Source organism: Lynx rufus, unplaced genomic scaffold (genome assembly GCF_022079265.1).
Source record: "Lynx rufus isolate CCGP_SWC_20201006 ecotype Redwood Valley unplaced genomic scaffold, mLynRuf1.p SCAF_8, whole genome shotgun sequence".
Lineage (NCBI taxonomy): Eukaryota > Metazoa > Chordata > Mammalia > Carnivora > Felidae > Lynx > Lynx rufus.
The window spans coordinates 29,312,399-29,383,243 of record NW_025814896.1 but is presented as its reverse complement, the minus strand read 5'-3'; the positions used below and the strand labels follow the sequence as shown (position 1 = coordinate 29,383,243).

Here is a 70,845-nt window from a genome sequence, read left to right as displayed (position 1 = left end):
CAGATGACCCATTCAGGGGTCAGATTACCACCACTGGCGGCTGCACAGAGGAGTTCCTCACTAGGACTTGCTTGCAGCCACAGGGAACTGCACCCTCCCCACGGCGGGGGCTCCTGGCCAGTGACCGATTGATACGGGGAGACAGAACTCCAACGCTTAATCCAGTAGGGACGACCCCAGAGGGTCATCTCAGATCCAGAGGCCCCCATCGGACTGAGTGATTTGGTTGCAAACATGTCGCAGGGCTGCTGCTTCCTCTGCCCAGTCCGGCCTTCATTCCCCCAGTAAACCACTCAACCCCCGTTTCATGGTCTCTCCGGGGAATCCACTCCGAGATATCCTGAGTGTGCGAGGAGTGTGGACAAGGCTTTGGCCACACGTCACCCCTCAACAGACCCCAGGGTATACCGAAGAGAAGCTGTGTGTGTGTGGGAGGGTGAGCAAGGGCTCGGGGAAAGCCTCCGTATCCACCAGAAAATAGCTCGTGTGGGAGAAGCCTTCCGTGGGCAAGGAGGAAAGCTTCGAGAGGCTTAAGCAGGAGGTGAGGCCCCATCTCGCACCAGCGGACACGCTCAGGGAGGGCTCCCGGGTGGAACTTTATCCTGATGTCTCTTCTGGACAGACTCATGAGGACAGAGACTGGCCACCGCAGACCACTACGTCACTCACCTCTAAGGGGCTTTCAGGAGTCTTGATGAGAGGGAAGATGGCACTCACAGCTAGAGACCTGGGTTTTCCACTGTTTGTGGTCAGATGGAATAAAAACGTGGAAGGCTTTATTTAAGTAATCCAAGAACGGTCTCGTTTAATTTTCATACACCGATTCTTTCCCAGGTCCTCTTGTCCTTTTGTTCTACTGAAATCTTTGACAAGCTCAGGCTGTGTGCCTTAGTCTCTGAGCAATCTGGAAAGGAATTCAAGTCCACAACCTGGATTTCCTGCATGAATTCAACCCTTGAGAATAAAGAAGTCCTGAATCAATCCAATAGATTTGTAGGGAAATCTGAACCTTTGCATGGGGAGGACCACCTAGGTTCTGCAGACATGCCAGCTGAAGGGAGGGCCCTCCCAGGTCTCTGGGGGACAGGTTGCCTCCTCTCCTAACTGGTCTCCTAACTGGAGATCTCCTAACCAGATCTCCCTCTGGTTTCTGTGACAGCTCCTTTCTCGGGAACGTTCCCTTCCTTCCTTCTTTCTGGTCTCTCTTCAGGTCCCTGCTGAATCCTTCTCTACCCTCTGGAAGCACTGCTGTTCCTTAATGGTCTGTTTATGTCCTCCAGTTTTGGGGATCCTTTAACCACATTCCTTCTGCGGCCTTCCAGATTCCAGGGTCAGGTCCTTTAACCACACCCAACCTGTTCTCCAGCCATGAATCGTTGCTTTGGGTTGCTTAGCTATTCCCCATGTCAGTTCATATGTCTAAAGACCCCTAAGCATGGCTCCAATACTGTGTCCACTCAGCCCTCCATTCCTCAGAGCCAGTCCTGCTAGTGACCCCACCATCATCCCTCTACTCACTGGTCAAAGACAGACAGCCTAGTCATACACCTGCCCTTGTTTTTCAGCACTGAGATTCACAGCATAATCTTTTTCCTAATGGAAATGTGCTATAATACCATGCTATGCTTTTTTTATTTTCTCCTAATATGTATGATATGTATAAGGGATAAAAATCCATGTTCTCCTTATGTAAAGATTATTTTTGTCTAGCCCTGTATCCTCGTCACTAATTTCAATCTAGAAATTGTTTTGGAGAATAGCCAAACACTCAGAAATGGACCCACAATGTATGGCCAACTACTCTTTGACAAAGCAGGAAAGAATATCCGATGGAATAAAGACACTCTCTTCAGCAAGTGGTGCTGGGAAAACTGGACAGCGACATGCAGAAAAATGAACCTGGACCACTTTCTTACACCATACACAAAAATAAACTCAAAATGGATGAAAGACCTAAACGTAAGACAGGAAGCCATCAAAATCCTAGAGGAGAAAGCAGGCAAAAACCTGTTTGACCTTGGCCGCAACAACTTCTTACTCAACACATCTGGAGGCAAGGGAGACAAAAGCCAAAATGAACTATTGGAACTTCATCAAAATAAAAAGCTTCTGCAGAGCGAAGGAAACAATCAGCAAAACTAAAAGGCAACCGACAGAATGGGAGAAGATATTTGCAAATGACATGTCAGATAAAGGGTTAGTATCCAAAATCTATAAAGAACTCATCAAACTCAACACCCAAAAACCAAACAATCCAGGGAAGAAATGGGCAAAAGACATGAATAGACACTTCTCCCGACACATGAAAAGATGCTCAACGTCACTCATCATCAGGGAAATACAAATCAAACCACAATGAGATACCATCTCACACCTGTCAGAATGGCTAACATTAACAACTCAGGCAACAACAGATGTTGGCGAGGATGCAGAGAAAGAGTATCTCTTTTGCACTGCTGGTGGGAATGCAAACTGGTGCAGCCACTCTGGAAAACAGTATGGAGGTTCCTCAAAAAATTAAAAATAGAAATACCCTAGACCCAGCAATTGCACTACTAGGTATTTATCCAAGGGATACAGGTGTGCTGTTTCAAAGGGGCACATGCACCCTCATGTTTATAGCAGCACTATCAACAATAGCCAAAGTATGGAAAGAGCCCAAATGTCCATCAATGGATGAATGGATAAAGAGGATGTGGTATATATATATATATATACAATGGAGTATTACTCAGCAATCAAAAAGAATGAAATCTTGCCATTTGCAACTACGTGGATGGAACTGGAGGGTATTATGCCAAGCGAAATTAGTCAGTCAGATAAAGACAAATATCATATGACTTCACTCATATGAGGACTTTAAGACACAGAACAGATGAACGTAAGGGAAGGGAAGCAAAAATAATATGAAAACAGGGAGGGGGACAAAACATAAGAGACTCTTAAATATGGAGAACAGAGGGTTGCTGGAGGGGTTGTGGGGGGAGATGGGCTAAATGAGTAAGGGGGCATTAAGGAATCTACTTCTGAAATCATTGTTGCACTATATACTAACTAACTTGGATGGAGATTAAAAAACAAATAAATATTAAAAATTTTTTTTGAATGTTTATTTTTGAAGGAGAGAGAGACTGAGCATGAGCAGGGGAGAAGCAGAGAGAAAGGGAGACACAGAATCCAAAGCGGGCTTCAGGCTCTGAGCTGTCAGCACAGAGCCCGGTGCAGGGCTTGAACTCACAAACTGAGAGATCATGACCTGAGCCATAGTTGGACGCTTAACCGATTGAGCCACCCAGGCGCCCCACATGTGTATAGCTTTTGTATGAAAGCAAAAGCATGAACTTTGTATCTGCAGTGAACCCGGCGATAAGCCAAAGAAACAATGCAAGTCAAAGTTATTGTTACTACTAGCTGGGGCTATGGCCCTGAACCCAGACACAGAAATATAATGGTTTGGACCCTGTGATGGGAAACTACAGGCCTGAAGGCCAAATCTGGCCTGCCACCTGTTTTTGTAAAGCGTGTGACCTAACAGTGATTTTTCCATTTTAAATGGTTGAAAGAATCAAAAGAAGAAAAGTATGTGTGTCTGTAAAGTTTTATTGTAACACAGCCATATATTTGTTATGTTGTCTATAGCTGCTTTCATCCTATAATGGTTGAGTTGAGTAACTGCAGCAGGGACCACGTGGCCCACAAACCATAAAACCATAAAATACTAGCTGGAAAAGGTTGTCAGTCCCTGTTCTAGACTGAACCTTAAGAACACTTACCAAAGGCCAAGTGAATTCATGACCCCCTTGTCCTCGTTTGTGGAAATTGACAGGCCGATGGTGGCTAGGACTGGCATGTTAGCAGTGGAACAGATGACAACAGTCAGATTCAAGGCATTTTGTAAGTGAGGTCCCCAGGATTTGCTGACTGATTGATTATGAGGTGGGAGAGAAATAGAGGAATCAAGGATGCTCCCAAGTTTGTCATTTTGCTTTTTGTTTTTTAACTCGAGAAACTCCTGAGATCGGGAACACTGGTAAGAAGTGGGTTTGGGAAGAAAAGGGAATACAACAATCAAGAATCCAATTTTCACTGTGTTAAATTTAGGATACCTATTAGACATCCAGATCAAGCAGGCGGTGGATGTAAAAGGCCAAGAGTTAAATGAAGAACCCAGGGTCAGAGGAATAAATTTGAGATTCCTGAGCATTTACGTAATATTCAAAGGTCATAGGAATGGATGGGATTGGTTGATTGACTCATTCCTTCATTCATTCATTCAAATATGTTTTAAGCCCTTGTTTTGTGCTAAGCAGTGTTCTAGGCATTGCAGTAACAATACACAAAGGAAAATCTGTACCCTCAGAATTTCCATTCTAATGGGGAGGAAAAATAACATATAGTATATTAGGGATCATTGTTAAGGAGAAAGGTAAAGCAGGGATGGGTGGGAAGGCTGCAGTTTTCAACAGGATGGCTAGGGAAGTCCTCAGTGGGAAAATGTTATTTGAGCTTAAGTCTTCAAGGAAGTGAAGTTGTGCACATACCTGGAAGACTAGCATTCCAGGCAGAGGCGACAGCAAACGCAAGCATGCTAAGGTAGGAGCGCGTCAAGCAAGTTAACAGAAAAGCAAGGGCGGTGGCTTCAGGAGAGCCGAGGGAGAGTGGTGGGAGATGAGGACCAAGACAGAATGGGCCGGGACACGGGGTGGAGGACAGAAAGGAAAGTGTGGAGGAGCATCTCAGCAACGGACTGAAACTAGGAAGGTGACCAAACATCTCCGCGAAGTTCAGCTTGACGTTAGCCCCGCCCAAGCCCCGCCCAAGCCCCGCCCAAGCCCCGCCCAAGCCCCGCCCCAAGTCCCGAAGGGCTCCTTGCTCACAGCTCCGCCTTTTGGCCGGAACTCGTGAGCCCGCGCAGAGACCGGAAGTAGCTTCCGCCCGACCCCATTTTATACGAGGCCGCTCTTCCGGTAGCGGCGGCGGGAAGCGGTTTACTGGCGGGCGTCTAGGCCTCTGCCGAGGGGAATCCGGCGGGAATCGGAGCCATCAGAACCGCCACCATGGTGAGGAGGCGCAGGCGGGAGGCGCGGGAACTTCCGAGTGTGTTGTGGAGTGGGGGCCGCGACTGATCGGGAGGAGGTCACGGGTTGGGGGTTCATGGCGGTGAAGGCCCGGGCCGCGGCCGCCCGGTGCGGGCAGGGGAGACCCGGACCTTGGCCATTCGGTAGGGTGGGGGAGGGGAAGGCTGGAACTGAGGAACAGAGGCCTGAGTCGCTCGGTGGTGGCGAGGATAGCACTCCGGCCCTCCACGCCGCTGTAGCCACAGTGCTTGGGTTCCTGCAGGCACGAAGTAAACTTTTGCAGAATAAATGCATGTCTGGGGTTTCGGAGCAGGCATTAGAGCCGCGGGAGGACTGGGGAAGACCCGGTGAGAGACTCAGACGTGTGAAACGGGGTCTGAGGAGGAGTTGCGGAAAGAGGTGGGGAAGACTTGTGGCCGAATCTAGAGAGAGTGCTTGGGTCCGGTAGATAGGAGGGACTGGGAGGGTGAACGGCAGTGTTTGGGGGGAAGAATTCAGCTCGTTTGTTCAGCGTGTCTGTGTGTTTTAAGTATGCCTGACTTTTCAGGCCCTGGAGCTACATAATGAAATGCTTCCTTCCTTCACCCAGTTCACTTTCTCGGTGGGGACACAGATAATCTAATCCAGAGTGATAGGTAGTTAGGCATTACGTAAAAGTAACGGCGAGGGAGGGGCGGGGTAAGAAGGCCGTCTGGAGTAGAGGATTCCTGAGCAGAGCCCTTAGACGTTGTTAGAAGTGTCTTCCCAGCGAAAATAGAAGGGAATATTCTAGTTTGGAAGGACTACAAGAGCAAAGCAGGAAGGGTAGCACTATTGAAAGTTTCTGAAGGAGGAAGAGAGGAAGAAGGCTGGAGGAATTTTATGTGCTGTTACATACAATCCTGTGGATGATGAGGTATACCAGTCAAGGATTTAGCCAGCAAAATGACACAAACTTAGTTGTGTTCAGAAAGATCACTGTGTTCTGTAGCTGTTACACTTGGGGGGAACTGAAAGCAGGGAATTGTTTGTGGGATTGGTTGGAAGAGTGGGCACTGGATTCAGTCTGTCTAGGTTCCAACCCGGCTTCCTGGCTGTGAGACAGGACAAGCTACTTATCCTCTCCTGGCTTCAGTGGCTGTTGTCTGTAAAACAGGAATAACAGTTCTGATTTCTCGAATTAAATGAGATATGTAGTGCTTGTCACAGTGCCTGGTACACAGTGAGCACCAAGGAAGCGTTAAGCTCTTACAAGGTAGACCATAGAGGTTCAGATCTGTGTGGCTAGAAGCTGTGCAGTTACAAGCTGGTTAAAATAGTCGTTTGAGGGAGAGTAAACCACATAACCAGGGTCTCCAGGGTGTCAGTCAAGGTTCTGATCCATACATTTGTGGGCTCAAAATCCTGTTCTGGTCCAAGCTCACAGAGATGAACAGCAAGCACGGTGCCTGCCACAAAGAAGGCACTTGGGTGAGTTAGGACTGGCCCACACCAATCAGGCTGACAGGAGACTGATCTGCAAACGAAATGCCAGGTTGTTTATTTCTAGAGAGAGAGAGAGAGAGAACTGCCAAAGACATCTGACACCTTGCATTGCAAGATCTATTTTGTCTCTTAGCAAAGCTACATTGGAATCCGGGCTACAAAGTAAAAAAGGTTGTTGGATTAATAAAGAAGTGAAAGCAAGTTCTTTATTCTTAAAGACCATTATGTGTTTGAACTGATTAGCGCCCTGACCACCAGAAGGTCTCCCTCTTAAAGGTAGTCTTGGAGGCACGCCCATGTTTTTGCTTTAGAGATTCCATGCCTCTTGCCTCCAAGCCCATCATCTCCTTTCTGATGAGGGATTTCTCATTGATTGGATTTGAGTGCCAATCATTCCAGCACCTCTTTTACTTGGTCTTTAATTTATTTATTTGTTTATTTAAAAAAATTTTTTTTAATGTTTATTTTTGAGACCGAGACACCCTGAGCAGGCAAGGGGCAGAGAGAGAGGGAGACCCAGAATCTGAATCAGGCCCCAGGCTCTGAGCCGTCAGCACAGAGCCCCATGCGGGGCTCGAACTCACAGACTGCAAAACATGACTTGAGCCGAAGTCAGATGCTTAACTGACAGAGCCACCCAGGTGTCCCTTTACTCTGTCTTTTAAATGGGCTGTGGGTGTTCCATGGCACTGGAGTCACACACCTATAATCTGCACAGTGGCAGATGGCTAATTTGGTGGAGGGGAGTGCTGGATTCATTTGGAGGTACTTTTCACCCTCACCCCTGAGACTGACACAGCATAGACATAGGCAATTGTAATATGCCTATTCCTAAAAAAAGAGATGATTTTAGGGGTGTCTGGGTGGTTCAGTCAGTTAGATGTCCGACTTCGGCTCAGGTCATGATCTCGTGGTCCGTGGGTTCGAACCCCGCATCGGGCTCTGTGCTGACAGCTCAGAGCCTGAAGCCTGCTTCCGATTCTGTCTCTCTGTCTGTCTCAAAAATAATAAATCATAAACATTCAAAAAAATTGAATGAAAGTAAAGATGATTTTTTTTTTTTTTTTTGAAAAAGATTTATTTTAAGGGCAGGGAGTAACCGGGAAGTGGGCAGAAGTTAGGGCTGAGCACAGGGTGATGCGGGGGAATTCCCAGGGGAGGGCTGTGGCTGGAAGACAGAGCTAAGACTCGACGGAGTAAGATAGCCTGGTGGAAAAGAAAGTCACAGCTGAAGGTTTTAGGAAGCGCCGGGGATATACAGGTCCAAGAGAGCTGGCCTCTCATCCCGTTGCTTTCTCCTTGCAGACTGTGGGCAAGAGCAGCAAGATGCTGCAGCACATCGACTACAGGATGAGGTGCATCCTGCAAGACGGCCGCATCTTCATTGGCACCTTCAAGGCTTTTGACAAGCACATGAACTTGATCCTCTGTGACTGTGATGAGTTCCGGAAGATCAAGTGAGAAGTGGGCCGCACGGGGGGTGGGATGTGAGTTGCGAGGGAAGTGGAGCGGGTGGGTGGGGCAAGCGACAGGTGGTCGATGTAGCTCTAGCTGGTTCCTTGGTCTGCTCTCCTGCGTTAGAGGGCAGATTTAAATGGGGACATTGGACTCCAAGAAATCTTCCTTAGCCCAGCAAGCCTCGCTCTCTAGTTCTAGCGGAGTACACGTTGTAAGGAGGGCTGCTAGGCTTTTTGTTTCTCTGACTGTGTGTGCCCCTGGGTACTGGGGTAAAGGGCTCTCATGTTCTCCCCACAGGTGTGTGAGGGGGGAGAGCTTGATTTTCTGGCCTCATTGCCTATTTGTAAAGCTGTAGCCTAAAGGGCTCTCCCAATGCAGCCTGGTCTGAAACTGCTTTAAGAAGCCTCTGACCCTCTTCAGGGTAAGTGCTCAGCTTCCCGTGTGGGTTTGGGGCCAGTGATTTTTGTTGGCGTTTATAGACACAATCAGAACATTTCTACTTTTCTACAATTCCATATGCAATTGGATAGCTCCCTTGTCTCACGACTCACAGATCTTGAACTTCTGGCCTCTTAAAAGACGTGGGCTAGCTTGTCGTGCATATTACATTCGAGGCATCTTGAGGCCCAAAGAGGTTATGTGACTTCCATGATCAGTCAGCTCTCTTCTGCCCCATGCGGTGGTCCATATTAGGTTGTTGGTGGCTGTGATTTCCTTTTGATTCCCCTTGGGGCTGTTGTTTTCTTTTTGTGGCAAGAGGTCAAGAAGTACAGGATACAGTGTAATAAGGATGGCCAAGTGCCAGGGACACAGTAGAGAGGGGCCAGCAGATCAGTGTAGAACTATTCCAAATGGTCTCTTCTGTCTTTTATGTATTTATTTATTTATTTATTTATTTTTGATAGGGACAGCACAAGTGGGGGAGGGGCAGAGAGAGAAGGAGACACAGAATCCGAAGCAGGCTCCAGGCTCTGAGCTGTCAGCACAGAGCCAGACGCGAGGCTCAAACTCAAAAATCGTGAGATCATGACCTGAGCCGAAGTCGGACGCTTAACTGACTGAGCCACCCAGGCGCCCCTAAATTTTTTTTTTTGAATGTTTATTTTTGAGAGAGAGAGAGACAGAGCATGAGCGGGGGAGGGGCAGAGAGGGAGGGAGACACAATCCGAAGCAGGCTCCAGGCCCCAGGCCCCAAGCTGTCAGCACAGAGCCCAACGCGGGGCTCGAACTCACAGACCACGAGACCATGACCTGAGCTGAAGTTGGACACTCAACTGACTGAGCCACCCAGGTGCTCCATCTTTTATTTTTTTTAAATGAAATTATTCTGATAATTAAAAAATGTCTATTAGAAGATAAATTTTAAAAATACATAAAAGCATATGAGGAAAAATTTAAATACCCAGAAAGGTTTGTTTCTTTTTTTTTTTTTTAATGAAAGAACAATACGTGTTTTTAGTATAAAAAAAAAAAAAAGAAAGAAAGAGAAAATAAAGATAGGCCCAAAAGAAAAGGAAGAACTATCTACCCCCAGAAAACTCTTAATTTAATATAAAAAATATCATTAAAAGGAAACCTTTACGTTTTTTTTTTTAATTAAAAAAATTTTTTTCAGTTTATTTATTTATTTATTTATTTACTTTTTAAAAATTTTTTTTTCAACGTTTATTTATTTTTGGGACAGAGAGAGACACAGCATGAACGGGGGAGGGGCAGAGAGAGAGGGAGACACAGAATCGGAAACAGGCTCCAGGCTCCGAGCCATCAGCCCAGAGCCCGACGCGGGGCTCGAACTCACGGACCGCGAGATCGTGACCTGGCTGAAGTCGGACGCCCAACCGACTGCGCCACCCAGGCGCCCCTCAGTTTATTTATTTTTGACAGACAGAGTGACGGGGGGAGGGCCAGAGAGAGGGGAAGAGAGAGAATCCCACGCAGGCTCTGCACTGTCAGCACGGAGCCCTGTGTGTGGCTTGACTCATAAACCGTGACGTCATGACTTGAGCTAAAACCAAGAGTCGGGCGCTTAACCGACTGAGCCACCCCGGCGCCCCAGAAACCTTTAAGCTTTTAAAAAATCCAGGCATTTTGTCTTTCCTTTATTCTTAGGGTATTGGTTTTGGCTTTTTCTTCCCTTCCCCTGTCTTGTTACGGTTATTTTATTTCCCAGTTTACATTTACAGCTGACCCTCGAACAACCCAGGAGTTGGGGTGCAGACTCCACACCATTGAAAATCCACGTGTAACTCTTGACTTCTCCCAAACTGAACTACTAGTCTACTGTTGGCCAGGAAGCCTTACCAATAAGATAAACGTTTGATTAGCATGTAATTAGTGTGTTCTGTTTCGTATATACAGTATTCCTACAGTAAAGTAAAAGAAACGTTTTTAAAAATCATAAGGAAGAGAAAATACATTTATAGCACCGTATCAGAAAAAAATCTGCATCTAAGTGGCCCCGCACGGTTTAGACCCAGGTTGTTCAAGGGTCAGCGGTATATTTTGTTCATCCTTTTCTGGTTGTTGCGTTGGAACTTTCTGTTTTTGTGCTTTGAGGATAGAGGTGTAACTTCTATGAAGTTATTTTTCCTTTCTTCTACTTCTGAGGTGACCTGAGGGATGGAGTTAATAGTTCTGCGGGGTTGACTTGATGGTGGAAGGAGGCTTGCGCGCAAGAAGGCTGACTGGGATTCGGTCGACTGGAGTTGTTCAGGCTGCCTCTTCACACAGACGAGGCCTTAAGCTGAAGGGAGGGAGTAGGGTAATGGCAAAGAAGAGTGGACTGAGGAAAGACCTTCACCATGGTTACAGAGCAACATTTGAGCCAGGGCTGGGCTTTCTTAACTCTTGTCCTATCTCTTGGCCAGCGCGTCCTCTTGGCGTGGGAGACGGCCACCTAAGGGGTTATGAGTCAGCCTGTGAGGACTGTGCAGAGGAAGTTGCTTTAGAGAAAGTTTTTGTACCATTTGTCGAGAGATACAGTGTAAAAATTTTGGAGGCCCCTAGGCAGGTGAACGGGAGCTTTACCCTCTTTCTGATGCTTACTTTTTTTGTTTCTTTCCCTAAACCCATCCCCAGGCCAAAGAACTCAAAGCAAGCAGAAAGAGAAGAGAAGCGAGTCCTCGGTCTGGTGCTGCTTCGCGGGGAGAACCTAGTCTCCATGACTGTAGAGGGACCTCCTCCCAAAGACGTAAGTCAGCGTAGAGCAGAGCTCGCCAGTGCAAGGCCAGGAAGCCTTGGAGAAGGGAGCCCCTGCTGTGAGCCAGGCTCTGCCTTAGCTTCTCTGCATTTCATTGCATAATTCACAGGCATCCTCAGATTTTTGTCCTCCTTTTATAGACAATAGAATCTCCAAGAGGTTACCCTCTAAGTAGGAAGTAGCAATGGGGAACTAGAATTTGAGGGTTTCCAACTTTAAAGCCCTCTCTTCTTCCTCAGTTGATGTACAGAGTGAGTCAGGAGAAGAGGCACTTAAGGCCATCTGGTCAGTTCTTAATGTGATGGCAGTCTGGCTGGACAGTAAAAAGTCTTAACTCCAAACAGCAGAATGTATATATTTTGTACAGTTGGAGAAAACTAGTTAACGTTTATGAAACATCTGCTGTGCGAAGCACTTCAGTATTTTAGCCACTTCTTGTAAGCCGTGTTTTGAGATAAATCATTCCCACAAGAGAAGACAAACTGGGGGTTAGTAACTTGCCCAAGGTGTCTCAGCCATTAAGTGGTGAGGCTGGCATTTGATCCCAGGCAATCTTGGTTCTGTAAACACCAGCCTGCACTTAGAAATAGACTAGACTTTAGAGCATCTAACCAAGTTTTCTTGTTTTCGTTTTAAAACATTGTCATCAAAGAAATAATTTTTCTTATTTTTGTCCATGTACGTTTTTTTTTTAACATATAACGTGTGTAATACTGTGTTCTGCTTTTTCCCTTAACATTGTAAACATTCTTCTGATTGCTGTATTTTTTTCTTTTTCTTTTAAGTTTGTTTATTTTGAGAGAGAGAATGGGGGAGGGACACAGAGAGAGGGAGAGAGAGAATCCCAGGCAGGCTCCACACTCAGCACAGAGCTTGAACTGTGAGTTCATGACCTAAGCTGAACTCGAGTCGGACTCTTAACCGAATGAGCCACCCAGGCTCCCCTGCTGTATGCTTTTTAAAAGGCATGTTAATGACTTAAAAATATTCCCTAAGTGAGGACAGAGTAGTTATCCTAGTCATCTCCCTCTCTCTTTTCTAATGTGTATTTAATTTATTTTGAGAGGGAGAGAGCGGATCCCCCAGGGGTCGAACTCCCCAACTTTGAGATCATGACCTGAGCGGAAATCCAGAGTCGACGCTTAACCAACTGAGCCACCCAGGTGCCCCCTAGTCATTTCTGTCTTTTTTGGACTCATACATTGACTCCAAAGGGAATAGGGAGCCTTTCCAATTATAAATGCCTGCAAGGGGTTTATCACATTTTTTGGTTGAAGCATACGTCTGTATTCATAACTCCTGGTGTCTGTTTCCAGTAGAAGTTGCTACTCACTCTAAATCTTCATGACTGCAACCGGTTTTGTTATAACCCCATCATTTACAGGTGAGGAAACAGCCCCAGAACTGTGGGATTACTTGCCCACTGTCACCTGCTAGGTGAGAATCAGAGCTGGGACTGGACTTCATTTCTCTTTGATGCCAGGTCAAGTGCTCTTGACTACTATACCCCCTTTTTTTTTTTAAATATTTGTTATTTTAATTTTATTATATTTTAGGGTGCGCCAGCAGGCAGGGGAGAGGGACAGAGAGAGGGAGAGGGAGAATCTCAAGCAGACTCCACACTCCCCATGGAGCCCGACACAGGGCTCGATCCCATGACCCCGGGATCGTGACCTGAGCCGAAATCAAGAGTCACGCGCTCAACCGACTGAGCCACCCAGGAGCCCCTGTGGTATATACCCTTCTGAATGGAGCCCTGGCCCTTTGTTGGTTTAATTTTCATAGGAATGCACGTAGGTTGAGTTGTGGTGTGTTTTCTCTAGACTTACTCTTAAGTTTCTCTAGCCTGCGCAGGGGTGACAGCTAGGCACATGATCTTGGATGGAAGAGGAATGTCATTAACACGTGGGTGGCTAGGTAGTATCTTTAAGCTGTTTGGTTTGATGTCCTGTGAATCTGAGGGCCTCTCTTGGCAGTGGTGTTCCAAAGTGCACGGATTCTCTAGGCCCTAAGCATTTTAGCATATTTCTTTATTTTTTAGACTGGCATTGCCCGAGTGCCACTTGCTGGAGCTGCCGGGGGCCCAGGGATTGGCAGGGCTGCCGGCAGAGGAATCCCAGCTGGTGTTCCAATGCCGCAGGCTCCTGCAGGACTTGCCGGGCCAGTCCGAGGGGTTGGTGGGCCGTCGCAACAGGTAAGGGGTTGGGGAAGGGCACCAACTTCTTGTGGTTAAAATGGAGGACGGAGAGGGGCCCCACAGTTCGGGAAGAGTCCAGAAGGACCAACCTGTGACTCTCAGGCCGTCAGTGTCTCATTGTCCTTCGTATGTAGTCCCAGACTCCCGTGAGAAGGGAAACCGAACGTTGTAAATTAACGTTGATGCTACTGAAGTAAAGAGATGCATGAAAGGTATTTTGGCCAACCACATTGGGGCAAAATGTTTCCACAACAGCATGTGAGGGAATGCTCTCTTACAACCGGTTATCCGTCATACTTGATAATGCAGTTGCCTTCCCTGATTTGGAGTGGGCCTCCTCAACTCCGGTCTAGAAGGTGGGAATTGAGCATTCAGGCTTGATCTTCTCTGGCAGGTGGTTTCAGATAGCCTGATGCTGATGCCGGGAGTTGCAGCGTGGGGGATCGATTGGGTGTCGGCTCCGTCTTAACCACGTTGGGGGCAGGAGAGTGGGATGCTGCATTGCCCTCTGCTGTTCTGCCTGACCCCGATCCCGTGTCCTCTTAGGTGATGACCCCGCAAGGAAGAGGCACTGTGGCTGCTGCCGCCGCCGCCGCCACAGCCAGTATTGCAGGGGCCCCAACCCAGTATCCACCCGGCCGTGGGGGTCCTCCCCCACCTATGGGCCGAGGGGCACCCCCTCCAGGTGAGAAGCCTGTAAGGAGACCCCTGCTAATTGATGGAAGGTGCCTGCGCTGGATTCGTGATGAGACATAACGTTGACTGAAACTGGTGATGAGTTTGTGTAATTAAGCAGGATTACTCTGAGATCCAGCCTTGACTGACTGACCACGGAACTAGCTGGACAGGAGCCATGGGGAGCCCCACCTCTTTGGCTCAAGGCCCAGAGACTGGGAGGGTAGAATGGTCCGTCCTCAGAACTTGGTGGACAGTTTTGTTACGTTCCCTGCTACCTTTTCAAGACAGACACTTGAGCTGTGTTCTTGGGGCTTTTCTCTCATAGGCATGATGGGCCCACCACCTGGCATGAGGCCTCCCATGGGTCCCCCGATGGGGATCCCCCCTGGACGGGGAACTCCGATGGGCATGCCCCCTCCGGGGATGCGGCCCCCTCCCCCGGGGATGCGAGGTAAGTGCCAATAGCAGTGATTTGGACTTCCTTAGAGAGCATGTTGGGATGGGGAATGGAAGGAAGGTTGAATTTTGACCATACCCTCTGGGCTTTCAGGCCTTAAGCCTAAGGATATGCACTCTTAGAGGGCAACTTTGTCCAGAAAGGGAAGAGGGGAAAAGTAGTTCTGAAATTGACCTTCCCTCCCTCTTAGAGCAGTTAGGGCAGTCCTACACCCGGGTACTTCTCAGTGTCCACGGTGGTGTTCTCAGGGCACTGTGCGATCATGCATTCTGAGAGTCCCCCACAAAGGTCATGGGATTGTCCTGTGTCCTTTGGCTTGACAATGTCTGGTAATGAAGAGGTTGCCGTACTACTTATTATGTTTATCTCTCAAACTCCAATTTGAGAAATGCTGACAGACTCGTCCTCTCACTTTATAGATAAGGAAATGGGCCCCGACAGCTTAGTGTCCTGGCTCCCAGATTGGTGTTCTTTGCAGCAAGCCATGGTGGTCTCGAAGATAACCCACAGCCACACTGGTTGACCCCTGTGTCTCTAGTTAGGTTTTTTGTTGATGGGCTTTATAAGCCTAGGAACCCAGTCTGTCCCAGAGAAGTCCCTAGTTAGCATATATGTCGTATATGTCCCTCTGATCACCGGGTAACTGCAGGGTGTGGGAGGCTGGGGTGGGGCTGGGGATTTGAGTTGCAGATCAGGCACTGACTAAACTTCTTACTCTTACTTCAGGCCTTCTTTGACCCTTGGCCACAGAGTTACGGAAGTAGCTCCACAGAGGCGTGGGCCCGATTACCACAGACCTGTTTGTTTGTTATGCCGTTGTTCTCGGAGTCTCACGGGATTGTCTGGTTTCCCTTTCAGGGCCCCCTCCCCCGGGAATGCGCCCACCAAGGCCCTAGACTCATCTTGGCCCTCCTCAGCTCCCTGCCTGTTTCCCGTAAGGCTGTACATAGTCCTTTTACTTCCTTGTGGCCTGTGAAACTAGTTTATAATAAACTCTTAAGAATATTATAAACGTGTCTGGTGTGTCTGTTCAATTTTAGAAAGCCTTTGTTGGGTAGTTAATAGAGTCAGGAAAGGTTGCCTTGGAAAAGCTAGCCCTAATCTCTGCTGCTTCCTTTATGAAATATTTTACAGCGCATTTGCAGAGAAGCACAAACCTCTCTCCTACTGAGAGAATTAGCAACATTGAACTGCGAGACATTTCCACCTATCAGACTGGCAAAATTAGTTTGTTGAAGTAAACACTCATATACCGTTGGCGACAGTTGTGAGTTGGCAGATCCTTTTTGGAAGGCACTCCTTGATAGCCTCTTGTGCGTTACTTGAGATTATATTCATTTTTATATGATAAGGGAGGAGGCAAGTAGTAAAAATGAAAAACAATCCCACTGGAAGAGGAACAGTTTTGGTATAACTCTCCCACCGTCACACGTGCATATAGCCTAAGTCGTGGGGCTCCGTGATTTCTTCCCCCTAGAGTCCATGTTCAGTTGATGGTCACTGAGCAGTACTGTAGTGCTTAGTACATCAAGCTTTGAGGTTACAGAAATAGGAAGTGGATGCTACTCTTAGGTTACTGTCTGGGGGAAGACGATTCTAGATGCAAAGGAGCCCTTGGAAAAAAAAAGGTGATGCACTACTGGGGTGTTAGGAATTTCTTCAGGAACGTGAGGGTGGTTCAACACACAAACAACAGAATACCCCATATTAATAGAAAAAAGTCCCTAATCGTTACATCAATAGATGCGGAAAAAACATTTGACAAAATTCTGACACGCGTGATAAAGACACTCCGCAAATTAGGAATAGAAAGGAACTTTGTAAACATAAAGGGGGTTATTTGAAAAACCTACAGCCAACAGAATAGGAGTGAAAACTCTCCCTTTAGTGGAAGGAAGCAGTAAGCGTGCCCGCTTTTAACACTGCTGTTCAACATTGTCCTGGAGGTTACAGCCGCAGCAATTAGGTAAGGATATAGAATGAAAGGTCCACTTGGAAGACTTGATATTGTTAAAATGGCAATACTCTCCAAAGTGGTCCACAGATTCAAGTGCTATATCTGTCAAAATTCCAATGGCTTCTTTCTGTTCGTTTCTTTCAGGAACAGAAGCGGATCCTGGAGTTCGCATGAAGCTATAAGGAAGAGGCCCTAATTAGCAAAAATGATCTTGAAAAAGGCTCAAAGTGGATGTCTGATTGTAAAACCTAGTACAAAGCTTCAGTAATCCAAGCAGTGCGGTACTGGCATAAAAGTAGACGTATAGACTAATGGAATAGAATTGAGAATCCAGAAACAAACCCTTGCGTGCATGGCTGGTATAAGAAGTCTCCAACAAACAGTGCTGGGACAATTGGATAACCAACGCAGAAGAATGAAGTTAGACCTGTGCCTCACTCCGTATGTCACTCATTAACTCAAAATGGATCAACAGTCTGTAGGAGCTAAAACTATAAACCTACTAGAAGAAAACAGGTAAATCTTTTTTTTTTTAATTTTTTTTTTCAACATTTATTTATTTTTGGGACAGAGAGAGACAGAGCATGAACGGGGGAGGGGCAGAGAGAGAGGGAGACACAGAATCGGAAACAGGCTCCAGGCTCTGAGCCATCAGCCCAGAGCCCGACGCGGGGCTCGAACTCACGGACCGCGAGATCGTGACCTGGCTGAAGTCGGACGCTTAACCGACTGCGCCACCCAGGCGCCCCGAAAACAGGTAAATCTTGACCTGGGGTCTGGTGATGGTTTCTTCGATTTGGTATCAAAAGAACAACTCTTGTGCATCAAAGGATATTATCAAGAATGCGATAAGGCAGTCTGTAGAAGGGGAGAAAATACTTGCAAATCCTAGATCTGACTTGGGTTTAATATCCAGACTCTGTAAGGAACGTTGACGACTCAACAGTAAAAAGATAGACGGCCCAATTTAAGAGCAAAGGAATGGCCATTTCTTCAAACAAGATGTATATACAAATGGTAACAGGCACTGGAAAAGGACGGTTAACATCCTTGGTTATTAAAGAGATGCAAATTAACACCACAATGAGCTACCATTTCATACCCACTGGATGGCCTTCATGGAGAAAAAGGGCCAGAGGTGGGGCTGGGGAGGATGGGGGGAAAATGAACGCTTGTGCTCTGCTGGCAAAACAAAATGGTGCAGCCAGAGTGGAAAACAGTTTGGCGGTTCGTCAAAAAGTTAAACATAGAAATACCATATGATCCGGCAATCCCACTCCTAAGTATATACCCAAGAGAAATGAAAATAGACGTCAACACAGAAACTTGTATGTGAATGTTTACGGTACATGAATCATAATAGCCACAAAGCGGAAACAACTCGACGGTCCATCGATGGATGAGTGGAGAAACAAACTGGGATATTACGTTCAATAAAATATTATTCAGCCATAAAAGAAATGTAAGTATTGATACGAACTATTTGGATGAATCTCAAAAACATTGAGCAAAGAGAAAGAAGCCAGAATCAAAAGGACACGTTGTAAGATTCCTTTTATTTGAAATGTCCAGAATAGGTAAGATCACAGAGGCAGCAGATTAGAAGCTACCAGGGCGTAGGGATGGGGCCAAGGGAAATAGAGATTGATTACTTAGTGGATATGGGGTGTTTCTACCTGGTGATGAAAAGGTTTTGAAACTAGAGATGGCTGGTTATTGTACAACATAGTGAATGCAACTAAATACAGTCGGCTTCTAATGGTCACATTAAAGTGGTTAATTGTTAATGTTGGGTGAATGTTGCCTGAATTAAAAAGGAAGGAAGAGACAGTTTCTTTGTGGAGAGTTTACCAAGGCTTTTTATTGTGGGCGGGATATGTTAGCAGAGGAACAGGCCGAGGAGTAAGGTGCTTGGCAGTAGATTTTGGCAGAAAAATCAATGGCTGGCTCAGACAATGTCACCGGAACCTATACCCTGAGTTACACAAACCGCAAAGCAAGGCTGAGGCACCAGCCCCCCTCCCCCGGCTAGCTTCCCATTTGCCTACCAGGTATGACCCAGAAGGGTTTTGTATTCTTAGCCTGAGCTGGAAGGCATAGACTCTTATTTTACCACACACAAGAAACATTTTCTTCAACAAAGGAAAAATATAGAGAGTCACTCATTGCCAAGCAATTAGTAAAGTAAAACTACTAGATGCTTACAACTATCCTTGAAAATCCATAAAACCCTCTTGAAGTATGGTCTGCGTGGTTCTGTGTATACAACCATATGCAGAAAAATCCTTAGGAACCATTTACTAAACAAGAAAAAGAAAAAAAGTCTGCTGTCAGACATCTGGGCATTCCAACTATTTTCTCTTGAAGATAATTCCTGTGTCTCTGGTGGTGAAAGAGGTTTGGGATTGAATGTACATTTTGACCTGCCTGTAGGCTTTTCTCGGCTCCGGTGTTTGTATTAAGCCTTTCTAACATTAGTTCAGTTAGTAAATTGGTCTGTGGCTTGAGGATTGAAAGAGACAACATGAGTAAAACCATCAGGTTTGCTGTGGGTTTACATCCAAATTCTTGGTCAGACCCATATGCATACTATTCCATAGTTTATATATTCTGCTGGTTTCTTTTAAGAATATTTAATTGTATAAGTGTTCATTTAAGAATGACTGTAGAAAAAATACTCGGTCCTAGCATTCTTAACGTTCAACGTGAATCTTTGCCTCCTTGGGTTTTGTGATCTTGCTATAGCCTCAACTTTCTGTTTGTTTTAACATCAGAACATCTCCAGATCTTTGCAAACATTATAATGACCTTAGTGTCTCATTAAGGGAACACTGAACATATCACTGTTTACTTAACCAGATCTCTGCAGCTGGACATTTAGCGTTTTCACTGTCAAATAACGTGATAATCGTACTTGTGCGTAAAGATCATTCTGTTTTTAGGTAATTCAAAAGGAGTTTCTGAGGGGCGCCTGGGTGGCGCAGTCGGTTAAGCGTCCGACTTCAGCCAGGTCACGATCTCGCGGTCCGTGAGTTCGAGCCCCGCGTCAGGCTCTGGGCTGATGGCTCAGAGCCTGGAGCCTGTTTCCGATTCTGTGTCTCCCTCTCTCTCTGCCCCTCCCCCGTTCATGCTCTGTCTCTGTCCCAAAAATAAATAAATGTTGAAAAAAAAAATTAAAAACAACAAAAAACAAAAAAAAAAAACAAAAGGAGTTTCTGAGTCAAAGGTTGCAGATGTTTTCGTTAACTTTATTAAAACCCGAGTTGATTTGCCCTGTTCCAAAACACACGACTACACTTTTCACAGAATCCTCCTGAGAATTGATAATTGTCATTAAGAAGAAATACACTCCTGAAAATGGTATATCGTTATTATATCATTGTGTTCTTTTTATTTCCAAGGGGGGATTTCTTTTTCTTTTTTTCAAAGTGGTAGGTTTTATTTATTTATTTATTTAGTGCCAGTGTGGGAGAGGAGCAGAGGGAGAGAGGGAGAGAGAGAATGCCTTCCAGCTCAGGCTAAGAATACAATACAGGTTCCATGCTCTGCTTAGAGCCCAGTGAGGGGCTGGATCCCATGACCCTGGGATCATGACCTGAGCCAAAATCGAGTCGGACAGTCAACCAGCTGAGCTACCCAGGCAGCTTAAATTATCAATTTCCTCTTTTGTGTACGTCTTTTTTTTTTTTTTTAATTTTTTTTTTCAACGTTTATTTATTTTTGGGACAGAGAGAGACAGAGCACGAATGGGGGAGGGGCAGAGAGAGAGGGAGACACAGAATCGGAAACAGGCTCCAGGCTCCGAGCCATCAGCCCAGAGCCCGACGCGGGGCTCGAACTCACGGACCACGAGATCGTGACCTGGCTGAAGTCGGACGCTTAACCGACTGCGCCACCCAGGCGCCCCTGTGTACGTCTTTAAAAAAACTTTTGTGATAGACGTTTTCCTGTTATTACCTAAGTCCTAAGAATGATGATGGATGCATGTCACCTGATCATTCTTATTTTGGGAATTCATACTATCTCTGATTTTTCATGATTACAACCAGGCAGTAATGAATATTGCGTGTAGAAATACTTTCTCTTTGGATTTTGTAAGTTTTTAGGAGAAATACTCATGATTCAAAGGCGGGCACTAGAAAGAAGGAAGTTCTCGTTTACTGAATGGGGGCGTGTGCCTACACCCTCTGGAGGAGCTATGTACTGGGCTCAGCCAGTTAGGTTGCCTGTGGGGATAGGAATCTAGTCCCAGGGGAACAGACATGAAAGGAAGTTCCCACTGTATACCATTTAGAACATTTAAACTATGAACCATGTGAGCGCATTACCTCATTAAAAAAATTCAGTACGTTTTAAAAGTTAAAAATGGCGAATAATGAATGTACTTAAAAACAAATCCACCAGGAGGCAGCATTGCTCTGTCAGGAAGGGAGCCTCCAGTGTCTGAGCTCAGTCTTGCACCTGTGCTGGGATTGTGAGTTGATCTTTTTTCTTCCTCATCTTCTGTATTGTTCTGATTTTCTACAAAGACCCACACGGAGATAAACTACACTTTATTTAAGCAAAGGAGGAAGTGTCAAGCCCTGCCCCTCTTTGGCTGTGGGCCATGCCTCTGTACGTGTGTATAAATTCCTGAAAGTAGATTACCAAAGAAGAGAATGGATACGCTTAAAATGCTGATAGATACACCAAATAAATAACCCTCCAATTGTGTTATCTTGCACTGTTTGTAACAGTGTAGGCAGGTGCCTATTTCCCACATCCTTGCCGAGTCGGTGTGTTGATACATTGTTAGATCTTGTTCAATATGATAAATTTAAAAAAAGGCTTGTTTTAATTAGTAAATAGTTATAAGGAAGGATAGTGATGTTTTCATATATTTATTTTTTTGTGAGAAACTCTCCCACTCTAATGAGGGCAGGAAATTCATCCATGTTGTTTCCCATGGCTTTGTGCACTCCACACATGTTGTTGAATGAATGAAAGATAAATAAATTTTCTAGGCTCTGGTTTCCTCATTTGTAAAATGCCAGCGTTGTCTTGTTGGGGGGATTGACACCCCTCCCATCCAAATTTGATTGAATAGCTGGGACTGATGACCCTACACATGCATCAAGGGGATATGAAAATTTTTATTGTTGACATAAAGTGGCTTTTGTGGCAGAGCGGGCAGGCTCCTAAGCAGGTGTGAAAATGGCTTGAGAGAGCAAGGAGAGGTGACTGTCCCATTTTATTGTGCTTACGGGGTGGGGCTGTGGTGAGGGTCCCTTGAGAGGGACCACACGTGCCAAGGGAGGGAGCCCAAAGCCTTTCTTGTGGGCTTCAAAGCTATTAGCAGTGAAACATAAAAAAATGAAATTGGACTTTGTATTACAGGGTGATGGAACAGCACCTCACTGAAGATTAGACGACGTTATATAATATACATAATAAGGTTGGCACAAAGGAAGCCGGTAAATACTTGTCATTAGTATTGTTCTTGAGTCTTTCAATTTTAACTTTGTAAAGGGATTTTTTTCTTTTGAATATAACCCTAGGATATTTTTTTTCAGGAGTGGGATCTATAGTTACAGGGTTTGGCTACTCTTATGTAGGATGTGGCTTGTTTTTTTCATCCCGGTGGATTAGCTACAGTGCTTTGCATGAAGTCAAAGATAGAACATGCTCATTTCCAGAATGCCTTGTATTGAGGGCCTTGCATAGTGCTGGGTGCTTCACATGTGTTATGTCAGGGAATGCTTGTTGACATGAAGGAGAGAGAATATCCCTGGGGTGTGGGGTGGGGAGGCTGGCTGGTAAAGCTGAACATATGCATGTTCTATGATCCAGCATTTCCACTCGTAGATGTGTACCCAACAGAAATGCTGGCATATGCTCACAAAAAGAAATACACAAGAACGTATATAGATAGCAACCCTATTCATACACAATAGCCCAAACTGGAAACCACCTAAATATCCATCGACAGTAAGCGGGATAAATTGTAGTATACAGTTTGAAAGATAGGAAAGATAAATTGCAGTATACCCACACCGTGCAATATTCCACATCAAAGAATATGACAGATCTACAATAATTCGCAGCAATATAGATGAATCTTCTATACGAAATGTCAAGTGACAGGAGTCAGGGCCAAAGAAAAGATACATATGTGCAATTCCATTCATATAAAGCACAAACACTAATCTTTGCTTCCACAATTTAGGATTATGGTTACTCTGGGAGGGGACACAAAGGGAGCTTCTAGGGTGCTGGGAATATTCTATTTCTTGATCTGGGCGCCGGTTACCTAAGTGGGTTGTTTGTGAAAATGCAGCAATGCTGCACACTTTTGATATAAATACATTTTTGTATGCATGTTAAGCCCCTATAAAAATTAAAATGAAATTTTCATTGGGGGAAAATGTAAAAGGAAGCTTCCCACTATGCTAACTGTGGTAGTGTCTAGGCGAGGAGACTCTGGCTGGTATTTTCCCTACTCTTTCTGTATGTTTTTTTTTTTTTTTACATTTATTTATTTTTGAGAGAGAGAGCACAAGTGGGGGAGGGGCAGAGAGAGAAGGAGACACAGAATCCGAAGCAGGTTCCAGGCTCTGAGCTGTCAGCACAGGGCCTGACATGAGGCTCGAACTCACAAGCCATGAGGTCATGACCAGAGCTGAAGTTGGACGCTCAACCGACTGAGCCACCCAGGCGCCCCTCTTTCTGTATGTTTCTGATTTACTATAATTCATTCATTCATTCATTCATTCGTTCATTCATTCATTCAATAACTATTTACTGCATGCCTCCTATGTACTAGGCACTGATCTATTCAACTCTGCTGGGTATAAGAATGAACAAAATAGGAGAATTCTCTGTACTTGATGGACTTACATTCTCCAAGAGGGAGATGGACACTAAATAATAAACATGTAAGTAAATTATGTCCAATGGTAACAATTGCTATGGAGGAAAACAAATCAGAAAGGGAGATGCAAAGTGCTGTGAACATTAGGGTGGTCAGGGACCGTCTTCTGATAAAGAGCAGTTTGAGCAGAAACCTGTTAGAACAAGGGAGCAAACCTGGTAGGTGTTGGTTGGGGATGGACCCTAAGGGTTCCAGGTGGGTGGTACAGCGACTGCCAAGGCACTGAGGTCGGAGCGCTCTGTATTTTTCAGAAAACGTCAAGAAGGGCACAGCCCCAGTTACAAATTTATTCCATCTCGGCTCCAAACCCACCTTTGTCAGTAGAGGGCGCCGGAGAGACACTGCAGGATGGAGAGGGCTTGCTTTCTCGCTTCCGGCATGCTCTCGGCGGGCTTCTGCAGTTTCCATTGCTTCCCCAGGGCCCGGCTCCCACAGCCCCGGTGGTCTCGGCAGCACCAGGCTTCCGCAGGGAAGATGGCTTTGTTAGCACTGGTGCCTGCAATGCACCGGCCATCAGCAAGCACCCCGTGACCAGCAGCCTCCCCAGGCACCTGTCTTGGGCGGTTTTGTAAGAGCATTTCGAGGGAGATACCTCACCATGAATGGCTCTCCCTTGCACCCGGAGAGGGCAGATTTCCAGCAACTTCCACTAGTGAAGCACCACAGGGACTTCTCTGCCAATGTTCAGCCATAGCATATTCTCCCCAGTAGATGTGATCTCGACCTTGTTGGTGGGGGTGGGGCGTTGGGGGGGGGGTAGTGGGCTCTTCCTGGGGCTCTCTCCACCCTAGGGCTAGCAGCCTCTGGTTAAATATGAAATTCCTAAATTCTTTGGAGGGCTCTTTCTTTTTTTTTTCTTTTTTTTAAGTTTATTTATTTTTGAGACAGAGAGAGACAGAGCATGAACAGGGAAGGGTCAGAGAGAGAGGAAGACACAGAATCAGAAGCAGGCTCCAGGCTCTGAGCCATCAGCCCAGATCCCGACGCTGGGCTCGAACTCACGACCGCGAGATCCTGACCTGAGCCGAAGTCGGACGCTTAACCGACTGAGCCACCCAGGTGCCCCTGGAGGGCTCTTTATTTCTTATTAGCCAATCTCCGATTACTCCACCCTCGTTAGAGTCATTAATTCTTTATATTATACTTTCCCCATACAGATTCAGCATGGTAGCTCCTGACTGATCCACTCACTCTGGCTCTGGAGGAGTGGTAAGTACCAGAATGATAGGAGAAGCCAGAGAGCAGCCAAGGGGGCGCCAGAGAACCCTTGCTTTCACTCTGTGTGAGATGGGGCCCCCATGGAGGGGGTGTGAACAAAGGGATGACAAGATGTGACTTAGATTTGGAAGGCTCCCCTGATGGCCTCGGGGAGGAAGGAGAGAAGGCAAGCAGGAGCAGAGGCAGGGGAACCAGCGGGATGGCGACGGTAATAGTCTAAGCAAAAAATGGCCACGGCTGGGATCTGAGTAGGCTTTTGGTGGTGGAGTCAAAAGGCATATGAATTCTGGACCTTTCGAAGGTGGAGCCGACAGGATTTGCCTTGGATGTCATGAGACGAGAGGGAAAAACGGGTAAAGAATAACTCCAAAGGGTTTTTGACCTGAAAGGCTGTAAGGAGGGAGTTCCCATCTGCCGTGGGAGGCGACGGGAATCAGGGATTCGGTTTTGGATGCGTTAAAATAGACACAAATTGAGAAGCATTTATTTAAGAAAATCTAGCAAACGACGGCAAAACCAACGGGAATCCACGGCATTTCAGCTCAGAGCAGCTGGTCTCCCTACCCCCAGCTCTGTGGTCCTACCGGGGCGAGGCAGGTCATGAGGATTGCAGCTCTGTGGGTGAAAGGGCCAGACTTTTTTGTAGAAAAGGGCAGAAAACTACATTCTCAGGGTTGATCTCAAACCCAACAGCAAGATCAGTGGCAAACTATCAGACAAGGCCAACGTCACAGTCGTAAGACGTGACGTCCATACTGGTTGGGGCAAGCAGCAGACTGGTAGACCAGCCAGAAGTTTAACAACGAGGGGCACCTGGGTGGCTTAGTCGGTTAGGTGACCGACATCGGCTCAGGCCATGAGCTCATGGTTCATGGGTATGAGCCCAAGTTGGGCTCTGTTGCTGACAGCTCAGAGCCTGGAGCCTGCTTCGGATTCTGTGTCTCCTCTCTCTCTCTAACCCCTCCCCTGCTCATGTTCTCTCTCTCTCAAAAATAAATAAACATTAAAAAATTAAAAAAAAAATTAACAAGGGATATCTGGGAAGGAGGCAGCCAGAGTGGGTCTTGATTAAGATCCTACTTAAATCCCTTGTGGGCTGGAAGGCTGAGGTCATACCGAAGGCTATGAGCACCTAAAGGGAGATCAGAGGGCACACCGGCCAGCTGTTCCCTGCTGGTTGACCCTGAGGTGTTGTAAACACAGAACTTAAAAGATGGGGCCCACTTGTAAACTGCCCGAATTTTGCATTCCTGAAACCACCCACAGATTCATTAGCAAAGACTAGGAGCCCGGCCGCTCAAGGTGTTTCAGCGCAAGCTCTTGACTAATCTGCTGACCCAGGGATGACCTCTAAGAAGTCAGACTTAAAAACAAGGATCAAAAACAACACCCCCAAACTCCAAGTGGAGAAATCAGTCACCACACAATGCAAGGGAAATAGACTTCATAGAATGAATCCAGGCAAACACATCAAGGACACAAAGAAGCAAATAAACAGCGGTAACAATTGCCTCTCCCGGGAGGGATCAGAATTCAATGTGAGAGCATTCTCTGATGTAAAATGTCTGGTCTCCCGTAAAAATTATAAGACCTGCAACGCGCGTGCGCGCACACACACACACACACACACACACACACACACACACGCACACACAAGCTAGGAAAATGTGACCTCCCTTCTCCCCCGCCCCGCCCAGGGGTAAAAAACAACAATAGTCAATACACACAATCTCTGAGCAAAGACTTCAAAGCTGCTCTTACCAATTCACTGGCCTAACAGATCTATAGGACACCCTGTCCAACAACAACAGAATACACAGTTGTTTTTTGGTTAAGTTTATGTATTTTGAGAGAGAGAGAGCTGGAGGGGCAGAGAGAGAGGGAGAGAGAGAGAATCCGAAGGAGGGAGGCTCCTCGCTGCCAGCACAGAGCCCGATGTGGGGCTCTCACCCACGAACCGTGAGATCATGACCTGAGCTGAAACCGAGAGTCGGACACTTTAACCGACTGAGCCCCCCAGGCGCCCCCCGGAATACACCTCCTTCTCAAGCACACGGTAACATTCTTGAGAGTGGATGATATGCTACACAATAAAGCAAACCTCTATCCATTAATTTTTTCTAAACTTTTTATTTTGAGATAATAATAATTCACGTGCAGTCGTAAGAAACAACACAGAAAGATCCCAGGTACTCTTTAGCCAGTTTGCCCCAATGGTAACATCTTGCAAAATTTATAGGACGGCATCCCAACTAGGATACTGGCGGTGACAGGGTTCAGAGAGTCCACATTCGAATCATCACGGGGATGCTTGTGTTGCCCTGTTATAGCCACATTGACTCTCTCTCGCCTTCAGTCCTCCTTAACTTCAGGCAACCACTAATCTGTGCTCCCTTTCTAGAATTTTGTCAATTCAAGAAAGTTCTAGAAATGGAATCCTATACTGTGTCACCTATTAGAATTGGCTTTTTTTTTTTTTAATTCGGCATAATTCTATGGGGATTCCTCCAGATTGTGTAGGTATCCATTGTTCATCCCTTTTTATCTCTGAGTAGTATTCCATGCTATAGATGGACCACTGTTTTTTGTTTTTGTTTTCAAAGTTTATTTATTGATTTATTTTGAGAGAGAGAGAGCAATCAGGGGAGGGGCAGAGAGAGAGAGAGAGAGAGAGGGAGAGAGAGAGAGCAAGAGAATCCCAAGCAGACTCTGCACTGTCAGTGCAGAGCCCCATGTGGGGCTTGAACTCCCAAACCGTGAGATCATGACCTGAGCCAAAGTCAAGAGTCGGACGCTTAACCGACTGAGCCATGGAGGCGCCCCAATTGTTGAATTACTTAGCAATGAAAGGACATCTAGGTTGTTTCCAGCTTGGGGCTGCTACAAATAAAACTGCTAAACATCCATGCACAGATGTTTATATGCACACAAGTTTCACTTCCTGGAATAAATGCCCAGGAGTGCGATTGCTTGCTTGTTTCTTAGTGGCATATTCCTCCCTCCCCGTCTTTCTTCCTCCCCCTTCTTTTCTTCCTTCCTCCCTCCCTTCCTTCCTTCCTCCCTCCCTCCCTCCCTCCATTCCTCCCTCTTTCCTTCCTTCCTTCCTTCCTTCCTTCCATCCTCCCTCCCTCCCTCCCTCCCTCCCTCCCCTCCTTCCTTCCTTCCTTCCTTCCGAAACCACCAAATTATTTTCCACAGTGGCTGCAACATTTTACATTTATTCCAGCAAGGTAAGAGTGATCAAGAGTCTCCTTACCAGCATTTGGCATTGTCACCTTTTTAAAACGTCAGCAATTGTGTCGGTATATAGTGACATCTCATTGTGGTTTTAATTTGCATTTCCCTAGTGGCTAATAATATTGAATATCCTTTCATGTTTTTTTTTTTTTTTTTGCCATCTGTATATCCTCTTCATCGAAAAGGTTATGTCTTTTGCCCATTTTCTTAGATTGCTTTTTACTGTTGGATTTTGAGAGTTCTTTATGTATCCTGGATTCTAGTTCTCTGTCAGATACGTGGTTTGCAAACGTTTTTTTCCCCCCAGTATGTAGCTTGTCTTTCATTCTTTCCACAGGATCTCTCACGGACGCACACATTTTGAATTGTGATGAAGTCCAATTTATCAAGTTTTCTTGCTGAGATTTTGATGGGAGTTGCATTAAACCTGTATATCAATTTGGGGATAACTGACTTAACTCTGCTGAATCTTCCCATTCATGAAAAAGAGATGTCTCTCCATTTATTTAAATCTGCCTTCGTTTCCCTCATCAGTATTTTTTAGTTTTCCGCACGGAAATCCATATGTTTTGTTAGATTGACATCTAAATATTTCATGTTTATGGACTGTAAATGTAAATTAAAAATAAATTTGGTTTGGATTGTTCGATGAGAGTCCATAGGAGTACAGCTGATTAAAATATTGGTTCCCGTGATTCTGGAGGCAGACGGGTCTGATATATCCATCCCGTTGGTTCTGTTTCTCGTGAGAACCCCGGCTCACACAAGCACCCCCATTACCACAACCACTTTTCCACCTTGCCTGCTTCGGTTTGGGAAATAGTCTCGTAACCCACCAAGCCTCGCCAGTGAAGAGGAGACCAGGGATCTTTTGCGGGGACAGTCCCTTAGGCCTGTGGTAGAGGCAAAGATAACGTGAAGGGGAAGCTATTGGAGGGGTCAGGGTCAAGGTACTGGCCTCTGAATCTCCCTTGTCGGTTACCATCTCGAGACTGAAGGTTAGGGCTGCTGACCCATATCAAGAAGGTAGTGAGCTACAAGACACTTTGGGCACATTGGCCTTCACTTTGTTCCCGGGGTGTCCCAGGACAAGGTCGTTTTTGCCTCAGCGTCTCCATGAATCAGACTTCTTGGCTGCAAGCGGAAGAAACTGATCCTTGTCGGCTTAAGCAAAGCGGATGGGGTAGAAATTAAGGGCAACCTGGAGAAGATAGTAAGACACGGAGCAGACATCGGGAAATATGGGATTCGACGAGTCTTCAGAGGGTCAAGAAGTAGGCAGCCCGAGACAGCACGGCAGATTGTGTCCTTCCAGAAATATCTATGGCGATATTTTCAGTCCGCCAAGCTCTTCCAGAATCTTTGCACCTTTTTTTTTTTTTTAAATCATGAGCTGGGTCTATTTCCTCTTGAAACTTGGAGGAACTCTGTAAGTGCCTTGACGAACAGGATGTGGCAGAAGTGGCACTGGATGACCTCTAACCCCAAGGCATAAGGGCAATATGGCTTCCGTCTGACTCTCTTGAGATGCTTGCCCTTCTACTTTGTTGTGAGGAAACCCGGGCCACGTGGAGAAGCTGTAGGTGGGCGTCCTGGCTGACAGCCCAGCGTGGTGCTTGGCCAACAGCCAGCATCCACGGCCAGAAACGTGAGTGGATAAGCCTTCAGACATCCCCGGCCCAGCCTTTGAGCTGTCTCTGCTCCCCTAAGTCAAGCAGAGATGAGCTATCCCTACGCAGCCCTGACCAGACTGCAGTTTCATCAGCAAAATAACGGTCGTCGTGATTTTAAGCCTTAAGTTACGGGCTGGTTTGTTGTTACACAGCAGTTGATAACTGGAACATGCGGCCACTATGTCAGAGCAGAAATTACCTGGCTGGGACACAGCCCAGGACCCCGAGGACCCCTCCACCCCTGTGAGACCGTCTGAACATTTATTCCCTCCATCCTGATCTCAGGAGAGAGCCCGTGCCCGCGTGAGTGAAGGTGCCCAGCCCTGGCTGCGCCGTGAGGCAGGTTGAAGATGGAGAGAATAATAGTGTCTCCTTCGCTGAGTCGTTATGAAGGTTAAATAAATTCATATGCATCAAGCCCCCGAAACAGTTCCTGGCATGTAGTAAGAACACGGATTCGATTTTTAATCGTTAGTTTTGTTACTATTAAAATGTGAGCTTGGATACCACTTCCTCGGGGAGTCTTTCTCTGATGCCGCCATGGGGACAGGTGTCATCCTAGCCCCCACGCCTCGGGGACATGTAATTAGCTTATTTACAGATTTGTTTGCTTGTTTCCTCTTAGGTCTCCTTTTACTTTTCACACCCTTTAAGGTGCTGTGATTGAATACCTGTGTCCCCCGGCCGGAAAGTCATCGCCCTGGGCAGAGGGACCTTGTACTGTCACTGCTCTGTCCCTGGGTTGGACAGAATGCAGGTGGACGTGGCGACACATTGTCCAGACCTTCCTTCAGTGGACGGCTTGTTGCACCAACTGCTGGGGGTGCTGCCTGCAGATGACCGTCACTGTCAACCCCCTCAGGGATGGCCTCCACTGTCGGGAGCTATCTTGCCAAAAGTCACACCTCTTCGGGGGCCAATCGGTGACGGATGCAGGTGTAGGAAGGCCCAGCCATCTTGGCCCAACTTAGGACAACTCTCAAAGGCCATGTTAGCTCCACAGCTGCCCGTGGGGTGGTCTCCAGCTGGCACTGGGCCAGTATCAGCACTCTCTTCCTCTCTCTGCCTATCCTGCTTCATCCCCCCCCCTTCCACTGTGTTGACCCCCAGGTCATTCCTTACTAAATGTCCTGCACCCTACACTCCAACTCAGAGGGTCAGCCTCCTGGGACGTGAAACTTGGTTCAGCCAAGCCTGAGGAAGATGGGCAGTCGGCACTTGCTTCAAGGATGGGGTGTCTGGGGCCACTGGGGGCGGGGAGACCATCTTGGTCTCCCTGCTGAAAGGAGCGTCCCTTTTACTAAGCGTGGGAGATCCGCTCTGTTGTACTGAGCCCCCAGTACCCCTTCCTGCTGCTCAATCCTGAGGAAATGGCTGCCTCTTCTGAACCTCCAGCTGCCCCTCTTACATGGACAGGATGAGCATCCAAAACCTAGGCTTGGAAAGGGGGTCCTCCACGCATCTGGGTTCTCTAAGCTGTCCTGCTGTGTAGACTCGTCAGAGAAATGCCTTCACTGAAGCCTCGGTCACAAGGATCACCCACCCCTCACTGTCTGTGTGTTTGCCTGACGCCCTTTTAGCAAAGACTCACTACATAAATTGTTTCCACGGAAGTCCGTATTCAGGAGGTGTCTCACTGCCTGTTTTGTTCTTGTTCAGATGATTTAAATTCCGTGACTAATCGTAATTCTTTTGACTGTCTGGGACATTTCGAGCTGATTTCTCTGACCTGTGCAGTTGTCCTCAGGTCCTGGTGGTCTCTACTCCAGTCCTCGTTCCAGAAATCTCTGTCCTGTTTTGATGCCAAGAACACGGTCGTGTGTAGTAAGCGGCTGGGGGTGTTTTGCAAAGTTAACACTGTTTCCATTTTCAGAAAGTAAATAACCCCTGGGCTGGTGGTAGGAGGCCCCTGATGACCGTGATGGGATCAGATTTGGGGTTTCATCCTCAAATGCAATCCGAGCTTGATGGCCTCTCTCCTGCTGTCCGCAGGTGCTGGTCGTGGGTCTTCACTGAGGGAACATCTCCCATTGCTTCAAATCTAATGATTTCCAGAACATGACTTTGGGGGTAACACTTTGGTGGTGTAAATGGCACCCACGCGGACCCCAATTCTGTCTGTAGCTCCCCTATGGCTGTGGACAAGGCTCTTCCCTCTACGTAAAATGGGAGTGTGGAGGGATGTGTGGGTGTCAGCTCTAACACTTTCGGGTTCCTCTTCAACGCTGGGAGGACATTCTTGGATCTGGATCTGGTCAGAGTGTTGAGGACCTGAGATGGAAGCAAGGAGAACCTAGGGGTCGGCCAGGGTGATGGTGGGCTGGCAGGGCAGGGGTGGCAGAGCTGGGTGGGCCACGGTCACAGTGATGCTTGATCAGCCTCCTGGCAATGAGGATGATGGGTGACGGGAGTGGAGGCTCCCAACGTCACCCATCGTTGTCCAAAAGTTTAAGGATTGCTGAGTCTAACACCTTGTTTCACAGACGGGGAAACAGGCCCAAGAGAAGAAGGGACTTGCCCATGTTCGCAAAGTGGGGCAGAAACCGAAGCAGGACTGGAACCCAGGCCTCCTGGCTCCCACGCAAGAGAGGCAGAGAGGTGGACAGGGAGGGACCAGGGGCCATCTCCTCCCCTCTCAGCCCCTGGTGGTGGCCAGTCACTTGGCTGTGGCCACGTGGATGATCACAAAGCCTTTGATGTCTGGGAAGTAGGGGCTGACGAGGTCCACCTGCAGCTGCCTTGGGCCGCTCTTGGAAGGGGTGATGTTGAACTGGACCGAGGCCCTCTCCTGAGGCTCCAGGCTGGGCACACTGGGGAAAGGGGATGGGAGAAAGGCAGACCATCAGCCCCCTCTCCTTCTGAACCTGGCCTGCCCTCTCCAGAGCCCTTGGGATCAAGGACACACCTTGAGACTTGACATTTAAGCCTCACCAGTAGGCTTCCAGCATAATTTTCCCTTCCACCACTTCTCACCTCTTTCCACCCAACCAGGCTTGTCTCCTCCCTGTGCCCTGAACTTACCTCACACTTCCTCTCTCTGGGCTTTTGTCCGCACTGTTCCTCCCACCTAGGTTATCCTTTCTATTCCAATCGCAACCAAGGGCCAGATCAAGTGTCTCTTCTTCCAGGAGACCCTCCCCGACAATACCAGCCATTGAGACCTCTGACTGGGAAACCCTCCATGCTTCTTGGTACCTGAAAACTTCTCAAGTCAGCATTCAAGGCCCAGCTCAAATATCAGTTCCGCTGCAGCTTTTCCCTGGTTCCACCTCATCCCCAGTTAAGGTCCTGATTCTCTGGACCCTGGAGACCCATTCCTCTGCACACACAAATCACACGTATCTTCATTTGAAGGACCACCTGTCTAGGAGAACACTTCTCCAGGCAGAACCCCATCTGTTCGTCTTGGTGTTCCCAAAGTTGACACATGGCTCAGAGAAGAGGTCATTATGATTAAGGATCATGTGAACGAGTGAGCGTGTGGATGCAAGAACGAAGGAGTGGATGGTTGAGAGTAAGTCAACAAGTGCATGAATGAACAGAACATGCGTGAATGAGTGGGGGAAGAAACCAGTCAAGACTGAGTTGAGCAGATAGATGAAGTGAATGAATGAGGGAATGAGTGAGTGGATGAGTTCCACAACTAAGCTAATGACGGAAGGAAGGAAGGAAGGAAGGAAGGAAGGAAGGAAGGAAGGAAGGAAAGGATACATAAATGAAGGCTGATGTAGGCTGTGAGCTGGTTCCTGGGAGGCCAGGGTATCTCCCGCACCCCTCTCTGTTGGTAGCTTCACCATCCTATAAGAAAGGTGGACCTTCCACTCCCAGGCTGATACTTACTCAATGCTGAGCTGTCCCTGGAGAAGGCCACTGCCCTCCACCATCAGCATACAATCCTCCACTGTCTCCAGGAGGGGGTTGACCACCGTCACTTTCACCACAACCGCCACCCCTACCATGGCTGGGCCCAGCACCTGGAGGGGTAACACCCATAAGTCATCCTTCTCCTCCTCCACACTCCCCCAGGAAACCTATGGGGCCCGGCTGGGACGCCGGTTGGGTCGTGGCATGGGCATTAATCATGGCATCCTCCCACCCCCTCAGTGAGCTCCATCATTATATCTATCCCCCTGCATCCATGCCACCTCTCCACTGCCAGAGCTCATGGCACAACCCCCCGGCCTCTGATGCCCTCCCTCAGCTGTGAACGGGGACTTCCAGGAATGGGGGGTGCAGACTGGATTCACCTTGATGGTGATGACATCCTCCAGAGTGATGTCCTTCTCCACCAGGAGCTTCTCTCCTTTGGTGACAAAGCACATCGCAGCCAGCAGGATCTTCTTGTCCTCTGTCAGGTCTTCCTTATACTGAGAGTAAGCTATTGTGATTGGGACCTTTTTCTCTGGAAGGGAAAGCAGAGGTGGGAGTTAGGGGTCCAATGTTTTCTTTCAACGGGATCCAGAATGAGGCGGGAGTCTCAATTCCTAGTTATACTCTCTTTGGCCCTTGTCACCAAGCTGGGATGGGCATTATTAGTACCAGTTCACAGATGAAGACACCTAAGGCTCAGAGAGGTTAATTTCTTGTCCAATAGCAGACAGCAAGTAAGTCAAGGAGCCAAGATGAGGTGGGATCCAAATTCAGGCCAGTGGGCTACCTTCACACCACACAATTTCTCCATGAACTCCCGGAGGTGTGTTTAAACTTCCCCTAGTCATTCCAGATGGAAATCCCCCAGTCCATTATGTATTCCTCCCATTAGGAATCCACTCCCTGTTTATTGAGCACCTACTATGTGCCAGGTGCAGAGAAGAGAGAGGTCAAGGGTCTGCCTCAAGCTTCCAATCCAGTGAGGAGGCCAACTTCTTTGAAGCTTCTCCAAATCCTCCCTCGCCATGAAGGCCCATCCTAGTCAGCCCCACCAGGGGTGGAAAGCCTTCATGGACACCCCACTCAAGTGATCTCATGCCCTCTGCCTTCTGAGCTCCCATGGTCCTGGGACCCTCACCAGCCACAGACACCCTGCCTATGCATTTCCTTCGTTCGAGCAAGGCCACAGCTGATTGCCAGTCGGATTTGGATTTTTTGGACCACCATATGTTTTTTCTTTTAGGTACGATGTGTTCTTTCCAACTTGCTCTAGGTCCTACCACCCCCCACTGCTCTTCCTGTAATTCTGTTTCCATATTGTCCCTGAAGTCATCTGAGTTTTCAACGTGTGGATTTGTGTCCTTAAAGGATTTGAACTTGGTTCACTCCATGCTCCCCCAGAGCACATATGCATATAGTAGATGCCTCCTGAATGCCCAGATGCTGATCCATTTATCAAAATTCTACATTGTTTTATGGGTTTCCTTAGTCCAGTAAGCCATTACTAAGACTCCTTACTACAATCACAGCAATAATTAATGATGGGAAAAGCTGACTTTTACTAACTTCGCTGCTGGGCCCTGGGGATCCAGCACATTCATCAGCTAATTCATTCCATCCGTACAACGATTCCATGAGCAAGTATTATTATCCCCAACTTCTAATAATATCAATAACACTGTCAGTCCCTGCAAAAAATCACACGTTCCTTAGGTTGTAAGAACTATGCCAAATGCTTGATATATTTTACATCATTCACTCCTTGTGTGGTGGGAGATGGGTGGTTCTCAAAATGTGGTCCTGGACCCAGGGGCACTGGCATCATCTGGGAACTTGTTAGAAATGCAAATTCGGGGTGCCTGGGTGGCTCAGTCGGTTAAGCGTCTGGCTTCCGCTCAGGTCATGATCTCACGGTTTGTGAGTTGGAGCCCTGGGTCGGGCTCTGTGCTGACCGCTCGGAGCCCGGAGGCTGCTTCAGATTCTGTGTCTCCCTCTCTCTCTGTCCCTCCCCCGCTCACGCTCTGTCTGTCTGTCTCTCTCAAAAATAAATAAACATTAAAAATAAAAATAAAAATAAAAGAAATGCAAATTCTAAGGCTCCGCAACAAAATATTAGTGACTTGAATCCCGCAACGTATACACAGAACTATCTATTTATTTAAAGATTATGCATCTATTAAAATGATGCGAATGAAGAGCTTATAAAAATATTTAAAGAACAATGTGATGTGGAAAGAGTGGAAAGATGTGGAAAGAACAATGTGATGTGGAAAGCACTAATGAACATTAAGCATGCACAGTTTAATTAGAGCTGTTTCGCAAAAGGCAAGAGGAATTAAAAATATGGAAGGAAAACATCACGGGTGACCTTTCTCTGTGCTCTCGAAATCCTTAATGAATATATACTACTTTTTTTTATATATTTATTTATTTTTGAGACAGAGAGAGACAAAGCATAAACAGGGGAGGGGCAGAGAGAGAGGGAGACACAGAATCTGAAACAGGCTCCAGGCTCTGAGCTGTCAGCACAGAGCCCGACGCGGGGCTCGAACTCATGGACCGTGAGATCATGACCTGAGCTGAAGTCGGATGCTCAACCGACAGAGCCACCCGGGCGCCCCTAGTATATACTACTTTTAATATGAAAAAAAAAAAGAAAAGAAAACCGAGGAGAAAGTGTCTGTTAATATTTCCTTATGCAGTGTTATTGTGTTACTTGGGTTTCGTGAAAAACAAAAAGCAAAAACGTGAAAAGGTGCGTGACATCTCCTCTACGTGTTTTCACTCAGTCAAAACACACAAGCTTCCCCAGAAACGGGCCCAGGGGAGCAGTTTCTTTCTTTAATTGAATCCTGAGAGTTCAGAATGTCATGTGAGGGAGGAGAGGGAGAGGGGTGGGGGAAGGGAGAGGGTAGAGGGGGAGGGGTGAGAGAGGGGGGAGAGGGAGGGGGAAGAGCAGGAGGGGAGGGAAGGGAGGAGTGAGGACAGAGAAGGGTTGTAGGGATGCTGGCTCATGTGTGCAGAATTCTCGGGACAGACCCTTGCACCTGCGACCTGGTGGCAGCCATTTCTTACTGGTCCACGCCTCTCACACAGGACTCTTGTAGCCAGACGGGCTCCAGAATAAGTTGGATGTTAGAAAGGTAACACGGGGCCTATGTCGTGAAACGCTCCCAGCAGGTATTTACTCGGGGTGTCAATATTCACATGAACTGCGATCCCCTCTTCTTCATACGTTTGTCACCAGACGGTCAGGGGCTTTTATTATTAGTCCCATTACTTAGCCCCTCTGAGCTCAGTTTTCTCACCCGCCAAGTGGGGACGAGAGGCAGGCACTGAACAAATGGCCAGAAGCATGCCCATGTTTCCTGGGAATGGAGCAGGATGCTGGGAAGTCCCGCCCCGTCCCCCCAACTCCCGCCCCGGTCCCCCCAGTAAGGGGTTCCCACCGAGCGGAGCGGCGGCCTTCCTACCTTCTTCGGGCCCCAGCCGCACCGTATGGGATTCGTGCAGGATCTCCGCCACCGGCCTGCGGGTGTAGAGAATGGTGGCGCCGCTCAGGTTGACTCGGACCCTCTGGGCTCGGGAGGTGAGGTTGGCCAAGCACAGGGCCAGTCTCAGGTCGTGGCCCAGCATGGGCGGCTCCAGCATCTTGAACTTGCCGGTGATGCTGGGCTTGGTGGCGGGCTCCAGGAGGTCCTCCCGCCAAAGACCACGGCCGCCGGCCCTGCGGACCCGGCTCCTCCTCCCGGAGGCTTCCACACCGAACAGCTTCCTCACGGCCTTGCGGTACACCTGCCTCTCCTTCCGGGATCCTGCAGGCATCGTGCAAGGTGAGGCGGGCACCCCTCTCCTCCTCCCCCCACCCCGTCCCGGGGCCCCCGGGGCCGTCTCTGCCCATTTCCCTTCCTCTCCAGAGAAAGCCACCGTTTACAGACTGACAGCCCAGGAGCCAGAGGCGCACCTCAGCCAGGTGCCCTGTGTTCGGTTCTGGGACCATTTGAATACGTTTCAAGTCAGTCGCCAACAACTTCAGATCGGGAAATTTCGCACAAAAGTGCAGGTTCGCGGCTTCCCTGACAACTGGTTCGGAAGACTCGTGACGCAGATAGCTGACGCTTTTGTACACTTGCTATGATGTGCCGGGTTCTACAGTTCTAGATGATGTATTCTCCCCGACGAGGTCGGTACTGCTATCATCCCTGTTTTATAGGTAACGAGATATATATGTATGTGTATATACACACACATAAATATATATACACATATATATTTATCTATTTATTTATTATTTACTTATATTATTTTTATTTTATTGTTATTATTTATTTTTATCCATTATTATATTATTTTATATTTTATAGGTAAGGATATATATATGTGTGTATATACACACATATATATATGTGTATATATATGTATTCACTTTATTCATTATTATATTATTTTATATTTTATAGGTAAGGATATATATACGTATGTATGTATATGTATATGTATGTATGTATATGTACATATATGTATGTGTGTATACATACACATATGTGTATGTGTATATATATGTGTATATATATGTGTGTGTATATATAAACACACACACATATGTTTATTTGTTCATTTATTATTTACTTGTATTATTTTTATTTTATTGTCATTATTTATTTTTATTCATTATTATATTATTTTATATTTTATAGGTAAGGATATATATATGTGTATATACACACATATATATGTGTATATATATGCGTATATATGTGTGTATATATATATACACATATATATATGTTTATTTGTTCATTTATTTATTATTTACTTATATTATTTTTATTTTATTGTTATTATTTATTTGTATTCATTATTATATTATTTTATATTTTATAGGTAAGGATATATATATGTGTGTATATATAGTGTGTAAATATATACACACATATATATGTTTATTTGTTCATTTATTTATTATTTACTTGTATTATTTTTATTTTATTGTTATTTATTTTTATTCATTATTGTATTATTTTATATTTTATAGGTAAGGATATATATATGTGTATATACACACATATATATATGTGTATATATATGTATTCATTTTATTCATTTATTCATTATTATATTATTTTATATTTCATAGGTAAGGATATATATGTATGTATATGTATGTATGTATATGTACATATATGTATGTGTGTATATATACACATATGTGTATGTGTGTATATATATGTGTGTATATATATATACACACATATATATGTTTATTTGTTCATTTATTTATTATTTACTTATTATTTTTATTTTATTGTTATTTATTTTTATTCATTATTATATTATTTTATATTTTATAGGTAAGGATATATATGTGTATATGCACACATATATATGTGTGTATATATATGTGTGTATATATATGTGTGTATATATATGTGTGTATATATATATACACACATATATGTTTATTTGTTCATTTATTTATTATTAACTTGTATTATTTTTATTTTATTGTTATTATTTATTTTTATTCATTATTATTTTATATTTTATAGGTAAGGATATATATGTGTATATACACAATATATATATGTGTATATACATATGTATTCATTTTATTCATTTATTCATTATTATATTATTTTATATTTTATAGGTAAGGATATATATATATGTGTATATACACACATATATATGTGTATATATATGTGTATATATATGTGTGTATATATATACACACACACATATATATGTTTATTTGTTCATTTATTTATTATTTACTTATATTATTTTTATTTTATTGTTATTTATTTTTATTCATTATTATATTATTTTATGTTTTATAGGTAAGGATATATATACGTATGTATGTATATGTATATGTACATATATGTATGTGTGTGTATATATACACATATGTGTGAGTGAATATAATATAATATAATATAACATAATATAATATAATATAACAGTCTACAGGTGGGTAATGGCTGCCCCCACCCCCCCTCCCCGGTGGGGATGTACTTTGGGGTTCTCCACGGTCCCACCTATAATCCCCACTGGCCTGATGCACTCTCGGTGCTGTCTACAAGGCGACGGGCAAGGTCAGGACCCCTGATCTCCCACCTGCCCGGTTGCTAGCACGGACTTGTCTTTTGACCTCCACACCAATACGTCCAACTGGAGCCCTCCCGTCTCCACTGCATGATGTCCCACAGGTGCCCCAAACCCAACCGAACCTGCCATCTTCTTTCTGCCCAGTGGCATTCCCCCAGTGGACAAGCCAGAAACTGGCCGCATCCTTGGCTCTTCCCAGACCTTCCCCTCCCACAGTGGATCAGTCACCCAGTCCTGCGGAGCACCCTCATGGATCTCTAGAATCTGCCGTCTTTTCTCCTCAGACCCCCATATACATTGCCTCACCAGGGGCGCCTGGATGGCTCAGTCGTTTGAGCGGCAGACTTCAGCTCGGGTCATGATCTCGCAGTTCAGGAGTCCGAGCTCCACGATGTGCTCTGTGCTGACAGCAGAGAGGCCACTTTGGATCCTCTGTCTCCCCGTCTCTCTGCCCCTCCCCCGCTTGTTCTCTCTCCCTCTCTCTCTCAAAATAATTAAACTCAAGATTGCCTCACCATGGGGCCAGTTTGCCAGCAGATGCTGTGGACTTGTATTGCGATTATTATTACTTAGCCCTTCCTAGCCTCAGTGTTCCCATCTGTAAAGTGGAGACAAGAGGCTCACAGGCAAGGCACAAAGCGCTGTGTTCCAGAATGTTCCCTCCCTTCCTGGGAATGTAGGCTCTACCCTGACTCCAGTCCTTTTGCCGCCCTGAGCACCCCCAAATCCGGCTTTGATGGCTCCACTTCCCCACTTGAAAGAAACCTGTGGTGGGTGGTCTCCCACCATGCTTCCTCCCAAGCAACTTCTTCCAAGTGCCTTGATCCTATGTGACCTCCGCTTGAAGGGACCCATGTGGATCCAAAGGTTCTTTAACATCTCACGTTTCAATATTGAAATGTGTGTGAATGTTACACTCTACCCTGTAATATAGTCCCAATATATTTTTTACTATAAAATGTTTCATTTCCCTGCCAAAGATTCTAATGTCACTTTCTCAGGGAGGCCTTCTCTGCCACTCAAGAACAGCCTTCCTCAGAGATAATTCCGTCAACTTCAAAATTCACCCATTTAAAGAATACAATTCAATGCTTTTAGTATGTTCACAGAGTCCTCCACTTATCCCCACAATCTAATTTTAGGACATTTCATCACCTCAAAAAGAAACTCCATAACCATTAATGGGGGCTCCCAACTCTGCCCCCATTGAGCCCAGTCCTAGGCAACTGCTAGTCTGATTTCTAATTTACCTATTCTGGACAGTTCACATAAAGGGAGCCATACAATGTGTGCTCTTTTGGGACTGGCTTCCAAAAAAATTTTTTTTAATGTTTATTTATTTTTGAGAGAGAGCGTGTGAGTGGGGGAGGGGCAGAGAGAGAAGGAGACACAGAATCTGAAGGAGGTTCCGGTCTCTGAGCTGTCAGCACAGAGCCCGACACGGGGCTCAAACCCACAAACTGTGGGGTCAGGACGTGAGCCAAAGTCAGACACTTAGCCGACTGGGCCACCCAGGTGCCCCTGTGACTGGCTTTTTAAACATAACGTAATGTTTTCCAAGTTCGTCCGTGTCATTGCGTGTATCAGTACTTGGTTCCTTTTCATTGCTGAATAATATTCCATTGTATAGATATACCACATTTTGTTTATCCATTGATGGATATTTGGGTTGTTTCCACTCTTTAGCTATTTTGAATAATGTTGCTATGAATGTTCACGTCCAGGTTTTTTGTGTGGATGTTTGTTTTCATGTCTCTTGGGTATGTACCTAGAAGCGCATCTGCTGGGAATGGCAACTCTGCATTTAACATTTTGAGGAACTGTCAAACCGTTTTCCGAGGTGGTTGCACCATTGTACATCCCCACCAGCAATGTACGAGTGGCTCACTTTTCCATAAGCTCACCGACACTCATTGTCTGTTTTTGATAATTGCAGTCCTAGCGGGTATGAAATGGTACGTTGTGGTTTTGGTTTGCGTTTACCTAGTGACTAATGACGTCAAGCATCTTTTCATGTGCTTATTGGCCATTTGTATATCATCCTTGGAGAAACATCTATTCAAATCCTTTGCCCATTTTCAAAAAATTGGATTATTTGTTCTTTTATTATTGAGTTGTAAGAGTTATTTATATATTCCAGATATAGGTACCCTTATTGGGTACATGATTTGCAAATATTTTCTCCTCTTCTCTGGGCTATCTTTCCATTTTTTGGAAAACTATAATTTGTAGCACACGTTTTTAATTTTGATGAAGTCCCATTTATCATCTGTTTCTGTTGTCACTTGTGCTCTTGATGTCTTAACTAAAAAGGCTTTGTTTACCCCAAGATCATGAAGATTAACTCATGTTTTCCTTTAAAAGCTTATACTTTTAGGAACGCCTGAGTGGCTCAGTCGGTTAAGCGTCCGACTTCGGCTCAGGTCATGATCTCACGGCTCGTGAGTTCGAGCCCTGCATCGGGCTCTGTGCTGACAGCTCAGAGCCTAGAGCCTGCTTCGGATTCTGTGTCTCCCTCGCTGTCTGCCCATTCCCCGTTCAAGCGCTGTCTGTCTGTCTCTCTCTTAAAAATAAATAAACATTAAAAAAAAAAGTTTATACTTTTAGCTCTTACATGTAGGTCTGCGGTCCACTTGAGTTCATTTTCAAGTATGGTGTGATGCCGGAGGCCAACTTTACTTGTATTTGCATGTGGATAATCAGTGGTCCCAGCATCATTTGTTGCAGATTGCTCGTACTCTTTACCCCCTGAATTGTCACGGCACCCTTGTCCAAATCAATTGAGCATAATTTTTAAGGTTTATTTCTGGACTCTCAGTTCTGCTCCGTTGACCCATATGTTCATTTTTATGCCAGAACCATACTGTCTGAGTGATCGTATATTTACAGTAAGTTTTGAATTTGGGAAGTGTGAGCCTTCCAACTTTGTTTTTCTTTTTCAATTGTTTTGGCTATCTTGGGTCCTTTGCATTCGCAAATGAATTTTAGGATCAGCTTGTCAGATTTGGAAAAAAAAAACCCAACAAAACTCACCTGGAACTTTGATCGGGATTACACGGAGTCTGTAGATCAGTTTTGGGTCATCGCCATTTTTCATGCCATAAAAATGAGAGGTCTTTCCATTTATTTAGGTCTTTGATGTCTTTCAACAGTGTTTTGTAGTTTTCAGCGTCTCAACTCTGCTCTTCTTTTGTGAAATTTACTCCTAAGTATTTTGGTCTTTTTGATGCTATTGTAAATGGATCTGTTTTCTTCCTTTCACTTTCAGATTATACATTGTTAGTGTCCAGAAATACGATTAATTTTTGTAAATTGATATTGTATTCCACAATCCTGCTGAACTTAGTTTTTGGTTCTTAGAGCTTTTTACTGGATACCTTAGGATTTTATATAGACAAGATCATGCCACGTGCAAACAGAGGTAGTTTTATTTCTTCCTTTCCAATCTGAAAATTCGTCTATTTCTTTTTCTTTCCCCTCTCCCCTTTCCTTCCTTCCTCCTTCCCTTCTTCCCTCCCTCCCTTCCTCCCTCGCTCCCTTCCGCCCGCCCTCCCTCCCTTCCTTTCTTCCTTCCTTCTTTTTATTTTTTAAAACTGTGGTGAGTTATATATAACATAACATTTACCATCTTAATAAGTGGACACTTCAGTGGCATTAAGTACATTCCTCTCCTTGTGCAATCATCACGACCATCCATCTGCATAACTCTTTTCATCTTGCAAAACAGAAACCCTGTATCTATTAAATAATGAAACTCCTCATTCCCTCCTCTGCCCAGCCCCTGGCAACTACTATTCTATTCTCTGTCTTTATGAATTCGACTACTCTAGGTGCCTTATAGAAGCAGAGTCACAGTATTTGTCGGTACGTTTGGGACGGGCTCATTTCACTTAGCGTCATGTCTTTGAAGTTCACCCATGTTGTAGCACGTGTCAGAAATACCTTCCTTTTAAAGGCTCAATAATATTGCATTGTATGTAAGTACCACCTTTTGTTTATGCATTCAGCTGTCAACAGACATTGGGGTGCTTGTACCTTTTGGCCCCTGTGAATAACACTGCTACGAACATGAGTGAAATATCTCTTAGAGTTCCTGCTTTCCCTTCTTTTGGGTACCTATCCAGAAGTGGAATTGCTGGGTCATATGATGACTCTATTTTACATCATAAATTTAATGTTATAAAGAACCTCCCTACTATTTTCCCACAGGAAATGGAATCCACAAATACGGTGTGAGCTATGGTTTTTTTATAGATGGCTTTTTATCAGGCTCAGAAATTCGCTTCTGTTCTTAATTTGTCAAGTTGTTTCATCACAAAGGGGTGCTGGATTTTGTCAAATACCTTTTCTGATTATATTGAGATGATCATGTAGCCCTCATCCTTTTTCTTCTTTCTATTGATATGGTGTATTTTATTAATTAATTTTCAAGGTGAAAACCACCCTGTATTTCTGGGATAAATCCTACTTGGTTGTGACATGTAATCCTTTTTATAATGTTGCTGGATTCAGTTTGTTAGCATTTCTGTTGATGAGTTTTGCTTCTACATTCTTAAGGAGTATTATCTCTAGTTTTCTTGTGATGTCGTCGTCTGGTTTTGCTATCAGGATGAATGAATTGGGAAGTGTTCACTCCTCTTCTATTTTTTTTTCGAAAAACGTTTGAAGCATTGATATTTATGCTTTCAGTGTTTGGTAGAATTCACCAGTGACATCATCTGGACCTGGTCTTTTCTTTGTAGGAGGTTCTGGGTTACTAATTCAGTCGCTTTGCTTGTTACACACCCATTCAGAACTTCTATTTCTTCTTGAGGTGGTTTTGGCGATTCCTGGAGGAATTTGTCCATTTTATCTAAAGCCGCCTAATACGTGAGGACAGTCAGTGTGTTATTTGCACGTATGGTTTCCTTGGCTTGAAGGGCTTGCTCTCTCGTGGCTCAGCATCTGGGCTGGCTCGGGGGTACGAGCAAAGCACACTACATCCAGGAGCTCTGAATCTTTGTGCCCTATTGTGTGTGTCCTGCTTCAGTAGACAGAGCGAGCAGGCGGGCCCGAGTCCCTGGCGTCCCACCTCCAGAATGGGCTGCCCAAGCCCATGGCTTGGATGAACAGCACTACTTACAGGGAGTCTGGAATCAGGAGGCAGAATGCTTTCCCAGCCCTTCTTCTCCTGGTTAAGACTTGTTGCCTTTAGCCTCTCTTCCCCTGGAATGCCTTTCCGGACACTTCCCCTCTGGCTGAGTCAGGACTCCCTCCTCTGTGCTCCTTCAGCCTTCTGGCCTCCCCAACACAGTGCTGACCACCCTGTGCGGTCCTCACACTATCGGCTCACCGTGTAGCGAGTTCTCTGGGCTCTTCTCTCTGTTTCCTGCCTCTGAATTATGCCCGGCAGTCAGGAGGCACTCTCTTTCCAGCACATAGGAAAGAGCTTAGCAGGTATACAGAATATTGTGGGCACTCATGGAAGAGAGGGGCGGTCTAGCCCCGGGGGGCGGGGAGAGAGAGTCAGAGGTCCTGAGATTAGACATCTCGTTAGAATCCCCGCTCTTTCGAGGTTTGGGCCACTTGGGGAGGTGACTTCACCAAGCTGTGCCTCGGTTTGAGTATCTGTAAAATGGCATTTTTATGAATATTAAATAAGATAGTGCATGGGCACCGGTTACCACCATGCGTCACACGTTTCAGACGCTCTTGGTGTGATTATTATTATTACCAGCCTAGACGTGAAGCCACTTGACCCACCGTAGGCGGTCGATCAGTAGTAGATGCGACAAGACAGTGGCCAGAAGATGTACCCCAAGAGCGTGGGCTCTGGAGCCGGACTCCCCGTTTGCTAGCCACGCCCCTTGGCTGAATCCACTTCCTTTACTGCACCCGTGTTTAGACTGGACGCTGTGCCAACGTCTACCCCACAAGCTCACGCGAGCACTTTACAAGCACTTGTTAAATACAATAACTAAATAACATGTGAAGGCGGCCGGGCCTTGGCAGGCGCTCAGTGATGGTGACCGCTGTCACCTGCTACATGATGGCGATTTGTCCCGTGGCCATGGCGAGAGTTTAGGACAAAAGACTTCCAAGACTCCGTGCCCTAAGCTCCCGATGCTCCCAGCGGAGGGGACCAGACATCAACCCGCAGAGCTTAACGAGAGAAGCGCCAGTTCAGAGGAGGCCTCGCCACCTCCCGCCCCGTCCACAGCACCCTGAGACAGCAGGAAGGGGCCTGCGGGGGCGGAGGTCATCAAGAGCGAAGGAAGTGCCCCGCTCCTAGGGAAGGGACCGACAGAACATTGGTGTGCGTGAGGACGCAGGGGTGTTTACAAGAATCGGTGTGAGGGTTTGGGGGTGCTGGCTGGGAAAGATCGGGGTTGACTACAGGAAGGGGAAGCCGGCACTGCGTCCCCACGGGAGAGGTGTGCGGATCCTGCGTTGCTGACCGAACAAGCAGCGGAGAACTGACGGCCTTGGCAGGGGGAGGACGGCGTGCCAAGGCCTCTCTCTCACCCGCTTTTGAGTAAAGGCCCTGCAGAACCTGCGGTCAAAAGCCGCTGTGCAGCAGAGGGAAGCCGTGTGACTACCAGTGTGGTCGGGGGGCATCTGCTGAAAGTGGGGGCCAAATGTCTCCAGAGATCGGCAGTGCCTGGCGGGGGAGGGTAGGGCCCGGAAGCGGGTCCCGATGGCCCAGGTTGTCCTGGAGCCACCACCTGCCCTCAAGCAGAGAGAGTGAACGGGGGGGGGGGGGGGGGGGGGCAGGGCACACTCACCCAGGGGCAGGGAATCCTTGCCTGCCCAGTACAGTCAAAGACATCTGCTCTCCTCTCTCCTCCTCCTCCTCCCCTCCTCCTCCTCCCCCTCGGCCTAACACTCTAGAAGACCCACACTGTGTTCTCAACATCAGCTGTGCCGGGGGATCACCTCAAGAGCTTTAAAAAGTCCTGGTGTCTGGGCCACACCCTCTGGGCGCTGTGATTCCTTTGGGCAGGGCATACGCAGTCTGGGCTGCAGCGATAGATTAAAATGGCCATAATACTTTCATTGTAACTCTTACCACCAAAAGGTGGAGTCTGCTCCCCTCCGCCTGGAGCTGGGGCGGCCTTGAGAACGGCTTTGACCAACAGAATACGGCAGAAGTGGCACGATGCAAATTCTGAGCGAGGCCTCTAGACACCTCGCAGCCTTCATTCTCCCCCTCTGGGAATCCCGCCCCTTCCTGAACGAGCCAGGGTTGGCCTATTGGGTCAGGAGAGGCCACGGCAGGGGGGAGGCAAGACCAGGCTGCCCGGCGGACCCATCCAAGGCCCCAGACACAGCAAGATTCCAGCCGACTCCACAGGGAGCAGGTGCACCATCCAGCCGAGACAGCCCAGACTGCCGAGCTCCGGAATCCTGCTCAAACCAGGAGCTGTTTCATCTACACAACGAACCACAGCGCCCTCGGTGATTCCAGTGTGCGACTAGAGCTGCAGACCGCTATGCTGGGGAGTAGACGAGGGAGGGGTGCAGGTGTCCAGAGAGCCCAGTGCCCCCTCCTGGAGAGCAGCCTCCCGGGGGGAAACTGGCTTGCACTCAGGGGAGCGGAGAGAGACAGAGTCGCTCGTTATTCAAATCACATTGTTTTAATGAGCAGAATTGGCGGGCCATATTTGGATCGGATCATGGCATTGGTAAGAGACCTGTTATCCCACGGGAAAGAGTGACTGGAAACGTGTATAGCCGGAGTTGGCTATTAAGAAAATACGCCTGTTGTCTTCTTGTACCCCGACGAGCAGAGGCTCTTCAGGAAACCAGTAACCAGCAATCTGTGAATTTCTAGAATTCACTAGAATTCTTGGCAGATGGTAAACTGAAGCTGCTATCATTACTGTTATTATTTTAAACTATGCCTGGTGCTGTGTAGCCCACGTGTTCAATAAATAATACCTGCTGCTATCATCACCATTATTAGTATTTATGATCATGGGGGAATATACCTAACACAGTGCCTGGCAGAGTAAGTGGTCAATGAAATGTAGCTTTTATTATTAGATGTGGGAAGCCTTCTACTTATACACGGAGGAAGCTGTTAATAGAAGCTAAAGGCACTCGGCTCAACGCACAGACACGGCGCCGAATAAAGCTCTCGAGGCCGCCATATTGTCCTTACCTTCCGGATACTTGTAGAAGCTCGTGATGTCCACACGGGAGTCGCTGCCCACGGCCTTGGTGCTAATGCACCTCCCGATCTTCTTTGTGTCCGAGTATACCCGCTCCCGGCTCTCATCCTCGTGCCACAGCCAGGTGACATAGTCCGCATTGACCTCCGCAAACACAAAGGGGCCGTCGTGGGCCAGGTGCACGTCCCCCTCGCGGATGGCGGTGACCGAGGCTGGGCCGCACCGGAACACGCCTGGGCAGGAGGGATGAGCGTGAGCGGAATGGGCGAGGCAAAGCGGGGGTCTGGGACCCGCCCGGCTGAGCCCCTACCTTCGCTCTCCTCCTGGGGGGTGGCGTCCAGAACCTGCCAGCCATTGTAAGAGGGGCCCAGGTCCTGACGGGCAAACCAACTCTCATTCCAGACATGGAAATTCCTGCCACAGAGAGAGGATGGGGCAGGGTGGCCTTCAGTGAGACAGAGGCCCATAGGATGGCAAGTTTCTACTGTGAGCCAGGCCCTGGGCCCAAACTCCGCAGTACTGTGGCTGAATCTTACGAAACATTCAGTGCACCATGTTGATGAACAGTTCTATATACGATCTGTATGTATAAATGTATGTATGTGTGTATATATGCATGTATATATATATTCCATTTGTAAGTATATGTATGTATGTACGTAGATGTATATATATGTGTGTGCGTATACATATATATATATATGACATATATATATGAAACTGTTGTTCAAGGTATCAGGAATACAATCACAGACAACACAGAAGATCTTGCCCTCATGCAGCTTACGTTCTAACAAAGGAGAAGGAGGGGGAGGCACCAAAAAGAAGGAAGCAGCTATAAATAAAACAAATGCAAGTAACAATAAATACTGTGAAGAAAGAGAGAGACCTGAGTAGAGAGTAACTGCTGGAGACCTGCTCTAGGAAAATGACGTCTAAGGTGAGGCTTAAATAAGAAAGGCTTAGCCGTCCGAAGAGTGAAGGGAACAGTGTTCCAGGGGGAAGGAACAGCATGTGCAAAGACTCTGAGACCAGAAAAGGCGTTGTGTATTCAAGGAACAGAAAGCATGTAAGTATGGGGTACCTGGGTGGCTCAGCTGGCTCGGCGTCTGACTCTTGATTTTGGTGTCATGGTCCCAGGGTCATGGGATCGAGCCCCGCATCGGGCTCTGTGCTGAGTGTGCAGCCTGCTTAAGATTCTCTCTCTCCCTCTGCCCCTCTCCCCCACTCACACTCTCTCTAAAAAAAAAAAAACACACAAAAAAAACAAAAACTAACCAACCACCCCCCCCAAAAAAACCCCAAAACAAAAAAACCCCAAGAAGGTACGTATCTCTAGGCTACAGCCAGCATGAGGGGCAGGTAGGATTCAGATTACGCAGAGCTCTGTAGGTCTTGGTAAGGAGTTCAGACTTTAAGTTTCCCGTGTCAAAGATGGGACTATGAGACCAGCAAAGCAAAGTGACATCATTTGCCCAAGGTCACGCAGTAAGGAAGCAGGAGGGAGAAACCCCGGGTTGCCTGTCTTGGCATCTTTAGAGCTGACCTCAGCATTCCTCTTAAGGAGGTAGTGATCTCCGGGAGAATATCTGGATAGGCATTTGGGGAAAGATTGATAACCTGTGAATTGACAGGGGCCCCGGCACCAAAATGTCCATTCTGTGTGAAGAAAAACTTGTTGTTGGTGGTGGTGGTGGCGGTGGTGGTTCTCCTGCAGGGAGAGGGGATGAGGGGAGCCAACAGGAGAAGGAAAGGGGAGAAGGGAGGCAGAGAGAAAGAATGAGGGCAGAGACCTCGAGAGTGTGCATGCGGGGGAGGGGCGGAGAGCGAGAATCCCAAGTAGGCTCCATGCCTACTGCAGACACAGTTCCACGCCATCAGGGTGGGACCTGACTCGGGGCTCAGTCTCCCGAAGTGTGAGATCATGACCTGAGCCAAAATCAAGAGTCGGAGGCTTGACCTACTGAGCCACCCAGGGGCCCCCCCGCCGCCGCCCAATTTTATTTTAAAACTGCGAAATGCACGAGCAAGATGAACAGTATTGCACTCTGGTGCCGATACTAAGTGGGTAAAAAGCGGGCAGTGAGAAGACTGAGCGTGTATGTTCTTGTGTCTGTAGAGCCTCCCTCTGAAGAGACGCGGGAAGCGAGTCGCCATGTTGGCTCCGTGAGGAGGACGGGAGGCTGGAACCTGGCGGGTGGCCCATTTTGTACAGTTTGAGCGTGAACGCACATGCGTGTATTTCCTATTAAAAACATTAAATTAAAATGAATTGTCCAAAGCTCTCGGGGAAGAGTCTTGTCGCAGCTGAGGAGGGAGGTTGCCTCCCACCTGAGACACACACATGGCACGCAGGCAGCTGACAGAGGCAGGGGCGTGACACAGGGGCCAGGACGCAGAGGGAATCTCGGTCCTCATCCCCAAGTCACAGGAATCTAGGGGAAGGCTCAGAGTCCCCTGGATGGGGAACTAGGGTTCAAGGCACTCAGATCTTGAGTCCCCCCTTTGGCCTCTGGGTCACCCCTGAAGGTGCCTCTCCTTCCTGCCGACAGGGTCAGGGAGTCCTTGGGCTGGGCTGGGTTGGGGACCCAGGGGGACGAGGACCCACCACATGCTGTCTTCTGTCAGGTCCTCCAGGGTCCGCCCGAAGGAGTCCACGTATTTGTCCACGCTCAGGTTCCTGTCCGTGTCATGGGCTGAGTTAAAGTTGGACACGACCCGGGTCGCGATCCCCAGGCACCTGAGGACTGAAAAGCAGGAGGCTGGCGAGGTGCCCCCAGCAGGCAGTAGGCCTCATCTCTTCCACAGCCCCTCCCGTGTCTGTCTGTCTGTCTACTTTTCCTGCTTCCGCCCTCGGAAGCGCCTCCTTCCCTGTAGAACCTCTCAAGGGACTTCCCAAGACACTAGGCCACCCCCATTTGAATCACGGGCTCTGAGGCCAGCGGGAACTTGGAAGTCATATAATAACCATGTAATTGCCAGTTCGGGTTCGAGGGGACTGGAGGCCTGGGGGGGCCACAGGACTTGCTAAAAGCCACTCAAAGAGCTCGAGACAGGAGCCGGGCCTCCTTCAGCAAAATAAAAGATCAAAAGTTACATAAACGAACTATCTGGTTTCTCTCATCGTTAACCAGACTTCTACTTCCCCATCACCAATTAAAGAACACTTGGGGTGCCTGGGTGGCTCAGGCGGTTAAGCGTTTGCCTTCAGGTCAGGTCACGATCTCAGGGTTCAGGAGTTCAAGCCCCATGTGGGGCTCTCAGCTGTGCACACAGAGCCCACATCAGATCCTCGGTCCTCCTCTCTCTGCCCCTCCCCGACTTGTGCCTGCTCTCTCTCTCTCTCTCTCTCTCTCTCTCTCTCTCTCAAAAATAAATAAATAAATAAAAACTAAAAAAAAACCTTAAAATTAAAAAAAAAAGAAACACATTTTAAAGGAGGGTGAGGGTGGGGGGGGAGGGGTGGGGTGGACTGTATGCGAATATATACAAATGGAGGCAAAAGAGGGAGCCGGCCTGGGGTCAGGGACCCTCTTTCCCTGGGTACCTGTGCACATGACTCCAGCGAAGACCCAGCACTGGCCGTATTTGACTGGCTTGAACCTGCCCTTGAACCACTTGTGCAGAATGGCCACGCTGCCACGCCAGTGCAGGGGGCTGGTGCCACCACCGTACTTGCCCTGCCACTGGCCTTGAACCACTCCCCGGTCGTTGTTGCTGTTCACCTGGACGGAGGGGGGCATGGGTCCGTCACCAGGCAGGGCCTCCCTCCTCAGGGCGTCGCCACTGTAAAGTCCCCTTACGCTTTGGACCCCCTCCTCATTTGGGGTCACCCCTTACTTTTAAATTACCTGAAAATTAGGGGCATCTGTTCTCTTAACATACCTACTTCGGGTACCATTTATTAAATGACCTGCCATGAGGATTCTCTATTACTGAAAATTACCTATGATTTTGCAGCATTTCCCCTTTTAAATGATCTGTTTTGGGGACTGGTGCTGGTATAAGTATAGAGACAGTGAGATTAACACCGAGATTAAGAGGGGTGAAGGGACCCGTCCAAGTCACATGGCAAGTTAGCAAAAAGTGTGGGTGACCCCCAAGTTCAGGACTTTGACTTAGAGCCTGCACTGTTATCCCACAGGGCTGTGATGCTCTACTCTCTGGAACTGGTCACTGCTTTTGAGTCTCTGTGTTCCAACATCCCTCTGGGATCTTGAGGAATGAAGGGTACCAAATACGAGAAAATCGGCTCCATCCAATTGTGGAATCACAGGTAGCCATCCACTGATCTCAACACCCGCTTGCGGTCGGCCTTCTGGCTATCTTTGCAGGAGGAAGCGTTGTTGTGTGTAACGTAATAAGGAAGGCACTCTTCCCAGGGAGAGATGGGCCTGTGCACTCCCTCCCTGAATCTGGGCTGGACTGTGACTGCTTTGACCAGTGACTATGGCAGAAGGGATGCGGTGGCAATTTCCGGGGCTTCTTTTTTGGAACAGTTGTTCGGAGAGAAGCCAGCTGCTACGTCTGATGACCCTGAGATCGCCATGCCGTGAGGAAGCCCAAGCTAGCCACACGGAGAGGCTGCGTGGACAGAGAGCCGTGACCGGCCAGCCTCAGCTGTTCTAACCACCCCGGGCCCAGGGACAGGAGAGTGAGCAAATCATCTTGACATTCCAGCTCCAGCAGACACAGCGTGGAAGAGAACCAAAGATCCAGACTTCTAGAACCAAGGCCGCAGATATACGGTCTCATCAAACCATTCCAGCCATCTGCAGCCATTCAGATGCCCCCAGCGGAAGCATCTTAGAGGAGAGACAAGCCATCCTGTCCTCACGGCGCTCTGCCCAAGTCCCTGATCTATAAAACCATGAGCATAATAAGCGGCTGTTTCGTGCCACTGAGTTTTGGGGTGGTTTGGGGGCAGCGATAGAGAATTAAAACAAAAGGTGACTTGGGAAAATCATAGGATGGGACCCTGGGGTTGGTTCAGGGACCCATGAGAAAGTGTGTATGCAGGGACGGTGGGGCTCCTCACCATGGCGCTGATGGCCCTGGTGACGTAGATGGGGTCATGGCGGCAGGACACGTCGATGGCTGGGTCATCTTGGTAAAGAGGACTTCGGTCCAGGATGGAGAGGCAGATGTTCAGAATGTCCTCCTCAAACTGTCCCCAGAGAGTCTGTGCTTAGAGGCCAGAGTCTCACCCATATTCCAGACCCTCTTACAATACTTACCCAGTGGGTCCCTTGTGTTGTGCACGGGAATTCACCTACCCCCACCCTGGGACACCACAGAGCATCCCCACCTCAGAAACCCTCCCTCAGAGAGTCACCGCGAGCCAGAAGCTCAACCTTAATCAAGTCCCTGCCCTGTGCCGTAACTGCCCCCAACGCTCCCCACTACCCGCGGTAAAGTTTGTGGTAAACGAGTGACTCTGGAGCCGCGTCTACCCGGCCTGCCCACTCCTTCGGTTCCAATGATTTTTCCAAATACATTTGAATGAACGGACAACATTTAAACACCGGAGCATCTTGGGGCGCTGGGTGGCTCAGTCGGTTAAGCATCCGACTCTCGATTTCGGCTCAGGTCCTGGTCTCACGGTTCATGGAATCGAACCCCATGCCGGGCTCTGCGCTGACAGTACGGAGCCTGCTTGGGATTCTGTCTCTCTCCCTCTCGCTCTGCCCCTCCCCCTCCCCCCCCCCCCGTCTCTTTCTCAGAATAAGTAAACATTTAAAAACTGGAGGATCTTTACATACAAATTAAGATTTCAGGTCTCTGAAGCTCCCTGAAGGATCTTGGGAAGGTCCGGGGAACCCTGGGTTCCCTTGGCCACATGGCAGGAAGAGGTGGGTGCTGAGAAGTGGTTACCCCTTAGGCGGGCCCCAGACTCTCCAGTACCTCCATCACTACTCGGATTCAAACTCTGGCTCCTGAACCTGACAGTCAGGGTCCTTCACTGGCCCAGCCAACCTTTCTCCAGGACACCCGCAGCCCAAGCAGACCTAATTCCTCTAGCAGACCCTCCTCTGCTCCCTGACTCCCACCTGCTATGGGCTCTGCCCTCTCCCTGGCCAGGCTGTGCCCAGCCCCATTATCGGGAAGTCTCCACCATCCCCGGGGTGGATTTTCTTTCACACTTTTCTGACTTCCCTCTGGCCCCATCTCTACCACTCTGATGCCCGCCCCCCTCCCCTCCCCCTCCCCCCCCCCACTCCACCATCACGCCCTTTATTGTAATTATTTATCTGCCAATGTCTCTTAAAAGTGTGGTCCCAGACCCGCAGCCTCAGCACCACCTAGGACCTCGTTAGAAATGCACATTCTCACAGCCCACCCCAGATCTACAGAACCAGCAACTCTGGGGTGGGGCCCAGCCATCCGTGTGTTTTAAAGAGCCCTCCACGGGATTCCGGCGCATGCACAAGACCGAGCATCCCTGATCGAAGCTATTGATTCTTCTACAAAGCACCATATCCAAAGCACCTCCCCTTCCCAAGGGCCCAGAGCCTGTCTTAGCGCAGCTATTAGTAGATTAGTGAATGAATGGATCTGTTCTAAGAGTCAGCCCGGCTTGTCCCCGCTGGGGAGGGAGGAAGTGAGCAGAGCAGACAGAAGGGCTCCTGGCCTGACTTTCTGCACGCCCCGGCCTGCATCCCCCCGCCTCTGGCCTGTGCTTCTGGAGACCTGCCCGTAGTTCCAGCCCTGGGCTCGGATGTGCTTCTCCACGCCTCGGAAGATGATCCCGCTGTCATTGAGCACGTACTCCTGTCTCTCCTCCTCTGAGGCCAGAAACACGTCGTCCTCTGAAAAGCAGTTGTCAGGCTCAGCATGGGCTGGGGCTCTGGCCTTGTAGGCCTGGGGAAGGGGCTACATCAGGGAGAGCTCCGGGACTGTGCCGGGAGGCTTGGGACGGGAGAGGGCAAGAGGGGGCTTGCGGGCTCCTAGGCTGCCTTCCGGCAGGGCCCCATTCCCCCTGGGGGCTCCGTTCCCCGGGGCAGGGACCCACCCAGCCCAGCCCAAGACAGAAGGACTCGAGGAATCCTGACACCTTTGAGAGGCCCTGCTTGATGGCGACAGCAGCCTCATATTTTAGAAATATTTAATAAGAATACTGACCCCAGTACCCCTTACGAGGGACCTTGTACATTACAACCATTAGCGCTGTGAGTTCTCACCATAATCCCAGGAGGTAGGCACTGTTACCACTCCCGTGTCACCCATGAGGAAACCAAGACTCATAGAGGGAAGCAGAGCTAGGACTGAGCCAAGGCTGCTGATGGCTCAAGCCGGGCTCTTGCCCATTGCTGGGCCTCTCCTCCTACGAGGCCCCATCTCTGCCTACTGGCCCCCGTGCGCCAGAAACTGCTGATTCTTGCTCCTCCGGCCCAGGATCCTTTGTAGCACCTGCTTCCTCTGCCCAGTGCCCACCTCTGCCTAAGCTCAGCTCTCGCCAAGCTCTGGGCATCCACCTCCCCGTTGCTTAGCCTGTCTTCCAGGCCCCTGCTAAGGGCAGGCCCACCTCTAGGACAGCTTCCGGGAAAGCTTGCCAGCTCCTACCTGGGCACCATGGGTTGAAAAGGAGAACAAACTCGCCCAGCTTTCGGTCATTATGTTTTCGGCGAGAGGAGACCCTGGTGCTCATCAGGTAGCGGCCGATGACAGCGTTGGGAGGGCTGCTGATGCTGACGGTCACGGTGTTCTCCGTCTCAGCCTCCTTCACCGCTGTCCAGGTCTTGCCCACTTCTGGCTCCGATATCTGGAACACGGCTTTGGTGTGGCGGTCCTCGGAGGCCTGGGGTCCTGGCGGAGGGGAGAGGCACTCAGGAGATCCAGCTGCCCCTAGGGAACCCAGCTCTAGAGAAGCAGAAAAGCTACAAGCCTGGAATGCCCACCTTCGCTCCCTGAACTGCTGGGACACTGTGGGGGGCCACCTCCGCGGTTCTGATTCCCACCCACCTCCTGGATCTAGGAGAAAGTAATGGGGACTTTCAAAGTCCACCCTTTGTCTAAGAAAGAAAAGCTTGGGCTCCCAAAGTACCTGAAGAATTTCCATCATCTTCCAGAGCCCTCGATTCCTTGGTATGCAAAGAATTCCAGAGCTGTCCTCTCATCTCGCCCACTGCCTGCTGGCAATGCCTGCCAGCCGTCCCCGCAAGCTGTCATCAAAGACCTCTAGGGTTCCGGAGCTCAGCCCCCCACCCCCCGCCCCGGCAGGGACACGCTTCCCTCTGGGCTGATGACCAAAGGGTCTCGGGTCACCGGTCACAAGACAAATCTTTCTGAATGTAGACCAGCAGAGGGCATTGGCCTGACAATTACCTGTCTCCACCGTGAAGATGATGGTCTCCTGGTCCTCCAGGGGTCTGCTCAGCTCCAGCACCAAGGTGAACGTGTGGCCCCTGCGTACCACCAGCTCAGGGCAGGGGTACTCCTGGGTGTGGTGGGCAACGCCATTTTTCAGGCTCTGCCAGTCCACCTCGGTGACTCTGATCCCTGAGCCGGGGGAGGACAGGGAGGTGAGGCCAAGCCCTTGACATGTTTCTCACCCCCCTCCGCCTTGCCCTCCTGCAGTCATTTGTTCACGCGGCTACTTTTTATCTTATGCGATTGATTCCGGTCATTCTCAGTAGTTCACGTTCCTTAAAGTTTCCGCCGACATCGAATTAACGAATACCGAACCATGACTCTTACAGCAAATGCAGGGTTAGGTTCTTGTTAGCTTCTGTTCACAATTCTTCCATCCGCCGATCAATATGTAACCTTCTCTTGTGTGTTCTTCTGTTTAAAGACACCTTATTTAATATATCGTTGAGTCATTAACGTTGCACTCACGGACAACATAATTCATGTCTGAACCAAGTTCATCTGACACACTGGTTTTCTTAGAAGGCACATCACAGCCTCCTGTGTTTAGGAACACTGGACAGCGCTTCAGCCCTACAGTTGGGGCCCTTTTAAACAGCAAAATCCCCGACAGAGAGGGACAAACATGCAAAAAACCGTGGCATGAAATAGACCCAAAAGGACACACTGTTTCCAGTAGGAGAGTGGAAACAAGAAGGCAGGGTGTGGACTTTTTCAACCTTGTCTGGAAACGAGCATGTTAGGTGACTCCGTTTTTCCTATTCTGTGTCTGGCTGCAGGTGATCACGAAAGTACCAAGATTTGGAATTCAGAATAAATTTTAGGGGCGCCTGGGCGGCTCAGTCAGTTAAGCGTCTGGCTTCGGCTCAGATCATGATCTCTCGGTTCGTGAGTTCGAGCCCCGCGTTGGGCTCCGTGCTGACAGCTCGGAGCCCGGAGCCTGCTTCGGATTCTGTGTCTCCCTCTCTCTCGGGCTTGCCCTGGCCAGGGGAGGAGGTTGGCGTTAAGCAGATAGGGCTCAGGTGTTTAAGAGCACGCTTTGAAAGCGTCCTCACAGCACGGCCCCCGGTACCCCCCTGGGCAAGTGATCCGAGAAACCGATGTGGGAGCTGAAATGCCTTTCGTGACCTACCCTCCGAAGTTACAGGGTGGCCCCCACTGTCTGCTATTAGTCAAGGCAGCTACAAAGGTCTGCCCAGGTTCAAGGGGAGGGAACACACCCCACCGCTTGATGAAAAATGGGTCAATGTTACATGGTGGGAACGTGTTGGATTAGATATATATTGATATGACCATGCTGTGAAACGGTCGGGTCTGTGATTGTACGGAACCCCTGAGCCCTGCTGCCTTTACCTTTGGCCCCACAGGAGTCACAGACCCCAAATACCCGACTTTAAAGCACAGCATGGCTTTGGACCATGCGCACCAGAGCAGCGGCTCGTCTGGACCAAGGTCTGGGGAGAGCCGGCCAAAATGTTTGGCTTTTTAAAGGCAGATTGTATTTTCCAGAGATGGTTGCAATAATATCGCCCATCGCTCGTGCTTTTCCTATCATATGATGTTGGTACTGCCCTCATCAAGATGTAGGATAAAGGTCAGGGCACCTGGGTAGCTCAGTCGGTTAAGCTCCGGCTTCGGCTCAGGTCATGATTGCACGGTTCGTGAGTTCGAGCCCGGCATTGGGCTCTGTGCTGACAGCTCAGAGCCTGGAGCCTGCTTTGGATTCTCTGTCTCTTTCTCTCTCTGCCCTTCCCTGACTTGTGCTCTGTCTCTCTCTGTCTCTCAAAAATAGATAAATGTTTAAAAAAAATTTTAAAAAGTAGGATAGGGGCACTTGGGTGGCTCAGTTGGTTAAGCGTTGGACTTTGGCTCAGGTCGTGATCTCACAGTTTGTGAGTTCAAGCCCCACGTTGGGCTCTGTGCTGACAACTCAGAGGCTGGAGCCTGTTTCAGATTCTGTGTCTCCCCCTCTCTCGGCCCCTTCCCCTCTCTTGTATGCTGCCTCTCTCTCTCTCTCTCAAAAATAAATAAACATTAAAAAAAAAAAGAAGTAGGATATGTATTCCCTCTGCCTGAATCTGACAGGACTTGTGGCTAAAACAGAGTGACACTTTGTGACTCGCAAGTCTAGACCATAAAAGTCGATAGAGCTTCTGCCTGGTTCCCTTGAGTTGCTTGACCCGGGAACCCAGCGGCCACGCCATGAAGAAAGTCAAATGGCCCGTGGAGAAGTCCACGTGGAGAGGAACCAAGACTCCCCACCCACAGCCCCCTGAGCGCCCACCTCTGGTCACGTGCCTCCCCTGATCCTGAGTGAGGCAAAGACAAGCCGTCCCAGCTGAGCCCCGCCCAGGTTGTGGGTTTGTGAGTGAGCGAATGATTGCTGTTGTTTTAACTGTCCGAGTGTCGGGGCCGTTTGTTACGCAGCAGTAGATAACCGAAACATGCGGGGAGCCCCAGTAATAACTTGGATGGAATTTTCCAACACGCCCGGTGGGAGCAGGACTCAGATTCCATTTGATTGAAGAGTATCAGTAAATGTGACCTATCTTTCACATCCGGGTTTGGGTTGTCCATTCATACCTGTTAAACTTTTTAATGTGCAGCTCTGGGATCTGGATAAATCTTTGGGAGCTTCTTCACCAATAACACTCAGCTTCTTTCCAATATGCGTATCCTAACTTAGAGGCTGGGTAAGGCTGTCCCTGGTGATGTGAGAACCACCCTGCCCCCAACTATGACAATAAGAATAATAAGGTGGGGGCACCCGGGTGTCTCAGTCGGTTAAGCATCCGACTCTCGATTTCAGCTTAGGTCACGATCTCACGGTTTGTGAGCTCGAGCCCTACCTACATTAGGCTCTATGCTGACAGTGCAGAGCCTGCTTGGGATTGTCTCTCTCTCTCCCTCTCTCTCTGCCTCTACCCCACTCACATGCTCTTTCTCTCTCTCTCTTAAAATAAATAAACATTAGAAAAAATAATAAGATGAATAGCTAACATATATATATATGTATTTATGTATATATTTAATGCTATGAGCTAGACATTATCCTCTATGACTTACATTTATGAATTCATTTAATCCTGACAGCGATCTTGAAGCAAACACTATTATTACCCTCATTTTACAGATGAGAAAACGGAGGCACAGAGAGGTGAAGTAACTTTACAAAGGTCACACAGCTAGTGTGGGTGATGCCTGGATTCCGTGCTATCCTGCCTGTCTGATGATCAAGGGCTGAGACCGGGAATCGGCAAATCTTGAGTAGTTGGGGTGTGGAATGGAGAAAACACAGGGTTTGGGGCCAGAGAGACCCGGACCCTGACCCCAGTCGGGCTGTGTCTCGTGTGCCCTCAGACACACCACGTCACCTTTCTGAGTCTCAGTGTCCTGGTCTAAAAACTGCAGGCACTGATGGCACCTGCCCCACAGGCCTCTTGGAAGGAAGGCAAAAAGACCGCCCCCATATGACATCCAGCGGTGTGGCATTTTGCATATGGCAGACACTCAGCGAGTATCATTTTCTTCCATCTTTCTGGAGAAGGTGGGACCTACGCTCTGATACCACAGGCTTCTGTCCCTCTTCCTGCTTGCCCTCTGCCTCCTCCCGTGGGCAAGGCAAAGTCCAAGTCCTCTGTGCAGCCTGGGAGCCCTGAGGAAGACCCTGTGACTAATTCCTCCCATCCTTCCGCCATAATTGGAATGGACCTGGTCCCAGGATTACTCTTCCTCAGCCTCTAATGATGATGGATCAGTGATAGTCAGTTGTTAATAGTGTCTTTGTAGCCACTCTACCCCTGGCTTCCATGACTCCTTGGGGTGCTTCTCCTCCCCCAAGAAAGAGCCTCAACTCCTCGGTCTGGTTCTTGAGACCTCCACTGGGAAGTTAGCCCCACTTTCCAATCTGTCATCACCCATGTTCCCTCTCATTTTCCTGGAGTCACTTAGACCTGCGTCAGCATCCTAGGTCTGTCATTTGCTCACCGTGTGTCCTTCAGCATGACTTCACCTTTCTCATCCATAAAATGGGTATAATAATCGCTTTCTCTCAGCTCTAATAATGACATTGAATAAGATGATGTGTGGAAAGCATCTGGCACATATTAGGTGCTCCTTAAATATCCGTTTTGTTTCTTCTCCTGTTGCATGATGTGACAGTTAATTTTATGTATCAACTTGGCTGGGCCATGGTGCTCAGAAATTTGGTCAAACGTTATTCCAGATGCTTTTGTGAAGTTGTTTTTTGGATGAGTTTACATTAAATTGGTGGACTTTAAATAAAGCAGATTACCCTCCGTAATGTGGGTGGGCCTCATCCAGGCAGTTAAGGCCTTAGTAGGACACTGACCTCCCCTGAGCAAGAAGCAATTCTGCCAGCAGATTGCCTTTGGACTCCAACTGCAACTCTTCCTTGAATCTCTAGCCAGCCAGCCTCCCCTGTGGACTTGGACTTGGTGGCCTCCATAATCGTGGAAGCCAATTCCTTAAAATCTCTCTCTCTCTCTCTCCTCTATCCCTATCATCTCTCTCTCTCTCTCTTTTAATGTTTACTTATTTATTTTTGAGAGACAGAGAAAGCATGAACAGGGGAGGGGCAGAGAGAGACCCACACAGAAAGAGAAGCAGGCTCCAGGCTCTGAGCTGTCAGCATGGAACCTGATGCAGGTTTGAACCCACGAACCGTGAGATCATGACCTGAGCTGAAATCAGATGCTTAACTGACCAAGCCACCCAGGTGCCCCTCTATCATCTATCTATCTATCCATCCATCCATCATCTATCTATCTATCCATCCATCATCTATCTATCCATCCATCATCTATCTATCCATCCATCCATCATCTATCTATCTATCCATCCATCATCTATCTATCTATCCATCCATCATCTATCTATCCATCCATCCATCCATCCATCCATCATCTATCTATCTATCCATCCATCATCTATCTATCCATCCATCATCTATCTATCCATCCATCCATCATCTATCTATCTATCCATCCATCATCTATCTATCTATCTATCCATCCATCCATCCATCATCTATCTATCTATCCATCCATCATCTATCTATCTATCCATCCATCCATCCATCATCTATCTATCCATCCATCCATCCATCCATCATCTATCCATCCATCCATCCATCCATCATCTATCCATCCATCTATCTATCTATCCATTATCTATCTATCTATCCATCCATCCATCCATCCATCATCTATCTATCTATCTATCCATCCATCATCTATCTATCCTTCCATTATCTATCTATCTATCTATCTATCTATCTATCTATGTGTCTGTCTATCTATCTAGTCTACGTACACACACATCCTGTTGGTTCTATTTCTCTGGAGAACCTTGAGTAATACACAAGGAGAGTATGGAACATTGTATTTTTCAAAGGTGGCTTCACTAATTCATATAGATGATGGATGGATGCCATTCTACACATTTTTCTTATAATGTGATTGAAATCCTTCCCACTGTGGGGTGGGGTTCATATACTCTCTCCTTAATTCTGCACAGGCGCTTGGGACTGTTCTGACCAATATATATGGTGGAATGTGAATGCCACAGGCCTTCTGGTGTTGAGACATAAACAGGATGCAGCTTCTGCCTGGCTACTTCTTCCTCAGGATAAGCACCTTTGAAGCCCTGAGCACGTGTGCTCTTTCCCTCTGTCTCTGTCTCTCTCTCTGTGTCTGTCTGTCTGTCTGTTTGTCTGTCTCTCTCTCCATCACATCTATCTATCAACCAATCACCTATCTATCTGACAAAGTGCAGCAACACAGAGACCACCATGCTGGAGAGGCCTTGAGGAAAGACCAAGATAGAGTCTGAGAAGCCCAAGCACCTGACAGGGCAGGAAGAAGCGTTTATGATGATCCCACCCCAGCCACAGTCAAACCGCAAGGATGAGGAGATCTGGGCAGCAGGTGCATGGCTGGACCAGGTGCAGCATCAGAACGGGGAGGAACAATGGTAATAAATGACTGCTACTGCCTGAAGCCAGTGTCTTGGGGTGATTTTTTATGCAGCTACAGTGAGATAGGATTTCAGAAATTGCATCTCTATATGAAGAGGTGGAAGGAGAAAGCCAGCTTAGAAAAGATATGATTTGGAGAAAAAAAAAATCCCTTGTGTGGCTTCCTTTCCTTACATAGACTATGGGCACCAGGTGGCCCTCTCTGGGTCAAGGAATGATGGGACCTCTGTGGCCTGAAAAAGGCAGCTCCTCTAAGTCCTGCTTGATATAGGAAACTGGGGAAGAGGTGGGTACGTTTATAGAAGGAGGAACTCAGGAAGAAAAGAATGGGGTCCCTAAACTCTCGCCTTTTGAGGTTCAATATTACTGGAGGGTTTTTTTTTTAATGTTTACTTATTTATTTTGAGAGGGAGAGTGAGCAGAGGAGGGGGAGAGAGAGAGAGGGAGACAGAATCCCAAGCAGGTTCCACACTGTCAAACGTGGGGCCCACCATGGGGCTCGAACTCATGAACCACGAGATCATGACCTGAGCTGAAATCGAGAGCTGGACGCTTTCCCGACTGAGCCACCCAGGTGCCCCTGGAAGTTTTTTCTGATAAATTAAGTGGTTTTGATTGGAGATCTCCTGCTGATAACGCCAAGGTTACATCTCCACTCTGATTTCTCCCTTGAAATCCAAACAATATGTTCAGCCATCTACTTGAAATCTCCATTGGGTGGTCTTCTAGGAAAATCCAACCTAACACACCCAAAGCAGAACTCCCCATTTCTTCCCTACCCCATCCCCAAATCCCTGCTCTCCTGTGTCTTGGGAGATGTCCCATCTGCCCTGGCACTCAGGACCAAGGCAAGGAATCTCTGATTTCCCCTTTGCTCTCACCCCCTCACCCCTTATCCGATCCATCATCAAGTCCCGATGGGACCACCTCCAAAACCTGCATCAAGCCCATCACACACCTCTGTCTCCACCACTACCCTAGGCCAAGCAATGAACGTCTTTCTTGTCTAGACTGCAACAGCCTTCCAACCGGTCTCCACTTATGAGGAGCTGGGCTGGTACCACAGTCTCAATCCCCAGGCCTGAGATTCATGGAGAAGGCTAGTTCTAGCTAACTCTAACCAGGCTGGAAGCCCCAGCCTGGCACCATGATCTGGGGATAATGACCAAACATGCAAATGAGAACTAACATAGCTGACGCGTGAGCCCCAAGCTTGGGAGCTCCTACGGCCAACCAGCGTGCTGGGTGAGCAAGGACTGGTTACAACAGCGATCCCTGTGGGGCGGTGGCTGGAACAGCAGCGCCAGGAGACTTCCCTCACTGGAGAGCTCCCTCTCACATCTGAGAGTAGAGTGGAAGCCTCCCACTGACTTTGCCCCTGCGGTTCTTGGTCAGGAACTTTCCTCTCAAGTCCCAGAAGTCTGTGCTCGGGTGGCCTCTGTTTTGTCTGCACACATAGGCCAGAACCCCAGTTACCTTGTACGTAGGATTGTCTAATAGCCGCAGAGCTGAGAGGGCCATTAGACACCCAGGTCTTTTGTTTCATTGACAGAAACTGAGACCCAGAGATGGGAAGAAAGAGACTTCTTGCCTGAGGATGCTAAGCCAAGCCACAGCTTGCGCGGGGAAAGGCCAACACAGGGTGCAATTGTTTGTGTGTGTGTGTGCGTGTGTGTGTGTGTTTAGGGGATGAGTGAGGAGTGGGACGTGAGGTTGTTGGGTGGTAATTATCTCAGTGCTGGCATGCCCCAGGGATTCTTGCAAAGGGGGTGGTTAGGAGGTAAAAAGAGTCCCTGGGCTCCGGGTCATGGGTTCAAGTCCCGGGAGTCCTGCCTTGGCTTCACCTTTCCCCGCCACAGCCCAAAGCATCTCCCACCACCCTCCGGGCAAGAGCCCCATCACAGTGGGGCAAGAGGGGTAGAATGAGCCAGAACTGCCATTGTCACCATTACCCCCGAATCTCAAAGGCCACCTCTCTCACAACTTCCTGCCGGAGTCGAATTCCCTCCTCCGAATTTCCGGTGGATACGTGACCATAGTTCCAGCTTTCATGCTTCTTGCAGGCCACTCACCCGCTGCCCAGATGTTAAAACGTCCTTCCTTCTGCTCAACCAAAGACTTTTTTCTTGCAACCTTTGCCCCAGCTGTTCCCACTCTGCCTCTCCGTTAACCCCCACCCCCACCCCCGAACATGGCTGTTCTTTTTGCCCTTTGCTGGTTTTGCAGAGCTGTTACCGAGAAATCCTGACTTGCCACCCATCCCCCCAGGCCAGACCTGCCCTGACCCAGGAGGTCACTGCTCTGGTCCTTGTGTTGTCTGTCCCTAGAGCTGCATCTCCGGTGACCTAAGTCATCCGTACTTGTGAACATCACACCCTCATGACCCGGCCTGGGTGGGCCGATTGTCAGGGCTAGGCAACCAGGATCCTGCTGGGAGAAAGCAACCATTCTGGTGGTTACAGCCCAGTTCTTTCCTAACTGGTGTCCTCCTCAGCCCTCCTGGGGACAGATGGGCACAGAAGAGGGCAGCCCAAGGCCAAGGGATACAAGGGACACAAGAGATACAAGAGATACGAGAGATAGGGGATGGGTTCCTGATCCCCAGTTAAAACGAACCCAGTGTCACCCCCTCCACGTGCTCGGCGTGAATCCTGCCGAGACTAAGGCTGTGTCTCTAGTCAGTCACCAAGGAAGCCCGGTCACAGTTGTTTGCTCACAGGTCTTTCTCCTCCACTGGACTGTGGGCTCCGTGAAGGCAAGACCTGGGTCTCATTCTCTCTGGGTTGTTAGAGCCCCGCTCAGGGCCCAGGACATAGTAGAGGCTCAGTGAATATTGGTTGGATGAACGAATGTCCCTCCCTGTCCCTTGGCTGGGACAAGGGTGTGAAAAGGGGAGGTCCGCAGCTTCCTGGAACACCCTTGGGGATCAACACCTATGCCCCGTCAGCTGCCCACACCCCGTCCTCTCCACCCACCTGTAATCCCCTCTGTCAAGCGGACACATTCCAAAACCTGCCCTTCCTTCCTGTCTTCCTGCCTTCTGCAGTCATGGGCCCAGGACGTGGGTAGAGCCCCGGCCACCGGCTCCCTGTGGGATGTGGGCTAAGTTGCTTCCTCTCTCGGGGCCTCAGTGTCCTTATCTGTGAAATGAGTCCGGAAGAGCACTTAGGGACTGGGTTGTGGGGGGGTTTGCTGGACCAAGTGTCTCTGACAGCCCCAGGGCTCCTCTCAGCCCCTCCCCACAACACGCCCCCCACACCCCCAAGCCCGTGCTGATGTAGGCTTGTCACATAGCCCCTTGGTGGGCACCGGGGAAGGGATGGGAGAGGCGACGTCCCACCAAGGCCTTCTCTGGTCCACACCTGAGGCCCTGAGGACCGAATGGATGACGTATTATCAACCCTGGGCCCCCACCCTGGGGATATGCTGGGTGAGCTCCAGCCCCGAGCTCAAGGCCCATGACCGCCAAACCTGAGGCTGTGCCCGCCACACATACAGAAAGAGGGAAGCCGTAAGAGCATTCTCTCCGCCTACCCTCTCACCCCAAAGCCTCGTGGCCTCTCCACCTGCCGTCTTTTTCTTCTCCTTCCCACCTTCCCCTCTTGGCCTTCCTTCCCATAGCAATTAGGCGCCCAATTTCAGAGGCACACACTTCAGTTCAAATGCAGGCTTCGTGGATCCTTGGCTGTGTGACCTGAGGCAAGGGACTGAACCCTCTGAATCCTGGGACTGGTGATAGTAGCCACCTCCCCCGGTTGTAACGATTAAGTGAAACAATTTCCACAGAGTACGTAGAGCGGGACCCGGCACGTATTAGGTGCTCAGTAAACATGCGTGTTATTAATCGTATGATCGTCAGTATTTGCCCAAGAACGGCTGGCTGCCAGTCCAGTGTTCTGCCAATTAGTGCTATCCCGAACCTTCCACTTATTGGCTGTGCGGCCCTGGATAAGTGAGTGGACCTCTCTGAGGTTCAGACTGCCTGCCCTGAAGCGCGGCAATACTAATACGTTCCTCATAGACTTTTCTGGAAGATGAGGTGACGGCCAGAAGTAGGGCAAGGAAGAGAATGCGTCTCCTAGCCCTGGAAACCCAGAGAGTGGAAGGAGCTATCAATAAACACTCTTGAGCCACAAGCTTCAGCCACGGCGAGTGGTCTCGCTCTGTATACGGTACTTAGCCCGGCGCAGGGTCACCCTTAGCTGGGTCAGCAGATGGGAGTCCTCCTCCTCTCCCCGGATCCCTCCCGCCACTTCAGTCCACCCCTCCCTGTTCCTACGCCCATTGTTTTTCCTTTTACTCTCCCCTCTTCGCCTCTTGCTTAAATTACTGCCTGGCTCCCACAGCCTCCCAGCATTTTCAAGCTCATTTCATTCGCTCCATCCTGTTACTATGGAGAACCCGAGCTTCAGCAAGGAGAGGGGACCCTTCTGACCGCACGAGCATCAGCATGTCATTGCCCCTGCTCTAGAGCCATCAGATCCACGGCCGTTAGGCTGGCGTTCAAGGTCCCTCACCATCTGCCCCCGCCTCCCACTCCCCTCCCGGCCAACCTCATCTTCGCTCCAGCTCGCTTGCTCACCAGCTGGTCCCACAGGCCAGCCGAAGAACGAGTTTTACTTGGAGGGAAGGTGGCCTCCCGCCCGCCCAGCTCTTCACCACCAGCCCACCCCCAGCCCTAGCTCACCCCGACTATTTCTCCTCCCGCCCTTGGGTGACACCAGTCAGCTGATGATGCCTTCCTCCCCAGATCTCTGTCCCAGCCCCAGGGATGGCACCCAGTGGGGCCAAGCCCAGGAGGTTCTCTACTGACGCCAGCAATCTCTCCCAGACATTGGACTCAGCATAATCGGTTTTTAATGGGCCCTATTATAACCCTATCCGTAGTGTGCGTCATGGGCACCTGACCTCCACAGCTAAACGCTTAACTGGGGAGTTGCCTGGGGCCACTGTCCCTTTCCTTCCGGGTCCTCTTGGAAGCTGCTGGCCTCTGTCGCCAGTAGGCAGTGGTGAGAACATCCCAGCCGGAACCAACCATGCACAGAGTATGCCCCCTGATTCTTAGAATTTCTGAGCTGGGAAAAGCGAATTATAATCCACCAGCGGCAGAAGGGTCTCATTTCGTCTGCTAGCACCGATCGATTGCTAGGACTACTTGAAGTACTCTGTTGAGGAGAACGCTGGGGCCCTGTAGGGAGGAGTTCGGGGGTCAAGCAGCGACGTCTGCCACGGACAGTGAGGGCAGGAGGAACAGCCCACAGGCCACACGCTTTTCTTCCAGAATCTGATGTCTCGGTCATTCACGGACCGATTGCGTGATGGGTGCACGCCCACTGCTCTGAGGAGTAGGTCTCCAAGAAGCCTGGAGGACCCAGAAGACCGGGGAATTGAATTCAACCTATCTATCACTGCTATTTGCTAGGCGTGATGGATCTCACGCTGTGATTTTACAGGTGGAAAATGAGCTTCAGAGAGAGGCATGGCCACCCAGCAAGTTAGTAACAGACCTGACATTGGAACTCTCTGTCACTGGCTTCGTCTCCCAGAAGGGTCCTTTCTCAGCAATGAAACTCCGTCCAGCGGAAGGCCCACAGTGTATCAGAGAATCGGGGTGGAGGGACCTCTCGGTGCACCCTGAAAAGTGGATCCTGAAGCAAGCAGAGCCCGGGGCTCTGACGGGGAAGACGAACCCCAGGTCTCGAAGCAGCAGTCTGGGGTGTGAGCCGGGGTGGGGTGACCCTCAGGGAGCAGACCCCATCCGAAGAGCCAGAAAGGCCCAGGATGCCTGTAAGTGTTAGCAGCTCGCAGGGTGGAGCGAGAAGAAGTTCAAATATGACAAGGAAGCTAAACCACCTGGCTTTGAACGTCAAAAAATAAACAAGAGTTGACTCATGTAATTGTCACATGATCCTGGACGATAGAAAGCAGGAAGCACCACGTGAGGAACACCTTTAAAGACCTATGAGAGGGGCGCCTGGGTGGCGCAGTCGGTTAAGTGAACGACTTCAGCCAGGTCACGATCTCGCGGTCCGTGAGTTCGAGCCCCGCGTCGGGCTCTGGGCTGATGGCTCAGAGCCTGGAGCCTGTTTCCGATTCTGTGTCTCCCTCTCTCTCTGCCCCTCCCCCGTTCATGCTCTGTCTCTCTCTGTACCAAAAATAAATAAACGTTGAAAAAAAAAAAAAAGACCTATGAGAGCAGGACCCCCGCGGGTGCTGACTCACTCACCGCGGGACCCCAGCACCTAGCCAGAGGAGGTGGGAAACCCATAAGTGTTAGCTACCCCGAAGTGTTGCCCCTCACTATTCTGGCACGTTTTCTGAGCCTGCTGCCTCCGAGAGGCCCCACATGTGAAAACTGTGGGGAGTTCAGCACCCTCGGTCCCATCAGTTCCTCACAGCGGGCCTGCGAAGTGTATTCCAACTCCCATTTTACAGATGGGAACATGGAGGCACCAAAGGCAAGTTCCCTTGCTCAAGGCCACATGGCTCCTTTCACCTCAGACAAAGCTGTTCTTGCCCTCGAATCTTTGGGGTGGGAATTAAGAGGAGGCGGCCCCTGGGGCCTCTCTCTGCCCCTTCTCTGTCTTCCCCTGCTCGTCCTCCTCTGTTTCAGCAAGGCCTATGGGGAAGGCCTGGCCCCAGCCCAGGAAGGGCTCTGCCAGGGACTTGCTGGGCAGTCTGGGGCCGGCTCTTTCCATCTCTGGGCCTCCCTCAGGAGCACGAGGGAACGGCACACGGACCATGCAGCAACACAACCCCAAGGATCAGTGATCCAAGTTTCCCCGCGCAGACACCCCCTTTCCCGAAGCTCCTCTCAGCGGCCCTGTGCCCCGAGGCCCCCAGGCCCTGCCCACTCACCTGCCATGCCAGGCCGGCCTGCCCTGGCTTCCTCGGCGTGTGATGTGTGCACCTTCAGGACGGTGTGTCACAGCAGCCAGCCGGACCCGCGTTAAGAAGGCAGATCCCGGGGCACTCCCAGGCAGGACGCCCAGCGTGCAAGCGGAGGCGTGGCCCCTCTCGCCCTAGCAGTGGCACCTAATCGCCCAGTAATTGCCCTGGTTTGCACCTCGAAGGTGTCCGGCGTGGGAGTGGCCTCAGCCAAGAGGCTTTCCTAACACAGAGTTGAGGGCTGGGCTGTGGGAGAAACTGAGGCCCAGAGAGGTCCCGGGACCTGGCAAGAACAGAGGAGGGAGGAGAGGAAAGCAGTTGGGGCGGGGGGGGAGGGGGATCTGGGTTTGCCGTCTCCCATCCTTACCCTCCCAGAGAGAAAACGGAGGCTCAGAGAGGGTGCCCTAAGGGTACATCGTGATAAGCTGCAGAGCAAGGACCAGGACCCGGGTCTCGTGGCATCTGGTGCGGGGCCGTCTTCTCCCGTCCTGGGTGGGATGAGAAGGCTCCCGGGCCCCAGTGCCCTCTTCTGTGCGGCCTCCAGAGGCATGTACGGGGGGGAAAGGCCTACGGTCCTCCCCGGGCCATGCCTCCACCACACCACACCCTCCACCTCCTGCACGGCCCCCCACCGACAGGCTCGGGCCTCGAGGGAGGAGCCCTGAGTGTCAGACGGAGAAACTTTAGGCCCACACAGGCCTGGGTTTGAAGGCCAGCTCGTCTCCTGGTGACAGGAGCGGTAAAATGAAGACGGCGGCCTCTCCTTACAGGGCAGCTATGGGAGGACTCACGGCAACCATGGGAGACTCGCGGCCAGGGCCTGGGCACCCAGGGATCCCGACTCCTTTGTCCCTCCCCTCTGGCCGGCCCATTCCCGATCTCTGTCACCCTAGGCTCTTGGGAGGAGGTTAATAAGAAAGAGGGGAGCGGCTCTCTGGCTCGAAGGCAAGGCTAATTCACCTGACTTTGTGAGTTGGATCCATCCAGGGGCCGGGGGCCCTGACCTCGAGCAAGACCTCTCCATCTCAGAACCCCGGCTTCTCCACCTATGACCTAACAGGACTGGCCTAAAGTATTCTTAAGTGTCATCCTAGTTCACAGGCTAAGATCCCAGGGCTCCAAGACCCGGGACGGCAAAGCGGCTGAAGTCTCATGTTGTCGCTGTCGAATGAAACGGAGGGGTTTTTTTATCTTTCTGGAAGCTGGGAGGGAGGTTTCTCTCTGTTGGTTAGTGCCTGACTTGGGGCCCACGGGGGCTGGGTGGGGCTGGGTGGGGGAGGAAAGGGGAGGTAGGGGGGGTAGACGCTGGGAGACAGGGGCAAGGAGGGGCGAGGTGGGAGAGTGCTGTGCGCCTTTGCTCTCTGTGATCACCTGAGCACTCAGGAAAGGGTATAAAAACCCCAAGTGTTTGATGTGGTTGGATTTCTTATAGAAAATGGCAAAGGGGTTGAGTTCTGCTTGCCAGTTTGGTGCAGGGCAAACATGTTTAATGGGCTCTTTGGAGGCCTGCCCTGCCTTTAATTACTGCCTTCTGGCCCTGGCCCAGGGTTCTCCTTCCTTCTTGCCCTGCAGCCCGCAGACCCCGGGCCCTTCTGAAGCTGCTTTTCTGCCTGTGCCGGTCAAGCTCCTCCCCACTAATCACTGTCTCATCCAGGGCCCTTTATCTTTCATCTGGGGTTTGCCCGGACTGGGGCTCCCAGAATATAGGGCATTTAAAAATACCCCCCCTTCCCACAACCCCAAATAACAATTCATACTCAAGTTTACAGGAGGGCAATGTCCTGGGATAAAAGGCAGAAGCCCGGGCTCTGTTATCTGCAGGCCAAACTGGCTGTGTGACCCTCGGCCAGTCCCTTACCTTCTCTGGGCCTTGGTGCCTGATAACATTGCAGATTAGGTCTCGCCTGTCCCAACCTTCTCTGGTTCTAA

General features: G+C 48.7%; 2 protein-coding genes across 3 annotated transcripts; one reads left to right on the top strand and one right to left on the bottom strand.

Annotated features, from left to right (window-relative positions):
• The first annotated feature begins 4,936 nt into the window (after positions 1-4,936).
• On the top strand, positions 4,937-15,539 carry SNRPB (small nuclear ribonucleoprotein polypeptides B and B1). Of its 2 annotated transcripts, none has more exons than XM_047068887.1 (7): positions 4,937-5,060; positions 7,848-7,999; positions 11,079-11,190; positions 13,241-13,393; positions 13,943-14,081; positions 14,400-14,525; positions 15,390-15,539. In XM_047068887.1, the coding sequence occupies exons 1-7, from the start codon at positions 5,058-5,060 to the stop codon at positions 15,425-15,427; spliced, it is 723 nt and encodes a 240-aa protein (XP_046924843.1). In that variant the 5' UTR covers positions 4,937-5,057; the 3' UTR covers positions 15,428-15,539. The 2 variants fall into 2 exon arrangements, with proteins under 2 accessions (XP_046924843.1, XP_046924844.1); XM_047068888.1 differs by having other exon boundaries at positions 15,258-15,426.
• Positions 15,540-32,182: 16,643 nt separating this feature from the next.
• TGM6 (transglutaminase 6) lies at positions 32,183-68,893 on the bottom strand. Its single transcript, XM_047069162.1, has 13 exons — positions 68,887-68,893; positions 55,986-56,159; positions 55,224-55,466; positions 54,351-54,469; positions 52,699-52,827; positions 51,208-51,385; positions 50,269-50,407; positions 47,971-48,074; positions 47,651-47,893; positions 36,870-37,211; positions 33,774-33,928; positions 33,367-33,500; positions 32,183-32,336 (listed from the first exon to the last, which is right to left on the bottom strand). Exons 1-13 carry the CDS (start codon positions 68,891-68,893, stop codon positions 32,183-32,185), a joined length of 2,121 nt encoding a protein of 706 aa, XP_046925118.1.
• Positions 68,894-70,845: the final 1,952 nt, after the last annotated feature.

Bases quoted from the DNA above. Each gene is read 5' to 3' on its own strand.
- SNRPB (XM_047068887.1), top strand. The intron at 8,000-11,078 runs GTGAGAAGTGGG...ACCCATCCCCAG, and splicing joins GATGAGTTCCGGAAGATCAA to GCCAAAGAACTCAAAGCAAG. The intron at 13,394-13,942 runs GTAAGGGGTTGG...GTGTCCTCTTAG, and splicing joins TTGGTGGGCCGTCGCAACAG to GTGATGACCCCGCAAGGAAG.
- TGM6 (XM_047069162.1), bottom strand. The intron at 48,075-50,268 runs GTGGGTCCTCGT...TCTCTGTGGCAG, and splicing joins CTGACAGAAGACAGCATGTG to GAATTTCCATGTCTGGAATG. The intron at 33,929-36,869 runs GTAGGAAGGCCG...TTTCCCTTCCAG, and splicing joins GCGGCTGGGGCCCGAAGAAG to AGAAAAAGGTCCCAATCACA.